This window comes from Protopterus annectens, chromosome 1.part0, assembly GCF_019279795.1.
Source record: "Protopterus annectens isolate FY-2018-M chromosome 1.part0, PAN1.0, whole genome shotgun sequence".
Classification (NCBI taxonomy): domain Eukaryota; kingdom Metazoa; phylum Chordata; order Ceratodontiformes; family Protopteridae; genus Protopterus; species Protopterus annectens.
In genome coordinates this window covers 787,980,083-788,052,171 of record NC_056725.1, presented here as the reverse complement: position 1 = coordinate 788,052,171, position 72,089 = coordinate 787,980,083, and positions in this window count along the sequence as shown.

The window sequence follows — 72,089 nt, the reverse complement described above, 5'->3', positions numbered from 1 at the left end:
AAAAAAAATATTTACCTAACTAGAGAAAACATTATGAAGCAATTAGTTAAAATATACAGTTCTGATGGCTCCTCAACTTTGTTGTCTTGCAACATGAACATATGCTCTGTTAACATCAGGAGGTTCACACAAATATCACCCTCTCTGCATTTGAGCCCTGTGACACCGGGGCATTCACAGCACACACTTGAGATTTTCTCTGCATTTTCCACAGACATATGTGTATACATATACATAGACATATACATATACATAGACTTTGAAGAAAAAAGTAGGTTACATAGACCTTTCTTTGTTTGCTGTGTAGGTAAGAGAATCTGTGTTAAGTTCTGCATACTCATACGGAGCCTTAGTTTCTCATTTATTTTGTGCATGGTGATAGATATATTCATAGATATTTGCTTTGTTAACAATCATTTCTGGATTACTTATATATGTTTTTTTTTTAATTTCATGCATTCTCTTATACAGGGATATGGTGCCCAAGACATCTGCACCCCGTAAACTGCCACACAGTGATGCTGAGAATGAAGTGACCATTCAGGCACTAAATCACAAGGGGCCATTCCTCTTAGAGAGAGGCAGAAGTGAAAAATCCTCCCATGACAGTATCTGTGAGCAGGTGGTGAGTGACATCAATGCAGTTGGCTGTCATGGACATACATATTCAAAAGTAAGACATAGGGTCAGTGATATGATCACATAGATGAGATGTAGGGCAGCTGCAATTGCCTGGGAATGTATGGTGGCTATGGGCGGTGTTGTGCTACTGAACCACCACTGACTGAAACAGAGGAGTTCTTTTCCAGTGTCAAAAATCCAGACAGCTCAACACAGGGTTCACATGGAATCACTGATACTGGGGCTGACATGGAAGACAACTCAAGTGTGTCTACTACAAAACGTACAGGTATGCAATATAATTAAGTAATTCTAATTATACATATATGTCATATGTTCTCTATATCTCCCTCTCTCTCTCTCTCTCTATATATATATATATATATATATATATATATATATATATGTGTGTGTGTGTGTGTGTGTATAGAGCTAGTGAGAATGGTAGAATAGAAGAGACACTGAGGGACATAGAGAGGGAGGAGGAGGGGAGTCAATGAAACTGTAAACCTTTGTATGAGATGTGTCTTATTCTGCTGCTGTAAAGGGAATTGTCTTTTGCTTTGTGATGCTTATTATCTATGTTTCATCTCCTTTACTTATCTGTAATGAAGTATAAAGGATAAGTCCAGATAAAAATCACTTTAGCTAGCAGATCCAGGAGATTCTATCTCTGATACCCTCCCTCTGGGAGGAATAAAGACACCTTGTTGAAGTTTCCAGCAGTTTATTCAGTTAAGTAAGTAGATGGACCAGTATTATTCTAAAAGAAGAACATTCATCATAGGTTCATAGATAAGTTAAGCCTAGCCATTTTCCCTTTTTGTGCTCAAAATAACCTGTTCCATTTGGGTATAGGTTGACCTTACCCATTCCATGATTGATGATTATATATTACCCAAATGAGAATAACTGGGATCATACCATAGATAATTTGAGGGGACCCATGCACAGCATAAAGCATTTAGGAGTTGCCTTTGTACATTAGTAGTACAGTTGGTAGTCCTGGAGTACATTTTCGATTTCCCATCCATACCTCTAAGTTGCACTTGAATAGGGACAGTGATGAACTTTGTCTTATGTGAATTGGGAGTCTGTTCCAGAGCAGCAGTATCCTCTGTAAGATATACCTGTCATTCCAAAACATTATCTTAATGCTGTAGAAGAGGTTTAGATCCCTAGACTGAGTATTTTTGATGCCATCTGACTTACTTATGTGCAGTAATTCCATCAGTAAAGGGATGGAAGATGTCTTGTGTGCCAGACACAGGTCACCTCTTAGCAGTCTGTAGGGTACCGAGTATAGTGACAGTGCTTTGATTCGGTCCATCTAGGATGTAATGTTTAGGTCTTGTATCCTTTTAGTAAGGTATCTCTGTGGGCATTCCAGCTGTTGCATGTATCTGGACAGATACATGCCAAAGGGGGAATTATATTCATTGATTGGCAAATGAGGGCTGAGTAAAGGGGGACAATGACATCTCTAGATCTAGACGCATTCCATTTGTTTATAAGCTGTGCAATACAGAAGGACTTTCCTACAACAAGAGACACTCACTGGTCAAAAGTTAGGTCATTGTCCACATAGGTTCCCAAATCCCAAACAACTAGGTCAACTCTTAGGTGTGTATTGTTAATGTAGTAGTTCCCTGAGGTAGATGACTTCAGAAAGGAAACAACAATGCATTTTTTTGGCATTTAGTCTTAGTCTATGATTTTGGCACCAGTTATTTATTTGAGACAAACCATCCTGGCAAAGTCATTTGAAGATTGAATGACGTCTCATAGCTTGAAGTAATTTGCAAACTTAATCATCCAGAGCCCTTTGGTATTATTTTTTTACTTCAGAAAAAGAGATGTTGAACAGGAGGGCTCCCAGCACAGAACACTGGAGGACTCCACTAGGGACTAGTCTTTTTGAGGAGGTAACTTCCCCTATTTTGATTATGTGTGTCCCATCTGTGAGCCAGTTGGCAATGCAGTAGGTTAGATAGGGGTTTATTCCCCATTTATTTAGCTTTTTTACTATGTCTGAGTGAGGAATTGTGTCAAACGCTTTGGTCAGTCCATTGTATGCAGGGTGTATTATTTTACCTTCATCCATTGCTTTGGTGATCTTTTCAAAAAAGTCCACCAGGCTGAGTAAGTGTGACCTGCCCTTGACAAATCCAGACTGTGACGGGTCCAGTGTTTGGAGGTTCCCTCTGTCCTGATTGATTAATTCCATAAGTCTTTCCATGGCTTTGCATATGAGGCTGGTCAGACTTATACGTCTGTAATTGCATGGGTTTGTGGAAGTTCCTCCCTTATGCATGGGAATGGCTGTAGCTGTTCTCCATTCACTTGGTACAGAACCTGTATGGAGCTAAGATTGTACACTTTTGCTGGAGTGTGGCTAAATTGTGCTATTTAAAATGCATCCAGGGATATTGTCATGACCAACCAATGCAGTATTTTTAATGTATTAAAATTGTATGTTATTAGTAGCAGTATTCCTTGGGAGTACCAACTGATATAAAATGCCTCCCTATAGGATTCTTGCAGGATTCCATTCTCTGTATATTGTTACAGCAAATGATAATCTAATTGGCTCATTTTGTTAAGTGGAATCCAAAAGCTGTGCCTACTGCAACAGCCTTTCTCTATGTGATCTGCTTCACACCCCCTTCCATAGGTAAAATAGCATATTTTAACAACTGTGTTTACTATTACTGGTTTACCCTCACTCTGAAGCGGCCTCTTCCAGAACTGTTTTGACACCTATGGTTCTGATTCTGGTTTGTTGCTATTCCCAGCTCTCTTTCTGGAGGAATTACATCAGCAACCTTTGTTAGAAGTGTGTGGGCTAGCTCAGTGTCCCCCTGCCGCTTTACCAATATGCTTGTCTCAATGTCTCACTGCATATATGCACAAGATAAAGTATTGTCAGTCATTTTCTTTCATGGAATCAGCTGGGATGTTATCAAAAACCGCCACTTACTTGCCACCTTGTCCAAATCCCCTTCCAAATAAACCCTGGCCAATGACACCTTAAATGGTATCCCTCACATTCCCATTTCCCTAACCAGAGCTGAGTGCCTGGGCAAACAATGTTCTTCCCTAACAATAGCAGGTAAATAACAATTATGCCTGATGTAGCATTCTGCTTGACAATATCTTTTTCCCTCTGCCAGGATAGGCTGCAAACCCTTATGATAATCTGAAGCAACTACAGTTATAAGATAACCCAGTACTACAGTGATGCTACCTCTGTCATTTCTTTTATTCCCACCATCTCCCTGTGGACATTTGGACTATACATTTAAGTTAGTTACATTAGAAGGTTCTATTCCTAGGTAAAACCCAGACTCTGGAATGTTACCGAACCAGTAAGTATTCCCTTTGCCACTGGAGCATTCTGTTATAGTTCAGATGGTGCTTTGGGTCACCTTATACCAACATGTAGTTCTAGATAAATCTCTGTTGTGCAGTTATGCCTTATTCACTAAATAAAAGTCACAATTTTTAGCCACATCTTCAGCTGAGATATATTTCCAGACTGTCAACCAGATCTTTTATAACATCCTTCAGTCTTTCAAAATGAATAAGCTGACATTCATGTACATACCTATGAAAATAAGTCCTTACTTCTTCAATGAAAACAGAGACACAGAAATAACCCATAGATGAAAAGCAACATTTGGTGTTGAAGGGGCACAACCTGATGATAATCAGAACCACACACTCTTGTTTTTGTTGGCTTATACTCCAGAGGCCCACAATATTACCTTCCTTTTCTGTGCCACATCCATATCTAGGCATTCATATGTATTCACAGTAGCAGCTGCCTGCATGCATCTGATGTTCCTGGAAATGAGTGTTTCCTTATATGCACCAGTATAACTGAAAAATTGTTTCCTGCCAAATTTAAATCACCATCATCTTGTTTCAGTAGTCAGTGCAGTTACTGTCCCTAAACCTGTCCCTCATAATGAGATGTAATAAATAGTCAATATAGATATAGAACAATTTCATTTGTACTGCGTTTTTTGTTAACTGTTGCTTTTCAAAATAATGGAATACATTTCTATGCCTGTTAATCACCGTTTTTGTATTTTGAGATATGAGATGTTATAGAAGTATTGTCTACTGTTAAATCTGCATGCAATTTTTGCTTTTGTTGTGCCAGCTGTGTTACAAGAAATAAGATGAGTGACAATGTGGTGGAATACATGGATGTGGTTGCCTAGACAACAGTCACCAGCAGTTCTGTTGAACCTTACTAATCATTGTTAAATTACACTAACCAGCACTTTGGTTTTCTGACCACTGTTAAAACAACAACATATGTATGTGTCTGTGACAGTTTGGTGCTGTACAGAAGGTAAGGAGATGCACAACACATGTTTATAAATAACACAAAATTACCCATTAATGATTTTTTTCCATAATCTTTAAGTTAATGATTTTTAATTGATTATGCAACACAAAAGAAGATATGCCATGTGTGAGTCCCCATCAAGTCTGTACAGCATCAAACTATCATAGACTTATATATACATGGTTCAGTATCTGTACAACTGCCATGGCATCTAATGTAACACTGATTATCTGTGTTTGGCAGATTTGCAGGATATCAGCAAATTGTGATTCTAATTTAAGTTCCAATCACCTACAGAATAAAGAATTTCAACAAAAATTTAGTAGTAGCATTACAATTCACTCATATTGCAAAACACTCATAGTTTCTGGTATTGTCGCTGGGTGCAGAGTTTAATAACATTTGAGTTTACCTTTTAAGACCTGAAAGTTAGATTTATCTCCAGGAAGTTCATCCAATACTGACATTTCAAAGTACTTCACTCTATTTTAGTGGTTTGTGGATAGTGGCTGAAAAGGGTCAATGGACCAGCCCACCTAATCAGTAAACAAATAGAAGTAAGTAAATTAATTAATACTAAAAATGTTAGCCTTTCAAAATGATTAGTCTCATCTGCGAGCTCTGGTCGCATCTTGTAATCTTTTTACAGTGACCCTAGATAAAGTTGAGTTTGATTTGATTACATCAAGCCACCGTATACTTCCTCAGTTCATTCTTGGTTCAAGTCTAAGTTAATGATCAGGTTTATTTCACTGCCTGTACATAAACATTGTATACATTTTACTAAATAAAACAAGTACCTTGGTCTGGCATTTAGCACAGAAGGTTAATGCTAGGATTTGTGAAATAGCTGCTTCCTATAATTCATGGTTTGATTTTCTCTACCTTCATTTGCCTACTGTGTTAGTCTGAGTACATCACTTAACCAGACATTGGGAAACTGGGCTAGGCACATAAAATGTTGCCTTGGAGTGCATGCCTAGTAACTACCTATGAATCTCAGAACCTATAACAAAGTATATGTAAAAATATAAAACTGGAAATATAAAGCAAGTAAATTATGTATAAAATACAAAAACAGCTAAAAGAATAAAGATACCACAGTATCAAAATAAAGATAATAACAGCAATTCAGTAGTTCTCTTAACAAAACAATTAAATATAAGACAGTTCAAATAAGTAGGTCAGGACATGCCTGAAGCTGCTCATAGTTGGGGATAATGTCACTCAGCTAGGTAGTATATCCCAAAGACATGGACTCTGATACATGAATGAATGAATGAATGAATGAATGAACTCCACAGGATCCAGTCTGAACAGTTGCAACCACTAGCAAGCCATAGGAGGCAGAAAGCTGAGATCAGAAGGGCCTGGTCTATATTAGTTCACCAAAATGTATTTTCAGAGAACACCTCTTCTTCGACCCAAATTCAGCAAAAATCACTTCCGCGATTCACTGAATTTTCCAGGAGCAATGAAACAATCACCCCACAGCACAACAGGCCCACAGCTAACTACATCAAACACACACCCCATACACCCCTAACTATATATACCAACTCTGAGATCACACTACAGTGGGGAAAAGGGCAAAATTGTGCAGTTTGCCAACTACCTCATTGCCCTTGGAAAACTCATCGAATTGTGGAATATGGATTGATGAAGAGGTGTTCACTAAAATAAATTTTAGCAAACTAATATAGACCCGAAGGGCCAATACCAGCTCAGGAGGTCCTGCAGATAAGGAGGATCCAAAAGCCATGCACAACAATAAGCCCCAAATACTGGACATTGCAGCAGTCTAGTTAAAAAGAAACAAATGGACACATTACTCAGGGTATATGGTACTATATCAGAGCAATGTTTTTCATAGAGAAACATGAAAACTTGACAGAATCTAAAATGTGGTCCTTCAAGGCTTGAAGGTCAGTTTGCTGCCAACAATCAACTATCTCTCCCTGCCACACGTTTGATGTAAGCTAAAGGCTATCACCACAATAGCTGATATTTAAAGATAAAAGAGATATAAAAACATCCCTGAGGGTAGCATAAATGACAACAGAAAAAGTGTTAGTGGTGTTGAGATGGAGCCAATATTTGACCATTAAAGAAGAGATGCATGCCAAGTCTTCTGATAGTTTCTTAACAGATGAAAAAGAATTATAAGGAAGCAAGAGGCAGAGCTTTGTTTCACCAATGTAGGAATGTTAATGCAAACTTTACGAATATATAACTTCTCTTAAAGGAAGCATATACACAGTGAACAGTAAAAGGCCCAAGTTGGACCCCTGTAGGACCTTAAAATGAAGAGCTATGATGCAGAGGAGTTAACACCTGTGTTTGCCTAGACAAGAAGGAATCAAGCCAATCAATGCCTGCGATTCCAATGCAGTGGTCCAGCAAGTTGAGCAAGATAGAATGGTCCAGTATATCAAATACTGGGAGGAGGTCCAGAAGGACCAAAATGGAATAATGACACTGATCTCTGGATAAAAGGAGATCATTAAAGACCTATCAGTTCTACCTCTGTACTGTGTCTGGTATGAAAGTGAAGCAGAACTCATCCTTGAGGTTATTAATTCTGGAATAAGATTGCAAGAGAAGATACACTAGTTTTTGAAAAACCTTCCTCTGAAGCGAAAGATTGAGAAAGGTTTATAACTGTCAAAGTCATTATGGTCAAGAGAAAGCTTTATGAGGAAAACAGTAATAAGCATCTACTTCAAAGGTACTAGAAATATCCCACCCTGCAGAGAGTTGAAGACAATGTGCTAAAAGACTGCACCTAAGACCTCCAAACAAGAATGACCCCTTCTTGCATAACATGCAGTCCTGAACTGTTTAACATTAGTAGTATTTACCTATATAACAACTAGTACCTGTATGTTAGTAGTCTATTAATCTCTTGGAGCTTATCTCCCCGGGACTCTACTGAAAATGGACATAAATCCAGTTAGACTATCCTGGTCAACAAATGTAAAATAAAATAAACAAATAAATAAATGCTTAGATAGGGCATTGTTGCTAGAACCTATCCTTATGTTGTATAAATGCTCCCTAATCCTGTCTTTGAACATCCTATCAGTTTTACCCACATAATAGGCGGCACATACTACACAATGAGCGAGGTAAACCACATGCTGGGTAAGGCAGTTAGCAGAAACCTTAAACACAGACTTACAACCCCGTATCCAGGTGAGTAAAGAAACCACTATTAAAAATGTGATTGCAATAATTACACATACCACATGGCCTAGTGCAAAAATCCTTATTAACCATTGGCATAAGAGTATCCTTCAGTCTACACAGGATTCTTTTCAAATTCATTTTATTTTTAAACAAAAATGTAGATGTGTCTCCTATAATCCCTTTAATAACTGAATCTGTAGTGAGGATGTCCCAGTGCTTCCTGACTTTGTCCATGATGGAATTAATGTCACTGGTATAGTACAAGGGTACCCTTACCTTATTAACCAGCTCATTGGCCTTACTATCATCTGCAGTCCCACCTCCATTAGAAAAATATGGATGGGCCCTACTTCTTTGCTGATCAGGTATCTCATTCAAAATGCTGTCAACTTCCCCACGGTGGTATCCCATGGCTAAAAGACTAGCTCTCAAGTGAACTAACTCGGAGTGAAAGCCATCGTCAGAGGCATTCAGTCTAGACACCCTCATACCTTGTTTTTTTACCACATTCTTAAAGACAAATTGAGGGTGCATGCTACATCTATGAAAGTATTTCTGTAGCATGGTTTCCTATGGGCACCAATATTAATCATCCAGTTATTCAGCCTTTGTACAAATACATCAAGATAGGCTGTCAAAATGGGAGAAAATGAAATTTCAAATAATTTGTGGCCCCATTAATCTGTTCATAGAAGGTTACTAACTGGTCCTTACTCCCTGTTAAAATAAAGAACAAATTGTCCACAAAGTGACAATAAAAAGTAGCAAACATAGAGAACAACTCATTAGTAATTAACTGGACCTCCTCCCACATGGCCATAAACACGGAGTAGCTATTGGCACATGAAGTGTCCATAGCTATGCCATCTTTTTGTAGAAATATGTCAATATCAAAAATAAAAATATTATTTTCAAAGACAGTCTACAAAAATAAACACAAGAGATCATCGAAAGCCTCATTGGATTCACTGTGTGTGCTAAGATATCTCAGTACAAAATCAATGCCAACTGTGTTAGGAATAACAGTGAATAATGATTGTACATCAAAGGTGACAAAGTAAAATTCCATATCCTTTGCTAATGTACTAGTAAAATTATATATATCCAAAAGGAACTGCTTAGAATCTTTCAAAACAAACCTTTTACTATCAAGAATAGAAAGTAAATGCTTCTCTAGAAACAAGGAGAACAGTTTAGTAGGGTAACCTCTGCCAGCCTCTGCCATACTCAACAAGTCCACAAGATCTACTGCACAAGAAGGGAAAAGACTGATGCAGTAAAAATCAAATGCAATGAAGCCAAGTATGCAAACATTTGGGGAAGCTCCAAATGGATAAATGTAAAGGCTAATTAGGTTAAATGTCACAAAGATCAGAACTGTGGCACTAACAAAGAAAAGTTAATGTGAGTAAAGTAAGGAGCAACAACTCTAATAAACCAGTGATAAAATTAACATAAAATAATGCTGATAGCTGCACAAGGTGACAAAAGGATATAATACTACACTGTTTTTTGGAAGAACAGAGTCAATATATACAGGAATCTCTGCATTAAGATCCATGCAAGAAGACAGCACTTCAGATTTTCACTGATATTAGGAAAGCATAAGTTTGAAACATAAGGTCCATAGTTCATTCCTAGTTATGACTGGAGACTGACTATATCTTTCTCAGCTACCTAGCCGGAAGTCAATATTTTGAGGTTACTGATGTCATAAGAACAATTTAACCAATAAAGTCTACCAAAACATAATATGTGTTGTAGACCGGGGGCATTTAACTTCCTAGTCATCTTTTTTGGTTCAGTTAGCTTTGCCTTCACTGAATTTGAATATATTTTACGGTGAACGGTATTTTTCCTAGTCCACTAGATGCTGATTGAGGAAGTTCATTTTATAAGTTGTGAATGAAAGCTCTTACAATTAATTAATACATTTGTCTGCCCTTTTAAATGTCTCAAATGGATCAAGACTGTCTTATTCCCTATCACCTCACCCTTAACTAAACTCTTTTTAAATGGCATGATCAGGAAAGACCAACGTATTAAACAAAATAACTGTTATGGCAGCATGTCAGAGGGAAATTAAGCTTTGACTATTACCCTGATGACAAAAGACCAAATAATAACTCAGATGCTGGAGGAGTTGATCAGGGAAAACTGGAAATTAGAAACTGATGCCAGCCTCCCATCCCAGGTGGATGGGTTGGTGCACATAACACCACAGGAGTGACACCTGTGGGGTATACAACAAGTCTACACTCTTGTACAAATTAGAACAAGAACGTTCATCCATCTAACTGCTTAACTGAGTGAACTACTGGAAACTTCCACAAGGTGTCTTTACACCTCCCACAGGGAGGAGTATCAGAGAGAGAGAGAGAGAGAGAGTTTCTTAGATCTGCTAGCAAAAGGGATTTTATCTGGACTAATCCTTTGTACTCTGTTTCTTGTTAGTCCTGTCACTCTCTGGGTCACAGGGGAGATACCAGACTTCACTCAAGCCCACTGGATCACTTCTGTTCTCTGTTGAATAAGGAGGAGCACAGGGGAGTGAATCTTTCAAGGAGAACATAATCTTTGTCTAGGAATAGTATGTTTATAACATAAAATAAAATCTCTGGACTCATCTCTAGATGATGGTCAATGATCCCAAAAATCCCAACCTCTACCCATATGTGTGGTTTCCCTGGATGTTAGGAAGATCAAGGGCAGATAATGGCTCAATGGTTATGGGAAGATAAAGGGAGCAGAAAAGAACAAAACATCAATTAATATATATAGTCAGGATTCAGGAAAATATGTCATATAGTCTGCTGTGTGCATTATTCTGAACTATGTCCTGCAAGCATGGGATTAAAACCCCTGCTTAGATTTTGTGTTTGTGATGATGAGAAAGCAGTGCATGGTGATAATCAACATTCATAATAGAGCTGATCTTTTAAGCAATAAAGTAACAAAGAAAAACACACCAAAAAGTTTCAAGGCAGTGGATTTATTTATTGCCTTTGCCCTATATATACTAACAGATGGCTGAAGAAAGATCACGGTTCCTGTTTTACTGCAATCTGTTTTAATTTAAAGTCACTGCTTTACTTTTAAAACAGTTCTTGGTTAAAGTCAGTTAATAAAGGCTTACAATGCATTCTTTAACTAGAAAGGGATTAAATCTATCTCAGTTATGGGAGAAGCTAAGTAGCAAGCTTATTTAACATAAGTAGAGCAGTACAAGGATTAATCTTTGAGAACTGCCAGTGCACAATGGCAACTACTCTGTGACTATTTTGGATTGTTTCTACTTTGTGCACTTACATTGTTTCTTGGATTTTACTCATATTTTATTGAAGTTTTATTTTACTTTAAACTTACTGTTTTACTTCAGTTTTGTTTGGGAGTTTAAAAAATGTTGTTCAGTAAACTCCGTGTAGGCTTTGCACAGAACCTACATGGAGTTTACATGTTATGGCGACGGTGCTTGACAAACGGCAGTGTGCAATGAATATTAATGAGGCGTGGCACGCCTAAGCTAGGTTTCTCAGCTTGAAGCAGCATTGCTGGCCATGAAACCTTGTAAGCTAACACAGATATCAGTTCTGCGTATATACCTCTCAACCTCTTACAGCAAGAAATCTGGACAAAGCCACAAGTAATGGGGGGACAAATGCTCCAAAATAGGGACACTTTTTAAATATTGCTCATACAAATTTAGAAAGTTGATAGACTAACAAGTTTTGCATTATCAAAATTTTTCTGAAAGATATGAATTCTGAAACTCAGATGTCTGCCTTTATTTTCAGACTTCAGTCCTCAATGATTTGCCAGTGATTTCCATGAAACCACATTTTATGAGAAACATGTCAAAAATATGAGGCAAAAATCTGGACATTCTGCAAAAATCTGGACAGTTGAGAGGTATGATCCATGTAAAGAAGAGCACATACAGTCTGCAGATTTGTGTGGAATGCTACAATGATCACCAGGGCTGTATACAAACTTCTGAAACACTTTGAGCAAGAAATATGGACAAAAGACATAAATAAAGTAGGGACAAATTATGAAAACTAGGGACACACATTAAATATTGCTCTTACAAACTTAGAAAGTTGATAGAATGCCAGGTTTTGCATATATATGAATTTTCTGGGATCCTATTACATGAACGAGCTTTTCAAAGTTCGAATGTCATATGGTTGACACCATATGATCGAACTTTGAAAAGTTCAAAGGTTAAATGTAACAGCGCCATACGGTGCAGAATGGGAGAATTTCCCTTTTCTGCACTGAAGTGTGATCTTGGAGTTGGTATATTTAAATAGGCTTGCCTCCCTGCTCAGAGTGTTAAGGTGAGTTTTTCTTTTTTTGATGTTTTATTATATATTCAAAGTTTCAAACTTTGATCATATGTTGTCGAGCATATGGGATTCGAAGTTTTGAAATTTTGAATATATAATATAGACCTGAATTTTCTGAAGGGTATGAAGTCTGAGATACCCAAATGTCTGTCACTATTTTCTTACTTCAGCCCTCAATAATTTACCAATGATTTGCCAGAAAAACCACAACTGTATGAGAAATAAACCAAAAATATGAGACAAATCCTGGACATTCTGAAAAAATCTGTACAGTTGAGAGGTATGGCTGTACAAATAGCTGCCATTCTGTTAGTGCAACATATCTGCACAGAGGCCAACTTAATGAGAGGACAAATAACCATAGGGACATATTTGACATAGATGTCACATGAGTATGTATTAAAATGTAACACTCTCAACCTCTTAGAACAAAAATGTGGACAAAGTCATAATAATGGGGGGAGGGGGCAAAGGGCCAGAAAAATGCACAGATTGTTACTATTCCACGTCCAAACTTATGAAGATTATAGAATATATAGGTTGTACATTAGCATGAACTTTCTGAAGAGCATGAAGTTTGAAACTCAAATGTCAATCATCAGTTACTGACTGCACTCTGTAATGACATGCCAATAATTTTCCAGGAAATCAATATGTTATGAGGAAAAGATCACAAATACAAGAAAAAAAATGGACATTCTGCACAGGCCAGGATAGTTGAGAGCTACGCATCCAATGTCTGTAATAGTGAGTCACATCAGTCCAGAGGTCATCCCAGTGATATGACAGAAAACCACATATTTGATAAGGAAAACATCTGGACATCCTGGGGAATATCTGGACAGTTGAGAGGCATGAGTGTGAAGTATATGGTCCAAACACAGTACAGGACAGTGCACCTACAGTGCAGAGTATTGTGATATCCCATTCCTGGCATGGAGTGCACCTACAGTGCAGAGTATTGTGATATCCCATTCCTGGCATGGACTGTACAGTGAAAATGTGTTGTCTATGACTGTCACACAAGGTGACATAACAATGGGGAGAAAGTGTGTGTGAGACAAGTATCCTTACATGAATAATGCAGAAGACATCTATCAGGGATCTGACATACAATTGAGGTAAGGTGCATATTGGGAAGCCGTGCAAACTGATATACCTGAATATGAGTGTACTCCCAGCAGAGGTCACCAGCATTGTGGCCACAGGTAAAGGATTATGGCAAACATTACAAGAACCAACCACAATCATTGACAATATCTGAATAATACCACCAATAATCCCATGCCTCTGACATAACATATGTGATGTGGAGTGATAACAGATGAGCCTGCACACACACTGGACAACTAGTATGATACATCCACACTCTATGAGGGTAACCAAACACACCGTCCTGGTACTGTAATATCTGCAGAAGGTGTTAAGAGGACACCGCTATACCTGCATGTAATGGTATGGGCACTACAGGCTAGTTGCCTTGTGTGCATGGCATATATCTATGGCACAATTCACACATCACAAATGATATACATGGCATTAATGTTGTCAAACACCTGTGTATGCAGTGTGTGCATAAGGTGAACTGGTAGCACACATGAATCTGGTGTAACAGCTTGATTGGTGTTCTGCAGACAGTCATGTAACTTGATTAGTGTTAAGACTATCATGTATATTCCCCAGAAAGAATGCCTAGGTATGGACAATAACAGTGTGACAAAGGTGGTACACCAGTTACACATCACTGGAACATGTCTAGGGAGGTACATGGAGAAGAGTGCATTGTACTCAGTTACTGTTGTGATGAAGGCTGGAAACCACAACATTAATATGCCCTAGGATATACATGTCCTTCACATACCCAGTACTTATGTTACAGTCAAGGGAGTAGTCAGCACTATGACCACATACTGGTGGATGTACCACTTACCCTTTACCCCAGGACACAGGCCACATACCTATTGGTCTGATTATAGGGTGAGATAGCCACATTATACTTGGGTTGGGTAGTATGTCTGTTTCCTGATGCAACACATACCCTCATGTCTTGTCAATGCAGACATTGTCATGGCTGTGGCAGCAGTCTCTGGTATGTATTGATACTGTGTGGATTATATTAATATCACAGTTGGAGGCAGTGATTGCCCACAAGCTGTAGTTCTTCAGGCGGCTGTTTGGACACAGCATGTATATGTCATCTGTGATATCCATCACTTAACTAAGGGGCAGGGAAGGGCCTAGTAGACACCCCTGATGTACCGACTTGATCACTGGACATGAGATATATGTCACATCACACATTTCAACATAGTGAGATGCCACGTGTGTCATATACTGGTCTAACCATTTGGTGATATGTCTGTTTATGGTCACTTATGACAGTGTTGATGGAATGCCACACTGTGACTTTTTGTCAAATGCCTTCACTTGTTCAAGTTGCATAAGATGATACTGTTGTCATCATGCATGCTCTCGATGACCTCTTTGAGGACATCTATCAGATGTAACAGACCTGATGTAGCACTAACAACTCACACAGGTCTGCTGCATACACCTGGATTATTGCTAGTATACATGTAGAAGAGGCCCATGATGTCATGTTGGTCTACTTCACAGTCGAGGAGAGTCAGGATGTCTATATACATGTATGCCTCAGGTGCTGTCCCCCCAACTCAGTTGGATGCATATTGATGTACACCCTTGTACGGGAATATAGGACATATGCAGGGTATGCTGAACTGTGCGTTCCACCATATCAGGAAGGTGTATGTGCTGAGTCATGCCATAGGTGATCTGTAATGTTGTCACAAAACATTGATTCTGTGATAGGCCTGGACAAAGGTAAGACAATGCATACTGCCTATTGTGACCTGGCATTGGGTTTTGACACAATTAAACATGCAGGTATCATTAAGAAAACACCCAAGCTGGGGATTACACCTTACAACAGGTAATGGGTAAACAACTGTCTCACTGACAGAACACATCATGTAACATATGGTGACTCAACAGGTACCAGTAGAGCTGTCACCGCACCCCAGGGATCTGTGCTTGACCCTTCACTGTATGAACTGTATTTCTTGAGAGCTCAGGCTAAAGTATATGGCCTTTAGCTTACCTGATTCTTGCATATTGTGTGCAATCACTTACTCCACCAATGGTGATAACATAGTACAGGAGGAGCTAACACACACAACTGAATGGTGACAAAGGCACACAATGCCATGATGTATTTGGATAGACTAAACGTCATGTCACTAGAAACTTTATTGTATAGGATGATGTGACTTCTGCCTGGACCCCAGGCCAGTCTCTGTCTATGACATCAGTAATGTCAAGCAACAGCTCACACACACACACACACACACACACACACACACACACACACACACACACACACACACACACACACCAGATTGACTGCAGTGAGAACAGAACCCCTAAGTACACAGATTATAGAACACATTACTTAATGCAAGTGCCATAGCTCAAGTGTGATTTATACAGGTGTGCAGGTAAACTTATACTTGATGACATCAGCGGGCCATGTAGGAGACAAGGGGTTGAGAGACCTGAATGAAATGGATGTGTATGCATCAGCATTTATCAAAATACTGTCATTGCATGGCAGTGGAGAAGTAACTGTAGGATACACACATCTACTCTGCTGTCTAGACACACACACACACACACACACACAAACACACACACACACACACACACACACACACACACACACACACACACACACACACACACACACACACACACACACACACACATGCCCAGTTGATTTATATAGAAGTGCAGGTGAACCTATAGTAAATGACATCAGCAGGCCATATGGGAGACAGAGGTTGGGAGGCCTATATGAAATGGATGTGTAGGCATGAGGAAGTTTCAAAGTACTGCCACTGCATGGCAGTGGAGAAGTAACCATAGGATACATACATCTGTTCTGCTGTCTAGACACATACACACTCAGTTGACTGCAGTGAGAAAAGAAGCCTACCTAAGTACACAGACTACAGAACACAATACTTAACACAAGCACCACAGCTCAAGACTGATTTATACAGGAGTGCAAATGAACTTATAGTAGATGACATCCGTAGGTCATGTAGGGACAACAGGTTGTGAAGCATGCATAGGCACATAGCTTCATAGGTTCATATGAGGCTACTAGCATAATAGAACTAGGTTGCATAGAAGCCTAGCTGTGTATAAACATAAGTACCCTTATTGAGCATAGTTGTATGGTTGTTTTTAGCAAAGCATGTTTGTGAGAAGCATCAGTTGGTCTTGTCCATGAGGAACATAGGTGCCTGTACAATCACACAACCAGTTGTCATGGTTGTTATTGAGCAGGGTCATTGAGGAACACTGCTTCCCACACAGTGGGAACCTATTACAGCCTCTGGGGCTTTGACCAGTTCAACAACACAAATGCAGATATACTAAGCACTAAGTTAGCTATGCACCCTGAGCATCAGACACATCTTTTGTATCCCTAAATCCAGAAGATAGAAAACAGGGATATGGCAGAGTTATTATCACTTGCACAGGTGTTGTGTGTGTGTGTGGGGGGGCATGAAGGCTAGAATGACACAAAAGGTCGGTGAGTGTGTGTGAGTAGGAAGGAGAAGGCAAACATTGGGATAAAGCAACAAATGGGCAGTGAGACAAACTGAGTAACTGCTATATGTGTGTGTCTGTAGGGGTCCTCTAGGTGAAATTGGTGTGTGAGTGTCTGCATTAACACAGCCAAACTCTGTGCTGGCTCTACATCATAGTATGTTGGACAGCTCTGAGCCCTGCATAGTAGAGGTGGCCGTTCACCATTGTCATCCCCAACCATGAGAACTAGCTCTGCCAGGAGTTGCACTGGCATGTCCATGCCCACAGTCAGATGCAGTGCTGCTACCTGAACATGACTGATGTCTGCTGGACATGGTCCCTTCACTGGGATGCACAGAACCATGACTCCACGGCCTGACATTGCTGGGCATGGACAGCAGATTCACTAATGAAGACGTGGAACTACTGCCACTATGGGAGCATGATCTGTAATGGCCACATTGGCTGACAGCAGATAATGTGGCTGATCTACACCCATGAGGATGCCATTCCTCTCCCAGCAGACATTCCATCACAGACACTGCTCATTCCATGAGAGACACACCTCAGACCATCGCAGACACCCCTCATTCCAACATGTCATTCATCTGATCCAATGAATTGGCAGCACAGTGGAGGCAGTCACACATGTCAGAATGTGCAAGATTTACAACCCTGAGCATTTGTCTGGAGCACATATGGAAACATGCCTGTGTCTCCATAATGGCCCTAAACATGTGTTGAGTGGCACGGGAAGGGATACCTGCACCAGGTGGAGGAGGGACAGCAGGGCCCTCTGAGCACCCCTATCAGTCCTCCTGTGTGGCACCTCACCCACACTTTGGCTACCAACAGACTCAACAGGTACTGCAGACATAGTAGTTATACTTCCCTGATCAATGTCCTAGTGCTCCACCTGTCCAATATCTGTGGGCTTAGTGGGCTGGGTAGGCTTAGGCTTACTGGCTGTGTCCAATGGAAATGCATGGGATAGCTGTATGTCAACCTCTGTGTCAGATGCAACACTGCATCCACTAACTGTGCCTCAGTTTGACCACCATCATCATTATCATTAACAGAGTCTGCAGATACACTGACATCAGGTGGCAAAAGGCCCACATTCCCACTATCATGATCACCGGAGAAAAAACAAGAATCACAGGAATACATTAATACCTGTACTACTATAGTGCAATATATGCTAAGAAACTAATAGTGCTGCCACTATTACAGACAGTACAGCAATAAACACAAGAGGCCTGTGTTAGAGTGTGCTCAACAATATACTAAGGTTGAAAGTAACTTTGCTACAAATATGCAACATAAATAAGGAATAAGATAAAGCTTGCTTAAATGTAGAAATAAAGTTTAGCAATATGTGATTAGCATTCATACTAAATAACTGTGGCTTAAAAAATAAGGAACTTGCTTATGAGTGTATTGCACACATCAAGAAAGCTGACTTTTTACAGACTTGGCAAGAATGTAAAAAAAAAAAAAAAACAGGATATATCAGAAATAAACCTAATCTGCTTTCTTTAAAGAATGGACAACAGGACATGTGTTTATCCACACGGTGTTTCCTTGAAAAACATGCTTTTCTAAGAAAGTTTAAAAATATGCTTTTCTAAGAAAGTTTATCCACAAGGTGTTTCCTTAAAAATATGCTTTTCTGCACTTATCAGCATTTGCACAAGAACAAATGTGTCAGCGTTTGCGCCATCAAGGCAGTATCTTTCCAAAGCCAAGAGGGTGTGTGTTTAACTAAAACTATATATAAAGTCTGTATTAAATCCATTTATGTTAGGGGTATTGGTAGGGACACATTTGTCCCAAGGTAAATGTTATCTTTCTCACATCATCTGTACTATATAAGAAGTAAATGGCAAGCTAGCCTGCATTTGAACACAGAGGGAAGGGTAAGCCCTGCAGAGGGTCACTTCAGTCAAATTGTAGTAACTAACATTTGCATGTATGTGTAAATCCTAAACAGAGGTACTCCAGTTTATGCAGCTTGCAGCAGTAAAGATTTTTTTCAGATGTCTGAATCCAGATTGAGCCTGCAGTGCAGGAAAGTTGCAGTGTCATAAATTCTCCAAGAAAAGGTGGATATCTACTTTGCCCAGTAGTCTGTTGCCTGTTGTGCTTCACCAGCTTCTCGAGTGACTTTGAAAAATTTCCAGCAATTTGCAATAACAGCCTGATCACCTGTTTTTTTGCTCACTGGTAAGACTTTTTTTCTGTGTCACATTTTAGTATGGATGCTATTAGACAGAATTCCAGCAAATGTAAGTCAAGTTTTACTCAATGTAACAGAACAACTAGATAAAATATGGAGCAAATTGCAATGTTGGTATACACAGCACATTAGTAAGTGTAAAACCTTATTAGGGCAGGTTGACATACAGGCATTATGTAAGTGGATTGTAACATTTGATTGGTATTTGCAACAAAAAAATGAAGTATATCATAGTAAATGTTTATTGTGTGATTCAAGAGAAACTGCATTTTGTGTATTATGCCATAAAAAAGTATTGCATGATATTGCTAAAAAATTAGATTGTGAAGACAGATCTGTTCATGATACAGAATTAACTAAGGCTAAAGAGTTTTCATTATATCCAGATGTAAAGCAGTTATGTCCTGTCAGTACATTAATCTCTGAATTACAACAGCAGTCAAATCTGTTATTGACAGAGTCCCCTGTAGATCTTGTAACTCCCTTTAAAAATGATGTACAAGCAGGACCGGCCCTAGGTCAACTGGTGCCCTAGGTAAAAGGGCTCCACGGCTCCCCTCAACACATTACCTGGTGCCCCCATCCTGGTCTACATACACCAAATAAATACTGGAAAAGCGCCCCTGCTAGACCGGCACCCTAGGCAGCCACCTAGTTGGCCTATGCCTAAGGCCGGCCATGTGTACAAGCATGGAATGATGCCACGGCTACACATACAGATAAGGACAGAAACAAAGCGTATGATACATTGACAGAAGAATTTACAGTTTTAAAAGAAAAACAAAGTGAGTTTAAAAAGTTCAGAAATGACATCCAAGATCTCTGTCAAAAGTGCATAAGAGCCCTGCAGTCAACAGAGGAATCTAATAACAGGTATCATACCTCCCTTAAACAATTACAGGTAGAAATGACAGACCTTAAACAGCACCTGAAAGAAAAGGAAAAAGAATTAGATGAATTAACAGACACTAACCTCCAAAATACTATTTTGATATCTCAGCTTAAGGAAGCATTAAAAAACACAAAACCAGTCCAAATTATAGAACAAGGACAGGGAACCACTACAGATTTATATACACAGTCTAGATTATTACAGAGTTTACCACATTGGAATGATAAAAAAGGAATATTTTATAACATGCTTGCATTTGAAGAATGGGTGGCATATACAGCAGGATTGGATATTTGGACAGATGCATTACTTAGATGTTTCTGGATTTTCATTCCCAAATGTTTTAAAACTTTCATTCAATTAAAACAAGATGATTATCAGTTAAACACTAAAGTAGGACGTATAACAGACATTTTAATGGCATTTACACAAGGGCAGCCTCTCACAGCCAAATTATTAATTTTAAAATTACTATCACAGATAAATTAATGGAACAAAATGAACATTTTAGGCTTGCCTTTCAACTCATATATAAAAAAACAGACAGATACATGGGAAAAAGAGAAATGCAAAAACAGCTAATACATTGCTTTTTAGAACAAGTCAAAGGGGTTCCTGGGGATATTAAATGTATCTATGAAGAAAATTCTGATACCCTCACTCATTTGGTACAAAAACTAATGAGGGGACGGACTATGGCCGATGATGGGACATTATACTCACACCATATCTTTGCATTTGAAGATAATAGTGAGCCATTTGAAATAATTGGTGAGGCAAAAAACAGGGGAAGGCAAAGGTGGTGTGACCAATCACCAGCAGAAAGAGCTGCATCAGCAGCACCAGCTCCTGCCTCTATGTATGTAGTACCAGGATCAAGCACAGGTAATGAGCAAAAGATACCAACATGCTTCTTTTGTAAAAAAATAGGACATGTTAAGCAAAATTGTGATCATTACAAAGCCTGGCCAAAAAGAAGGAAGAACAGGGGGTGTTTCCAAAAAGAGAGCAAAACAATTTACAAGAAAAGTCAGAAAAGCAATATTATGTACAAAAACCTTACAATATTGGTAAAGACAGTTATAAGAGCCATCAATATACAGGAAAAGGGGAAGTATGCCCTGTAGATTTTCAAACAGTTTCACCTGTAAATCCAAAACATTTGATAGAACCGGCAGAAGGAATAGCTAAGCAACAGTTAAAAAAAGAGATTGAAAAACCTAAATATGTAGATCATTCAGACACAGAGGAAGATGACAAGCAAAAACATGAGGTGTGTCATATTGCATTTGATAATAAAGGAGAGGATGAGTGGATTTCCTTACAATAGGGATGTGACCCCCCCCCCCACTCTGGTATCTTTCCTGACTACCTTTAAAAAGGGTCGAGATGGACGACCGCTGATTGATATGTGGGTAGAGGGGTCATTGTGGACAAATGTCTTAGACACTGGAGCAGCAGTATCTGTCACAAACAGACAGTTACCAGCAAATCCTATAAAAAAGGTTTGCATTTCAGCATTTAATGGCACAGGATGCTATGCAATGAGTAGCCAAAATGTGGACATAAAGTTTAGTCAAGAGGGATAAACATGGAAGGGTGCATTTTTAATGCATCCATCTTGCTCAAATACCATTATTGGTATGGACATTCTAGGGTCTTTGGGCATAGTAATTGATTTACCTAATGAAATTCTGTGGATGGGAGACAAACAACAAAGAGAGGAAGAGCAAAGTACAGGTTGCTATGCAATCTCTCTACCTGACAAACCTGAAAAACCTACAGGCTATGTAAATGCAGACAGTGAGGATGTCTGGAAGCATTTACAACAGCAATTCCCAAATCTGTGGTCCAAGGGTCCCAGTGATTGTGTGAAAATAGAAAGACCAGTAGGGGTAGGAAGTGATCAGGACTATATACCACCTTTTCAAAAAAATATAACATTCCTAGAGAAGCAGAAGAACAAATGGAAAAGTATTGCAGAATGGGAAAAAGAAGGGATTATACAAAAAGGCAACAGTCCTACAAATTCACCAATCTGGCCAGTTAAGAAAAAAGATGGTAGTTATCATCTTGTTATTGATTTACAGAAGGTTAATCAATATACTACTCCTAGAGCACATTTGATTCCAGGAGTCCCAGAGCTGGCTGCACATATTAAGCCACAAAGTAAGTGGTTTACAGTAATAGATTTAGCAAATGGCTTTTTTGCAGTACCACTCAGGAAAAAAGATTGGCCAAGATTTGCCTTTACATTTAAAAACCAGCAATATGTCATGGCAAGGTTACCACAAGGGTTTCAAAACAGTCCAGTTATTTTTCATCAGTCAGTAGGATCCATTCTACAACATTTGGAAAAGGATGATTCAGTAATACATTACACTGATGATATTTTAATTCAGTCAGAAACAGTAGAGAAGCATGTACAGATTCTTAAGAGAGTTTTTCATACTCTACAGCAAGCAGGGTTTAAGGTTAAAAGTGAAAAAATTCAGTTTATGTTACAAGAAGTCAAGTTTCTAGGTACTATTATAAAACCTAAAGGAAGGTCTCCTTGCCCTATACATGTACAAGGCATTTTACAAATGGAAAAGCCACTGACTATAGCAGACTTACATAAATTCATGGGAATCATGAATTACAATAGGGAATTTATAAAAGATTATGCAGCTGTGGCTGCTTCCCTATACAAAATGTTACAGGAACAAAAGAACTCCACCTTTTTAGAGTGGGGATCTCATGAAGAAGAGGCATTTTCACAAATAAAAGTAAAACTAGCACAAGCTACAGAATTAATAGCACCCACACCAATGTTACCGTTTGTGCTACAAGCAGCAGCAGGGGAAAAAAACACTGTCTGTGGTACTACTACAGGAATGGCCACATGGTAGCAACAACAGAATGGAAAAAAACATTACGCCCAGTCACTTTCTTTAGCAGGAAGATGACTCCAGTTGAACTGGGCTACCATCCATGTATACAGCAATTATTAGCCATTTACTGGGGTATTAAACAAACTGAATATTTGACCGTATTTTCCAGCATTATAGTACAAACACCACATCAAGCAGTAAAAGCTCTGATAGACAATTTTGAAATTAATAAAATTACAGATGGTATTAGTCAGGTAGTTTTTGCAAAATGGATGGCACTTTTTGGAATCAAAACTATTACTATACAGACAGGGGACAAATACTATTTGTCAAACCACATGGTATACGAATGAAAACAGCATATCTGTTTAGAAAAGATAATGTCGCCTGATGTGCAATCTTTAGAATCAGATTTTGATCACTTTAAGCCATCCATCTTTGTGGATGGAGCACAATATTGGGACCTAGGCAGATACTGGACAGGATTTGCCATAGTTCCAGATAATCCACAACTGGGTTCTCCAGCACTAATCAAGTTACCAGGGCATATTTTAAAAATATTTGCCAAAAGGACTCTTTACATTCTAATAAAAGTTTGAAATTACCACCAAATGTTACACTATTTACACTATCTAGAACAGCAAATGTAAACTTTTTAAATTCATTACAAATGATAGAATGCCTTGCTAATGCATTATTTGTGTCTTTTTTCTTTATAGCCAAAATGTGTTCACTAATTCTGACTTTCAAGGCTCTTGTGGTCATTCCCACATAATAACTTGGACATGTTTGGCACTGAGCAAAATAAACAACCATAGTACTGTGACATGTAAAATACTGTTTTGACCAATGTGTTCGTAAATGCTTAAAGTGTACAAAAGATGAATTAGTGATGTATCTACACTGTTTACAACAGTGGCAAGAAAAGGTGCCTTTAGTTTGTATGACACCCGTTTATTTGTAGTACATCTGTTTTCCTTTTCTCAAGTATACTTTTTAGATTAACTACTTTTTGAAAGTGAACATTGGTTTAATGCCTAAAATGTTAAGCTAAATCTTGGTTACCCAAGATAATCTTCCAGTTATTTACAATAATGTCTTTAATAAGCCACATCTCATTAGAAATGGGTAGCAAAAGGAACCACTAAATTCCTTATTGTTCTTAGTTGTTACTTCTGTGACCAGTGACCCTACTGTTAAAATAGGCCTTGCTGTGGTCTCACGAAGAAATGTTACTTCTCTTTCTATTGTTTTAACCATGCCAACTTATAACCTCTATTGACAAAAAATCCCCTTAGATTATTTGTTTCACTCAGAAAAATCTCATTATCAGATGTCAACCTGCTTAGACAAATGTATTGACCCTTTATAACCCCTTTCTTCATGTGGTAAGGGTGTATACTGTTTTTGTGCAAATACTGATTTGCAAATGTAGGTTTTCTATATATGGAACTTGAAAATTTTTAAGTACATTGTCATAACTTAAATGTAAATCCAAAAAATTGATGTTAGTTCCAAATTCACCAACAGTGAATGTTAGACAATTTGTAGTGTTGTTCAAATAATGAACAGTCATGAAATTCCTGTAAGGTACCATTCCATAGAAAAAACAGATCATCTATGTATCTGGTGTAAAAGATGATCTTGTCTTTGTAAATAGAATTTGCCACAAAAGTGTTTTCCCATTGTGCCATAGTCAGATTTGCATAGGCCGGAGCTACCCTTGCCCCCATTGCCACACCCGAAACTTGCCTATAAAATTTATCATTGAATTTGAAAAAGTTGTTTTGTAATACACATTCCATAAGACTACAAATGGTGTTAACCTTAATATTACTTAAATTTGTGTTAGCAACCAAATATTGTCTTAAATGTTCAATTCCAAATTCATGATCAATACAAGTGTATAAAGATTGTACATCCAAGGAAGCAAGAAAGAATTCAGATGTCAGAGGTTGTAATTCTCTAAGCTGTTCCAATAGATGCCAAGAGTCTTTTAAATAATATTTAGAACGTTGTACTATTGGATTCAAAGTGTAATCTAACCAAATGGAGATATTTTCTGTCTTACATTTGGGGGCTGAGATAATTGGCCTAAAAGGGGGATCAAACAGGTTTTTTTTGTAGTTTTGGGATACCAAACATGTTTCCCATTTTAGGAAATTCAACTAATAGGAAACTATATGTTGCATAGTCTATTTCATCTTGACTAAACATATCAAATAAAGTAGTATCTAATCTTAAAAAACTTTTTTGTATCATCTTAGTATTTACTTCTTGATAGGCATGTTTGTCCATTAACAAAGCTTCCATTGAGTTTATATATTGTGAATTTTCCATAATTACTATTTTGCCCCTTGTCAGCCTTCATAATTCTTATGTCCGTGTTGTCTTTTAAGTTTTTCAGAGCCATTAACTCTGGCTCACTTAAAATCTCAGGAAAGCTAGTGGCATTTATGTTTCTCATAGCTTCCTCACATATGTTTTGAAAAACTTGAAGTGTGCCCACTAATGATGGATTAAAGGTACTAGCTTTCTTGGGACCTTCTTGTGTAGAGATTGTTGTAATGTCTTTCATAATGTATTTAAGGTTTAATTTCCTAAGTGTTAATCTGAAATCTATTATGGTTTTGTCTTATTAAAATGATTGGAAGGAATAAAGACAAACCTTTCTGTAAGAGACTAGTAGTCTCTTCAGAAATTTCCATATTTGACAAGTTGTGTATCTGTATTTCATATGAATTTAAGGGAACTGCCCCTACCATCTCTTTCTGTTTCTCAGCCTTCCCTTGGGTTTGTTCTGAACCACTTTGTTCCAAGTTGGCCCACTTTGTTCCCCTGTTTGTCGACTAAAAAAGGACCTCCATTGGATCCATTGTCACCACAGTTATTGTCCGTATTTGTGGTATTATTAGAAACTGTGTGACTATCATTGTTAGATGCACTAGCAACCTGACCATTCCTGTCACAGTTATTACAATTATCTAAGATAGGGGCTTCGATATTATTTGCCCCACCATTATTGCTCAACCTACTATTAGAGCCAGACACATTTCTTTTGTCATTTGAATCCACAATATGCTTGTTATTACAATTAGTATCATGCATATATTCTGTGTCAACATGTGATACCAAAACATAAGCTTTTTTGTTAGCATATGCTGTAATGTCCCTTTTTAATTTCTTTTGCTTTCTTGAAATGATCATCGCTCTTTGCCGGTCTGCTCTAGCAGTAATGCTGGAGTACAAACTCGTAAAAGTAGAAAAACAAGCAAAGTTCTTAATTTTAGAGTCTAAATCAGTCATTTGTTGTTTTAAGACTTGTAGCTGCTTTGTATAATGATTAATCAAAGCCGTCATCAATTTTAGTCCAAAGTCGTTAAATAAACCAGTCAGTTCTTCATACAAACTGTCCCCAAATGCTACACAGTTTGGAAATTTACTGTAGCAAAGACCTTGTGGGACACACTTGCGCTTGACACACTCAGCAAGATAACAGATTTCCAAATCTAGGTTTACATGTTTAAAAGTTAGTCTTTCAAGCTCATAGATACTTTGTTTACAGCTTTTTTGATTCTGAAAATCAGAATCCACCGTGTTACTTACAACGTCAGCAATTTCAATGTCCTGGATATTTTCAAAAGGGTTTTCTGCATCTTTTGCGATATATTCCACCACACTACTCGGACCCACGAAAGGAACGTCTTGCGACTTGCTGGCACTTCCGTTATCCTGTGTGCTGGCCAAATAACCACGATTACGGTGTTAGCATTTTGACTTCCCTCACCGAATGGAAAAGTACCTGGTTTGGAAGCATTTTCGATACCCTTTTGAATTGCTGTAGTAATAACACTTGTTAGCTGTTCAGAAAAATGCATAAATCCTTCTGGAACTGGATGGGTGGATAAATCCATCAACGGGTCTTGTGACATAATTCTAGCCAAAGGTAAAAAGCTGAAAACGCACAAAAACTTCAAAGAACAGAAAGACACTGCAACCAAGTAACTCTGGAAAAACGAAGTCAGCTTAAACCCAGCAGCAAATTATGAGACTCCACAAGTTGTTTTAGCTTTCATTCACTTTAATCTTCTGTGAACTTCCTCAGAAACAACTTCACCATCCATACACCTGTTTAAGTACTATTCAATCACAATTAATTTACATACATAATTGATGGCAATGAATAAAATTTAAAGACATACCATAAAAAATTACTAAAAGCTATATATAGTACATATGAACTCTTAAAACATCCTAAATAAATACTTCTCAAGTATATGTTTAACACTAATATAACTATATCATTTGAATATGTGATATCACAATAAAAATTATGAATTCATTTCCAGGAAACATCTCATATTTATAGTTTCATTGAGACCTGGAAATTTGTCAGCTCCTAAAAATATTTGCCAAAAGGACTCTTTACATTCTAATAAAAGTTTGAAATTACCACCAATGTAACTTGGGTGTGCGCCTGGGTAACGGTTGGCGTGGTTTGGTCCCGAAGGCTTGGTTTCGAGGCGAAGCCAAAACAACAACCCAACCGTGGAGCTCACCACACCCAGGCGTGGTTCGTGCTAAATATCATGACATTATTTAAGAAAAGAAACTATTACTTTTCTTAAATAATGGCATAATATAATACCTGTTTACTGCCCTTCCGCAGATGTCTGGCAGTGCATCAGAGTGGGCAAAAGCAGCGGAGAAAGCAAGATCTCTGTTGCTTTTTAGTCTCTCTATGTTAAATGAGTTTAACATGGCGAGACAGTTTTAAAATAAGCAATGGAGATGTCCGTTGCTTATTTTAAACTTGTTAAACTCATTTAACATAAAGCAACGGAGATCTATGCTAAATGGTTTAACATGAGACAGCTTTTAAAATAAGCAACGGAGATCTCCGCTTTTTAAAGCTCGCTATGTTAAAACCATTAACATAGCGACGAAGTTATACTAATGGAAAAAGTCCGGCCGGACCTTTTCCATTAGTATAACTTCGATTATAACACGCTGGCCAATCAGCGTGCACGTTTTGGGGGGGGGTCATGGTATAATACACTATTTACACTATCTAGAACAGCAAATGTAAACTTTTTAAATTCATTACAAATGATAGAATGCCTTGCTAATGCATTATTTGTGTCTTTTTTTCTTTATAGCCAAAATGTGTTCACTAATTCTGACTTTCAAGGCTCTTGTGGTCATTCCCACATAATAACTTGGACATGTTTGGCACTGAGCAAAATAAACAACCATAGTACTGTGACATGTAAAATACTGTTTTGACCAATGTGTTGTTCGTAAATGCTTAAAGTGTACAAAAGATGAATTAGTGATGTATCTACACTGTTTACAACAGTGGCAAGAAAAGGTGCCTTTAGTTTGTATGACACCCGTTCTATTTGTAGTACATCTGTTTTCCTTTTTCTCAAGTATACTTTTTAGATTAACTACTTTTTTGAAAGTGAACATTGGTTTAATGCCTAAAATGTTCGCTAAATCTTGGTTACCCAAGATAATCTTCCAGTTATTTACAATAATGTCTTTAATAAGCCACATCTCATTAGAAATGGGTAGCAAAAAGGAACCACTAAATTCCTTATTGTTCTTAGTTGTTACTTCTGTGACCAGTGACCCTACTGTTAAAATAGGCCTTGCTGTGGTCTCACGAAGAAATGTTACTTCTCTTTCTATTGTTTTTAACCATGCCAACTTATAACCTCTATTGACAAAAATCCCTTAGATTATTTGTTTCACTCAGAAAAATCTCATTATCAGATGTCAACCTGCTTAGACGAATGTATTGACCCTTTATAACCCCTTTCTTCATGTGGTAAGGGTGTATACTGTTTTGTGCAAATACTGATTTGCAAATGTAAGTTTTCTATATATGGAACTTGAAAATTTTTAAGTACATTGTCATAACTTAAATGTAAATCCAAAAAATTGATGTTAGTTCCAAATTCACCAACAGTGAATGTTAGACAATTTGTAGTGTTGTTCAAATAATGAACAAAGTCATGAAATTCCTGTAAGGTACCATTCCATAGAAAAAACAGATCATCTATGTATCTGGTGTAAAAGATGATCTTGTCTTTGTAAATAGAATTTGCCACGAAAGTGTTTTCCCATTGTGCCATAGTCAGATTTGCATAGGCCGGAGCTACCCTTGCCCCCATTGCCACACCAAACTTGCCTATAAAATTTATCATTGAATTTGAAAAGTTGTTTTGTAATACACATTCCATAAGACTACAAATGGTGTTAACCTTAATATTACTTAAATTTGTGTTAGCAACCAAATATTGTCTTAAATGTTCAATTCCAAATTCATGATCAATACAAGTGTATAAAGATTGTACATCCAAGGAAGCAAGAAAGAATTCAGATGTCAGAGGTTGTAATTCTCTAAGCTGTTCCAATAGATGCCAAGAGTCTTTTAAATAATATTTAGAACGTTGTACTATTGGATTCAAAGTGTAATCTAACCAAATGGAGATATTTTCTGTCTTACATTTGGGGGCTGAGATAATTGGCCTAAAAGGGGGATCAAACAGGTTTTTTTGTAGTTTTGGGATACCAAACATGTTTCCCATTTTAGGAAATTCAACTAATAGGAAACTATATGTTGCATAGTCTATTTCATCTTGACTAAACATATCAAATAAAGTATTATCTAATCTTAAAAAACTTTTTTGTATCATCTTAGTATCTACTTCTTGATAGACATGGTTGTCCATTAACAAAGCTTCCATTGAGTTTATATATTGTGAATTTTCCATAATTACTATTTTGCCCCCCTTGTCAGCCTTCATAATTCTTATGTCCGTGTTGTCTTTTAAGTTTTTCAGAGCCGTTAACTCTGGCTCACTTAAATTCTCAGGAAAGCTAGTGGCATTTATGTTTCTCATAGCTTCCTCACATATGTTTTGAAAAACTTGAAGTGTGCCCACTAATGATGGATTAAAGGTACTAGCTTTCTTGGGACCTTCTTGTGTAGAGATTGTTGTAATGTCTTTCATAATGTATTTAAGATTTAATTTCCTAAGTGTTAATCTGAAATCTATTATGGTTTTTGTCTTATTAAAATGATTGGAAGGAATAAAAGACAAACCTTTCTCTAAGAGACTAGTAGTCTCTTCAGAAATTTCCATATTTGACAAGTTGTGTATCTGTATTTCATATGAATTTAAGGGAACTGCCCCTACCATCTCTTTCTGTTTCTCAGCCTTCCCTTGGGTTTGTTCTGAACCACTTTGTTTCAAGTTGGCTCATGTTTGTTCCCCTGTTTGTCGACTAAAAAAGGACCTCCATTGGATCCATTGTCACCACAGTTATTGTCCGCATTTGTGGTATTATTAGAAACTGTGTGACTATCATTGTTAGATGCACTAGCAACCTGACCATTCCTGTCACAGTTATTACAATTATCTAAGATAGGGGCTTCGATATTATTTGCCCCACCATTATTGCTCAACCTACTATTAGAGCCAGACACATTTCTTTTGTCATTTGAATCCACAATATGCTTGTTATTACAATTAGTATCATGCATATATTCTGTGTCAACATGTGATACCAAAACATAAGCTTTTTTGTTAGCATATGCTGTAATGTCCCTTTTTAATTTCTTTGCTTTCTTGAAATGATCATCGCTCTTTGCGGTCTGCTCTAGCAGTAATGCTGGAGTACAAACTCGTAAAAGTAGAAAAACAAGCAAAGTTCTTAATTTTAGAGTCTAAATCAGTCATTTGTTGTTTTAAGACTTGTAGCTGCTTTGTATAATGATTAATCAAAGCCGTCATCAATTTTAGTCCAAAGTCGTTAAATAAACCAGTCAGTTCTTCATACAAACTGTCCCCAAATGCTACACAGTTTGGAAATTTACTGTAGCAAAGACCTTGTGGGACACACTTGCGCTTGACACACTCAGCAAGATAACAGATTTCCAAATCTAGCTTTACATGTTTAAAAGTTAGTCTTTCAAGCTCATAGATACTTTGTTTACAGCTTTTTTGATTCTGAAAATCAGAATCCACCGTGTTACTTACTTCGTCAGCAATTTCAATGTCCTGGATATTTTCAAAAGGGTTTTCTGCATCTTTTGCGATATATTCCACCACACTACTCAGACCCACGAAAGGAACATCTTGCGACTTGCTGGCACTTCCGTTATCCTGTGTGCTGGCCAAATAACCACGATTACGGGTGTTCGCATTTTGACTTCCCTCACCGAATGAAAAAGTACCTGGTTTGGAAGCATTTTCGATACCCTTTTGAATTGCTGTAGTAATAACACTTGTTAGCTGTTCAGAAAAATGCATAAATCCTTCTGGAACTGGATGGGTGGATAAATCCATCAACGGGTCTTGTGACATAATTCTAGCCAAAGGTAAAAAGCTGAAAACGCATACAAAACTTCAAAGAACAGAAAGACACTGCAACCAAGTAACTCTGGAAAACGCGGTCAGCTTAAACCCAGCAGCAAATTATGAGACTCCACAAGTTGTTTTAGCGCTTTCATTCACTTTAATCTTCTGTGAACTTCCTCAGAAACAACTTCACCATCCATACACCTGTTTAAGTACTATTCAATCACAATTAATTTACATACATAATTGATGGCAATGAATAAAATTTAAAGATATACCATAAAAATTACTGAAAACTATATATAGTACATATGAACTCTTAAAACATCCTAAATAAATACTTCTCAAGTATATGTTTAACACTAATATAACTATATCATTTGAATATGTGATATCACAATAAAAATTATGAATTCATTTCCAGGAAACATCTCATATTTATAGTTTCATTGAGACCTGGAAATTTGTCAGCTCCTAAAAATATTTGCCAAAGGACTCTTTACATTCTAATAAAAGTTTGAAATTACCACCAAATGTTACACTATTTACACTATCTAGAACAGCAAATGTAAACTTTTTAAATTCATTACAAATGATAGAATGCCTTGCTAATGCATTATTTGTGTCTTTTTTCTTTATAGCCAAAATGTGTTCACTAATTCTGACTTTCAAGGCTCTTGTGGTCATTCCCACATAATAACTTGGACATGTTTGGCACTGAGCAAAATAAATAACCATAGTACTCTGACATGTAAAATACTGTTTTGACCAATGTGTTGTTCGTAAATGCTTAAAATGTACAAAAGATGAATTAGTGATGTATCTACACTGTTTACAACAGTGGCAAGAAAAGGTGCCTTTAGTTTGTATGACACCCGTTCTATTTGTAGTACATCTGTTTTCCTTTTTCTCAAGTATACTTTTTAGATTAACTACTTTTTTGAAAGTGAACATTGGTTTAATGCCTAAAATGTTCGCTAAATCTTGGTTACCCAAGATAATCTTCCAGTTATTTACAATAATGTCTTTAATAAGCCACATCTCATTAGAAATGGGTAGCAAAAAGGAACCACTAAATTCCTTATTGTTCTTAGTTGTTACTTCTGTGACCAGTGACCCTACTGTTAAAATAGGCCTTGCTGTGGTCTCACGAAGAAATGTTACTTCTCTTTCTATTGTTTTTAACCATGCCAACTTATAACCTCTATTGACAAAAAATCCCCTTAGATTATTTGTTTCACTCAGAAAAATCTCATTATCAGATGTCAACCTGCTTAGATGAATGTATTGACCCTTTATAACCCCTTTCTTCATGTGGTAAGGGTGTATACTGTTTTTGTGCAAATACTGATTTGCAAATGTAGGTTTTCTATATATGGAACTTGAAAATGTTTTAAGTACATTGTCATAACTTAAATGTAAATCCAAAAAATTGATGTTAGTTCCAAATTCAGCAACAGTGAATGTTAGACAATTTGTAGTGTTGTTCAAATAATGAACAAAGTCATGAAATTCCTGTAAGGTACCATTCCATAGAAAAAACAGATCATCTATGTATCTGGTGTAAAAGATGATCTTGTCTTTGTAAATAGAATTTGCCACGAAAGTGTTTTCCCATTGTGCCATAGTCAGATTTGCATAGGCCGGAGCTACCCTTGCCCCCATTGCCACACCCGAAACTTGCCTATAAAATTTATCATTGAATTTGAAAAAGTTGTTTTGTAATACACATTCCATAAGACTACAAATGGTGTTAACCTTAATATTACTTAAATTTGTGTTAGCAACCAAATATTGTCTTAAATGTTCAATTCCAAATTCATGATCAATACAAGTGTGTAAAGATTGTACATCCAAGGAAGCAAGAAAGAATTCAGATGTCAGAGGTTGTAATTCTCTAAGCTGTTCCAATAGATGCCAAGAGTCTTTTAAATAATATTTAGAACATTGTACTATTGGATTCAAAGTGTAATCTAACCAAATTGAGATATTTTCTGTCTTACATTTGGGGGCTGAGATAATTGGCCTAAAAGGGGGATCAAACAGGTTTGATCATGAATTTGGAATTGAACATTTAAGACAATATTTGGTTGCTAACACAAATTTAAGTAATATTAAGGTTAACACCATTTGTAGTCTTATGGAATGTGTATTACAAAACAACTTTTTCAAATTCAATGATAAATTTTATAGGCAAGTTTCGGGTGTGGCAATGGGGGCAAGGGTAGCTCCGGCCTATGCAAATCTGACTATGGCACAATGGGAAAACACTTTTGTGGCAAATTCTATTTACAAAGACAAGATCATCTTTTACACCAGATACATAGATGATCTGTTTTTTCTATGGAATGGTACCTTACAGGAATTTCATGACTTTGTTCATTATTTGAACAACACTACAAATTGTCTAACATTCACTGTTGGTGAATTTGGAACTAACATCAATTTTTTGGATTTACATTTAAGTTATGACAATGTACTTAAAACATTTTCAAGTTCCATATATAGAAAACCTACATTTGCAAATCAGTATTTGCACAAAAACAGTATACACCCTTACCACATGAAGAAAGGGGTTATAAAGGGTCAATACATTCGTCTAAGCAGGTTGACATCTGATAATGAGATTTTTCTGAGTGAAACAAATAATCTAAGGGGATTTTTTGTCAATAGAGGTTATAAGTTGGCATGGTTAAAAACAATAGAAAGAGAAGTAACATTTCTTCGTGAGACCACAGCAAGGCCTATTTTAACAGTAGGGTCACTGGTCACAGAAGTAACAACTAAGAACAATAAGGAATTTAGTGGTTCCTTTTTGCTACCCATTTCTAATGAGATGTGGCTTATTAAAGACATTATTGTAAATAACTGGAAGATTATCTTGGGTAACCAAGATTTAGCGAACATTTTAGGCATTAAACCAATGTTCACTTTCAAAAAAGTAGTTAATCTAAAAAGTATACTTGAGAAAAAGGAAAACAGATGTACTACAAATAGAACAGGTGTCATACAAACTAAAGGCACCTTTTCTTGCCACTGTTGTAAACAGTGTAGATACATCACTAATTCATCTTTTGTACACTTTAAGCATTTACGAACAACACATTGGTCAAAACAGTATTTTACATGTCACAGTACTATGGTTATTTATTTTGCTCAGTGCCAAACATGTCCAAGTTATTATGTGGGAATGACCACAAGAGCCTTGAAAGTCAGAATTAGTGAACACGTTTTGGCTATAAAGATAAAAGACACAAATAATGCATTAGCAAGGCATTCTATCATTTGTAATGAATTTAAAAAGTTTACATTTGCTGTTTTAGATAGTGTAAATAGTGTAACATTTGGTGGTAATTTCAAACTTTTATTAGAATGTAAAGAGTCCTTTTGGCAAATATTTTTAGGAGCTGGCAAATTTCCAGGTCTCAATGAAACTATAAATATGAGATGTTTCCTGGAAATTAATTCATAATTTTTATTGTGATATCACATATTCAAATGATATAGTTATATTAGTGTTAAACATATACTTGAGAAGTATTTATTTAGAATGTTTTAAGAGTTCATATGTACTATATATAGTTTTCAGTAATTTTTTATGGTATGTCTTTAAATTTTATTCATTGCCATCAATTATGTATGTAAATTAATTGTGATTGAATAGTACTTAAACAGGTGTATGGATGGCGAAGTTGTTTCTGAGGAAGTTCACAGAAGATTAAAGTGAATGAAAGCGCTAAAAACAACTTGTGGAGTCTCATAATTTGCTGCTGGGTTTAAGCTGACTTCGTTTTTCCAGAGTTACTTGGTTGCAGTGTCTTTCTGTTCTTTACCAGGGCATATGTCAGCTCAAAGAGCTGAACTGGAGGCAGTTTTGTTTGTGCTAAAGTATTACAATCCTGTTAACATTTTTTCAGCTAGTGCTTACATAATAAATTCTTTAAGACTGCATATGGAAACCTGGTCTAAGGCGAGGATTTGTGGATAGTGTAGGTAAACCATTACGGCATGCTGAAGTATTAAAAGACATATATAAAGTTATAACAATGTCAAAACAACAAGGACAGTATAGCATCTTAAAACTAAAAGCACATCAAAAGCCAACCAGTGAAACTTACTGGTTAAATGTGTTAGCTGATACTTTGGCAAAACAAGCAGCACAAAATGGAAACAAACTTCTAGAATATGAGTATGCCAGTATAGAAGTTATTGTCATAAAAAAGTTAGATGAAGAGTCAATAGAAAAAGACCTTGTAAATATACAAAAACAACAGGGCTTAAAAGAAGAAACTGATCAATGCAGATTAGCAGGTATACCACCAAAGGAGTACTATGCATACACAACTTTCAAAGGGTTTCAGTTGCCGTATGTACTGTTTCAGTTGGCACGCCATTTGGTCAACTTAAATCACTAAATACTGGGCCATATAGGAACTGATAAGTTATGGGCAGTTGTAAAAGAAAAGTATTGGAACCCAAATTTAAAAAAGATCTGCAAGCTGATTGTAGAAGAATGTTTAATCTGTCTGCGGGTGAATTCTAAAAGCAAAAAGCCTCAGTTACATTGAGTACAGCCAGCAGATGGGCCATGGTATGCAGTTCAAATAGATTATGCAGGTCCATTACCAACAACAAAGGGAGATTACAGGTATCTACTAGTAGTAGTGGACGTCTTTTCAAAATGGGTAGAAGCAATTCCTACCAAAACCATGACAGCAAAGGCAACAGCAGAAGCCTTATGGAAAAATATTTTCTGTCATTGGGGATGGCCACTGGCCATAGAGTCAGACAATGGCCCACAGTTTATTAGTGATCTCATTAAACAAATGTGTAATTTGTTAGGCATACAGCAAAGGTTTCATGTAACATACCATCCACAATCTAATGGCATTGTAGAACGTAATAACCAGATGTTTAAAGAACGTCTAAAAAAGGCATGCTTGGAAAAGGGCAATACATGGGTACATCATTTGCCTGGTATTTTAATGTGTATTCAAGCAACACCAAACAGCAAAACACGTATTTCCCCATATGAAATAATGACAGGCCGTAAAATGCCTATACAATTACCATTTGACCCAGATTTATCTAATGGTAGGCCCATGCTAAAAATCAGCAAACATCAAGAATGACTAAAACAACTTACTAGTATATGTGATTATAATGCAAGGGAGCAAGCATTTCATCTATGGAAAAAGATGCCAATATTACCAGCTGAAGAAAACCTTCCCTGTGGAACCAAAGTACTGGCAAAAACATTCCAAACTGAAGGACCATGGGCTAACAACTGGCAAGGCCCTTTTGAAGTAGTGGAACAAATTGGACCATTAGTGTACAAAATCAAAGGAAAAAAGAAAAACAGAACAATATTGGTACATAAAGATCAACTAAGAATGATCAAAAATAGTGAGCAATGTAAATCTGATTAAATGTATTTGTCTTGTAGGTTTCCATCAGAGAAAACCATAATGAAATTGACATGGTTTAAAGTGCATCCTTTTGGAAATCCAGTTTCGGATGACCAAAGGCAAAATAATTCAGCAATGGAGTTTCTATTTAAAGGATTTTTTTTTAAATTGATGATAGCTATCATACTAACTGTTATTGTATTGTTTCGTATTAAATTATACTTACAACCTGTTGATCAAACTGTAAAGTTACACAAGAAAAAGAGTAAAGAAATGTGGAAAAATGAACAAGATTGGTCACCATCTTTTAACACTTTTTTGGCAAGACAATGTTGGTATGCAAAAAGCATGAATTTTTCTAATTGTTGGGTATGTAGTTTAATACCAAAAATAACAGGGGTAATGCCTCTAATACCTATTCCACTAAATTCTCTTAGTAGTTGGAGGGTATTAGTAAATGAAACAGGAAGTCAAGTCATAAATGTACAATTATGTAAAGCAAGAGTATAGTTATCTGCTATAGTGCAGGGAATCACATGTTTTCAACAAAATGGAACTGTTCCAGTGGGTAATAGCAATTATATTCAAACAATTGAAATGATAAAATTTCACAACCACATACCAGTACATGGAGTATTTTCTCATGGTTTGCCTATTTTAATACCAATTAAGGGTCAGTTAATATTAAGTGACACAGCAGTATTTCATTTTTCTCAAAATGATAAAAATGAGTTTAAAACCAATATTACAAATTGGCAAAGTAAAACAGATAAAAACTTTACAGATGTACATGATAAAACTCCTACTATGGGGCAAGTAAATGGCAGTCTGGTGAATAGCAGTGTTGCTCTGCTAGATGGGTTATATTACATCTGTGGTAAATATGCTTATAAATAGTTACCAAATGGATGGGATGGCACCTGTTCGATAGGATCAGTGGCACCAGTAATGCATCATGTAAAAGAATTACCAAAAGGAAGCATTAGAAATGCAAAAAAGAAAAGGGATATATTACCTGTGATTGAAAGTCCAGAAAATCCAGTAGACACCTTAGATACATCACGTATATATCATCAAAATCTTGATTATATTAAATTAAAAGATATGGATTTAGGAGATGATGTTATCTCTGGAGCAGGTATTTTCCCTTGATATGGGGCTGCAAAAGTCATCTGGGAGCTAATAAAACTATCTAAACTAGTTGAGGTATTGGCAAATGCCACTTTCAATGCAGTCCTTGACATTACTGTCGAAATGACAACTAAACGAACTATGGTTTTGCAAAATCAAATGGCATTAGATTACATATTAGCATCCCAAGGGGGTACATGTGCTTTAATAGGAGAACGATGTTGTATATTTATTCCAGACAAAACAGAATCTGTAAAAGCACATTTAGAAGTGATTGCACAAGTGTCTCAACATACTAGAAAAAAATGGAATGATGATTGGAGTGAATGGTTTAATAATCTATTTACATGATGGACAGGAAAAATCACTGTATTTTTAATTTCTTTTATTGTTATTGTAGTGCTTGGTTGCATATTATTTACATGTATTAAAGTCTGCTTAGCAAAAGCTAGTCAAGTTACTGTTGTTAATTGTCATAATGAAAAGGTATTATCAAATAATGCTGAATTTATTTCCCTGATTTAAAATAAAAAAAGAGGGAATTGTTAGAGTATGCTCAACAATATACTAAGGTTGAAAGTAACTTTGTTACAAATATGCAACATAAATAAGGAATAAGATAAAGCTTGCTTAAATGTCGAAATAGAGTTTAGCAATATGTGATTAGCATCCATACTAAATAACTGTGGCTTAAAAAATAAGGAACTTGCTTATGAGTGTATTACACACACATCAAGAAAGCTGACTTCTTACAGACTTGGCAAGAATGTAAAAAAAAAAAACACACGATATATTAGAAAAAAACCTAATCTGCTTTCTTTAAAGAATGGACAACAGGACATGTGTTTATCCACAAGACGTTTCCTTGAAAAATATGCTTTTCTAAGAAAGTTTAAAAATATGCTTTTCTAAGAAAGTTTATCCACAAGGCGTTTCCTTAAAAATATGCTTTTCTGCACTTATCAGCATTTGCACAAGAACAGATGTGTCAGCATTTGCGTCATCAAGGCAGTATCTTTCCAAAACCAAGAGGGAGTGTGTTTAAAACTATATATAAAGTCTGTATTAAATCCAGTTATGTTAGGGGTATTGGTAGGGACACATTTGTCCCGAGGTAAATGTTATATCTCTCACATCATCTGTAATATATGAGAAATAAAGTGGAACAGCACTTGAAGCTGCAACATTAGTCCGTGTGGTTTATTATAAAAAGTTATTTGTTACTGCTCTAAGTTGATGCTGCAAAGTATATTTTCTCATCAGTGTATATTCTGCAAGTTTCTGTATGCAATAGACTGTGAATGCAACTATAACCCGACTTTGATTTCAGCAGAATCCAGCCAGCAAGACTGAGTGTCTTAAGATGACTTCAAATCTATCACAGTAAGCAGCACCATAGTAAATACAATAACAAAAATTAATTTTACAGCCTGAAATCATTATCACAAACTACAATACTTCTTTAAATTGCTCAGCAGTAGTGACATAAAAATATTTGGCTTACCATCTGCAGAAGATGTGCTGCACTGTACTCCAGACAGTCCTAGAAGAAGTTAAGCAACAGGTAAGAGCAACATCATCACAATTAACAGTAACAGAGGGGGAGGGGTAATAAATTTGCCCTTGTATATGTGCTTTAATAGCACTTTGAACAAGAACATGGCTGACAACTCCAAACTAAGCTTATTGCTATATCCCTCCCCAAAAATAGACATGTGATACAGAATTAACTTATTAATTTCAACTGTTTTACTTTACAACCGTATTCAATTGTTGAGACATTAAACTTACCTGGAAGCTCCTCCTGGGATGTGCTTCCTGTCTAGGAAGGTGTTACACCGACATCCAGGATGTGCTGTACTGGACTTTCCTGGCAACTGTCTGATTCTCTCAGATTGGCCAGGAACTGTTCTTTGGGGATTAGTGGTGGTTCCTTAGCAGGCTCTCCCCTGGTAACCACTTGGCCATGGCCCACTGCAGCTGCTTACCTCCTTGCAAATGTTATCATGTCAGTGGCCTTGTGGGGTACCTGTTCATATGTTCTGCTGTGGCTGCCCATGGCATTGATATCATGAACAATATACTGCCATATTCACATCATACAGGTCATATTTCCCCATCCCCTTTCCAGGAGAAAAGCATCATTTTGCCGAAACCCATCAACTGTGACTTGATTTTCCACATCAGTGAAGGGGGATCTCAGTGGACTGACATGGCTGAGTGACATACTTATAGGTTTCCTAAATGACAACTGAAGTATAATACACAAAAATATCACATAACTAGAGAAACATAAACGTCTAGAGATGTAAAATACCAACAGGCAGGATGCAAAACAAGGGGAGCAACAAGAGAAACATACCATTGTTTGTGCCATAACAGTAAGTCACCTTTGCTCCCCACATAAGAACAGTCAAGTCTTTTTTGTGACATAACAGTAGCTCATCTTTGTCCCCCCACACACACTAAAGAACAGGCAAATGCCCCCTTTTTCTAACAAAACCTCTTTAACATGCTAAAAGTGCTATCAAATGACCTGTCCATGATACATTTGCACATATTAATCACACAGCATTCCATTTTCATGTATTGTCAATCATGTGTACCTCTGAAATGGCTTGACAAACAGGCCCTTACTATCAGTCCACTTGTAACTAATGCATACAGATAAAAGTGTAAAAGGCTTTGCTTCACATTATTCTTAAATACATTCTGGCATATGCAGTATGTAGGTGACAATATGGGAGCATACCTGCTGAAGTTTAGTACTCCTCTGTACAGATATATCCTGAAGAAAAAAGCATTTTTGCAGTCTTCCAAACATATACAATTCTCCTCATCATCAGTTTGGATAGCTACACATTTCCTTTGTAAATTGGTGTAGATTATTAATGGATTGCATCTGTCTTTGTCTGTGTTTCATACATGTGAATTACAGTATAAGCGGCTGAACTGCATATTAATCAACTAATCCAACATGGTGGAGCTATTCAACAAGCTATAAAGCATCCATATAGACTCCTTGCTGTTTTTTCCTGCGGATGTCAAAATGTTTGGCGTACAGACATGGAAATTCTTCTCAGACAAAATGTTAGGGGCCGCTGCTGCTTTAATTCATTTGTATGTGTTAGAGGCTGAGGCCAGTGTTGCTACTGCTGCCAATAGACTTAGGCAATGAAGGAGAAGAGTTTTCAAGTCACATTTAACTTTTCACAACTTACATGATGTGGAAATTGTTGAGGGATACAGGGTGGACAGGGACACAATACAGGAACTCTGCAGCCTCTGCTACCCTCAACCCAGAGCCAGAGCCAACTGAGGGGACCCAATCCCAGTGGAAACTAAGGTATGTGTAGCCCTTAGAATATTAGCTACAGGTAAATTTCAGAGACCAACAGAGGACATGCTGGAGGCATCACAGGTATCAACATCTTGGATCCTCCACCAATTCTTGGATGCTATGCTCCAAAATGCCAGTGAGCAGATAGATATATTTCCCTATAGTTCTGAGGAGAGCGCCAGAAATATGTAAAAGTTCTACCAGGTAGTGAACTACCCTGCAGTACAGGGTGCCATAGATTGCAATCATGTGGAAATGTAGGCACCACCTGACGAACAGGGTAGGCTCTACATTAACAGAAAGGACTTCCACTCTGTAAACTGCCAAGTCGTGTATAATGTCAACAGAATCTTCTTGGAAATGTGTGCTGGCAACCCTGGCAATTATCACGACTCACATATCTGGCACACCTCCCAACTGTACCAGAGGCTTGCTAGGGGGGATATCCCACAGGGTCATCTACTGGGGGATACAGGCTATGCACTGGAATTGTTGCTGATGACACCCATCAGAAATGGACACACACCCATGGAAGAATGCCATAATGAAGCACAAGTTCAAACTGGAAATGTCATAGAGTGTGTGTTTGGGCTCCTGAAGTCATGGTTCCAGTGCCTAGAACCATTTGGGAAGCCTTGCAGTACAATCCATGGACATGTACAGAAATCTTCACAGTATGTGCCATGCTACACAACATATTCCTGAGGAAACAGCTGCAGCAGGATCAGCACGAGGAGGGTCACACATCACACCACCAATGCCAAGGTCACCACAGCCACAGGCAGATGAGGAGTCAAAGGGGGAACCACCAGCTGCTGTGGGTGTAGACAGACATAGGCATGCTCAGTATGCTCTTACATTGGCTAAGAGACAATGCATAACACACTCACTCAACACCTAGGGGCCTAAAGCTTTCCTCCTACTCACATACATTTAGTAACATTTATGCCAGGCAACTCACACAACATTTACCTCCCCATGTATTGGCTGTGTACTGCTTGCATCAAACAGAGTCAGCCCTGGACTAACACCATGGCAACTGTTGCATTTACTAGGTAAGTCCTGAATCTGGAGTTATTGTTTAATAATATTATGGCATATCCTTGTATTTCATCACTTGTTACAGTAAGCAGATAAAAGGTGGGAGAGTTGTACCAACATTACCATAACATGTGACAGCAGAAACTTATTTGACTTGTATCTGTCCATTAGCAAGTAGTAGGCCTCAAGCATCAAAGATTCACGCAGTCATATCTCCTAAAAGCACTGATGCTCACTGTATGCCCTCAGTTTAGCCCCATATGTTTGTAGTTGAAACTCACTGATGAGAGAAGTTAGAAAGTAATGATACACATTGCAGTTTCTGACTTCACAACTCTCACAAACTCAAACAACATGCAGGATGCAAAACAAGGAGAGTAGCAACAGCAACATATCCTTGTTTGTGCCTTAACAGTAACTCACCTTTGCTCAACCCCAAAATAACCGTCTATGCTTGTATGTGCCATAACAGTAACTCAGCTTTGTTCACCCCCTCAACAGAATAGTTATACCCTTGTATGTGCCATAAGAGTAGCTCACCTTTGCCCCCCCCCCAAAAAAAAAGTGCAGTCTATGCTTGTTTGCACCATCCAACCTGTCCTTCAGTTGTTGGCAAATGCATATCATGTCATTGTCAGTTAATATCGTCACACATTTTAAGACGAATGGTATAGCATGGTTTACAGACTGCATGTCTCAGAGTACTGGTAAAATCTCTGAGGAATGACCAGGAAAAAATGAAAGGTAAAACAGAGCTGTATATTTGCAATCAATAATCATAACAGGTTGTGTGATCACTAAGTGCACTATGTCCAAATATAATAATAAATGTGGAAATAAAAGTTTATGGTTTGATATCAGTGTACATTCTGTTGCAGTTGGTTGTGTGAAGAATGACTTAAGGTCTTTGCTGCAAAGCTGTGTGGCAAAGAGGGATATGGCACACATCTTGTTTACTGAAGGAGCATTAGAGTGAGAGCTAAAACCCAGACCAATGTAAACATATCTCATGTATAATAACATTTTCTACTTTGTATGTCATAAACTGCTTTTCCTCATTTCAACTATTTTTCCCTTTTTGATTTTTTTCTTTTCCTTTCTTTTATACTAAATAATACTAAAAACCTGACACAGAAAACACAATTTGCCAACAAATGAAGAGGAGGTTGGATGTTAATGAAATGGAACCTGTGAATTGTGTACTGCTTACTTGCATTTCCAACCTTGACAGAGCTACATGTAACACTTTGTAAGTCTAACTTGAAACACCCAGCTGATGTAAGCATTCACAGTTGCCATCCCATAAACACAAACACAGAGGGAGAGCCTGCACTATGCTTTCATCCCTACATGGATCCAATTTTTTGGGATTCTGAAATTCTAATACATTTAGACCTCATTTGCATCTTCACTGTACTGGCAGACCTGAATCTACACCACTGGCAACTGTAGCTAGGGAAACTGAAGGGAAGCTGAATGTTGAACACAGAAGGGGGGATATTACTTTGGGGTATATCTGCACAGAGGAGTACTGCTTTTTAGATGGCTATGCCTGCAGGTTGTCAGCTACATATTGCATATTCCGACATGTAACTATGAATAGTATGTTTAATATTTTTTTATATTTATTTTGATTAGCACACACTTACACCTTTAGCTGTTTGCATCATACTTCTCAGCTGTACAGACTTTCACAGAATGTCCAGATTTTTGTTTCATATTTTTGGTCCATTTTTCACAAAACTGTGATTTTTCTGGCAAAACATTGCCAAGTCATTCAAGATTGGAGTCAGAAAATGACAGACATTTGAGTTTCAGATTTCATACCCTTCAGAAATTTCATGCTAACACAAAACCTGTTATTCTCTCAACTTTCTAAGTTTGTAAGAGCAATATTTACAATTGGTCCCTATTTATAGGCCATTCCCCCATTATTTATGGCTCTGTCCAGATTTCTTGCCCTAAGAGGTTGAAAGGTATGGTCTGCATTACTTACAGTGTGTACTGTTCATCTGGGGCTGGGGTAGTAAAGCTGCATTTCTGTTCTGGCCCAAAGAAGATTTACATTGCTTTTGTAACACTCCTTTTGCTGCATCCAGCCTTCTCTCTTAAGCAGTTTTCAGCAGCACAGTACATGGCAGGAACCAGCTGATCTCCAAAATAGCCTGTGCTGCATTTTCTAATACTGCAGCCCAAGCTATTACTTTTGCAGTAGGAATAAGTTATATCATTCCCTTCTGTAGACTTTCTGTGTTGGAGAAACCTACAGATCATTATATTTTACCATAAGCCCTCACAGATGTTATAATATGGGCCACAGAAATCAGAAAAGAGGGAAAAGATGAGTTATTTGTAATGTATCTTTTTACTCTGCTGTCACATATTAGGGTCACTTCTGTACAAATCTCACACATTTTACGTTGTAGTCTATCCATGTAGACTCCTTTCTGTGGCTGTATTCCAAAAGGTTTAGAATACAGGTGGAACATCAGCACGGAGTCTACATGGTTTCTTTGCAGCTTGTTAACTTGCTCCACCATGTTTCCAGGGTTGATTAGCACATACTACGCTGTTTAACTAATTTCCACTGGGGGTGTGCGCCTCTACACAGTGCTTACTGAATTTAAATTTTCCTGTGGCCATGTGCGCGAGCATGAACATGGTGGACAAACACTGTGTAGGCTGTATTGAATGCTCCAGTTGTTAAGGCTTAATTAGCATTCTGACTTTTGTCATCTATGGGAGAACAGAGAGGGAAAGAGGCAGGGCTACTACAAACATGTCCTTTTTTTCAACTGGGGTCAAAATGAAATGGCTAAAGTGAGATACAAGGTCTGCTTCCTTGATTTATGTTGGCACTGCAGCTGCTGTTTGTTACAAGAGGATCCGCCATTTTGAACTTCTGATTCTGCTATGTTCTGTTCATGCATTGTTCTCCTGACTGATCATTTCCTATTTTGGTAGGAACATTTCTGATTTAAAAAAGACAGTGACATGGCTCAGCACTCAATTCGGCTCAGCTGCTGAGCACTTTGCTCAAATGTGCAACAAAGTCCTTTTTCCCACCTAGATACTGAATTCAGCACCTAAAGTGAGCTCTGGGAACTGCTTGCCTGATTCATGCCGGGGCTGTTGTTGCTAACTGTTTCTCACGAGAGGAGGATCCATTCCCATCTTACCCCTTCCGATTCAGATGTGGACTGTTCCTTCATTATTCTGATAACTGATCAGGTTTTGTTTTGTCTGGACTTTGTTCTACTGAGCTGCTGATCACTGTGTTGACACTTTCAATGCCTAAAAGAGAAGAAAGAGAAGGTGAACCACTACAATCCAAGCATTTTCCACCTGGATTTTGATAAGTTGCACTAATGGCATTATAATAGTAGTCTACTAGGCCATCCATCCTAACAGCATTCCATATATAAACTCACGCTGTGCACTCTTGTGAGCCAGCAAAATATTTTAGAGTTTCTCATACTAGGTTTGCTGCACCTAAATAAAGCTGCGATTTTTCTGTGTTTTCCTATGGCAAGGTATCTTATGGTAATGTTTTTCATGTATATATACATATATATATATATATATATATATATATATATATATATATATATATATATATATATATATATATATATATATATATATATATATATATATATATATATATATATATATAGGTTCACTAGACAATACCGAAATACGGAAATGTCGAATTTCAGTATTTCGAGACTGAATAGTGGAAAGTACAGTTACGCAAAACTGCACTATGTCAAATGTGGAAATGTTGAATCCGCTGTTGTGGTGTTGTGTTCATGACGTGCGGTGCGGTTTGTGGATTTATATGGGGTTTCAGGTAAGTGGTGTTTATGTAAGGGTATTGGGTAGGGATTTTAGTGTGTGTGAATGTGTGTAGCGGTTTTTGTGTGTTTGTGTGTTTAGTGCAACCTCTGAGTTAGTATATATAAGTAGGGTGGGGGGGTGCAGGGGGCGTGCCCCCCTGCTTATAGGTAGGGTAGGTGTGTTTGTGTGTTATGTTGTGTTTGTGTGTGTTGTTTTGTTTGTTGTACAGTTAGGTAGGTGTGTGTGTGTGCATATGCGCGCGCGCGTGTGTGTGTGTGTGTGTGTGTGTGTGTGTGTGGTCACTATTGTGCTTTTCGCGGTTTTGGATTTTCAACTATTCAGTCTTACAAAACTGAAATTCAACATTTCAGTATTTTGAGATTGTCTAGTAAGTATATATATATATATATATATATATATATATATATATATATATATATATACATTCCCAAAAACCATTTCCAGCACTCAAACACAGGAGACATAGGCAGCACAAGAGTCCAAAGCTCAAAGCTTTATTGTATTACACGATTTCCCCCAGACTGGTTTCGCTACAAAGAGCATCATCAGTGAGTGCAGAAATATGTGAATATACGCTATTTATGAGAGACACCAACACGCTCTCTCTTAAGGTGATACATACATACATAACCATATTAACATACATATAGCAAAATTGACAAGTTAAAAATAAACCAAAATGACTATAATGGTGATAAATAATTAACTATTAAATAACCTTGTACCCTAAAACTTGTGCTTTAAAAATAACAGCATATGTGCCCCTATATTTAACTAATAAATATAACCTCTATTGTTAATGTCAGTAAATACTCTTGGTATATTGGAAAAATATATGAAATATATACATATCCCTATAATCCACAATTTTACCAACATAACGTATTCACCATTGATCATTTAACCCGGGTTTAAAAACTGCACCCAGGTTAACAATCCATCTACGTTCCTTTTCTGTAAGTAGTTGATGTCGTAAGGGTTCACTAGCTGTATGTAATTTGAGCATATCTATCCCTAAAAAAATGAAGTGGGACCCTTGATGGACAATTGTATGTTTGTATAAGGCACTACGTGTACGTTTACATTTAATATCACTGATATGCAGGGCTATCATTTGCTTTAAACTGCATGAAGTTTGCCCAATGCAGAAAGCCCCACATTGGCAAACAGCCATGTAGATCACCCACGTACTGTACATTTGATATGGTGTCTAATATCATAGACTTTACTGGTATTTACAGATGTGAAAGAATTTGTTCTTGAAACCACTTTACAAAATTTACAATTGCCACAAAAAGTACTTCCTGGCCGACCTACAGATGTCTGTATATCCTGAGCTACCTGCTTCTTGAACCCTGAAAAATATTGTCCCAGTGTTTTACCCCGTCGGTACCCAAATTGACAGTTTTCGTTAACTATCGTAGAAAAGAAAGGATCACTATTAAAAACATGCCAATATTTGGAAATTACTTCCCTAACTTTAAATGTATTACTGGCATAAGTAGTAATAAATCTAATACCATGGGATACTCTCTTACTTTCACTGGTCTTATTACGTAATAACCTTAACTATCCTGTTGTTTACCTTTGTAATAGGCTTTCTCAACTGTAGAGGCCTGATAACCCCTATCAAGAAACCTCTTTTTGAGAACTGTAGCCTGTGTTTCAAATTCTTCCTGACTGGAGCAAATACGTCTAATTCTCTGAAATTGTGAAGCTGGGATATTTTTAATAATATGGGCAGGGTGACAACTATTGGCATGTAAAAGTGAGTTCTTGGAAAACGGTTTCCTGTGTAATGTGGTCACAATAGTACCATCCAAAACTTTGGTAACATGTACATCTAGAAAATCCACTGTAAACAAGTCTACCTTCCCTGTAAACTGTATACCAAACCCATTTTGGTTAAGATATAGAACAAACTCATCCCACTCTAAAGTTGAACCTTTCCATATAACCCAGCAATCGTCTAGGTATCTGCGCCACATTATCAATTGTTTGCTAAATGCAAAAGTTGTTTTATAAATATACTCAACTTCAAAGTAGCCCATAAAAAGGTCAGCATATATGGGGGCAAAAGTTGCCCCCATAGCTGTACCTTTGCTTTGCAGATACCATTGTTCTTGAAATTGGAAGACATTATGCTCCAACACCAATCTGAGAATGTTTAGGATAAAATCCATTTCCTCTCTCTTATATGTACCAGCTTGTTGCATCCAATATTGTATTGCCCTGATACCACCCTGATGGGGAATGCTAGTATATAACGATTGTACATCAAGTGTACCTAATTGAGCCTCATGTGGAACTTGCAAATCCTCCATCAGGATCAAAAACTCTGTGCTGTCTTTAATTCGTGCCCTAACCAAATGTAGTAGTGGTTTTAATTTATATTCCAAGTATTCGGAAAGGGGCTCAGTTAATGATCCTCTGCCAGCCACTATTGGCCTGCCAGGTGGTTGTACCAATGTTTTGTGGATTTTAGGGACTAGATAAAAATACTGATACTGGAGTATGTCCACTATCAATTGTTTATATAGCTTGTCATTAATAATGCCCCTTGTTAAAGCCCTATTTAGATATCTGTCAATAGTATTTTTGAAGTAACATTATCAATGTCCACATTAGAGTCCAAGTGGGCTACCCAATCTGTGCTTGTAGTTCGGTCAAAAACATCTGTTCTATGTCGTCTGTTATGATGTTTATGACCCCCACGCCTAAAGGGGCATTTGACCTCTTGGGGACAGGTGAATTATGCTGCTCTATGTCCCCCGCATCAGTATCTGTATCTGTATTAGAATAACTGGAAGAATAATCTGACTTGTTCGTAGCCATTGACCCTTTGAGAATGGATTTACCCCTTTTCCGTTTAAAAGTCCCAGTATTTCTGCCAAGATTGATAATGTTACTGACGATGTTAACAACTTAGTCATTAATCTGTCTAAATACAAATTTGAAGCAAGTGAAATACAATTGTTGAACAAAGGTTTGGGTTATGTGCCTTCTTTTTTTGTGTCCCACTTTGATATAATTAAAGATGTGAAGCAATTTTCAAGGAGTCTGAATTTGAAATATTTTTTTGCACATCAGGCTCAGGTTGAAGATTATGATAAGGGTAAACAGTTCCATTTTAAGAAATCAGATTTTCAACCCCCCTATAATAGTGTTGTTAAAACTTTTGAAAATTTAGTTATGCATGATTTACAACTTAATCGGTCACAGATTTTTATTAATTTTTCACACAATCTTTCTAAGACCGAGTACACAGCTTTACATTCATTGACAAACAATAAAGATATTATCATAGTGGGGGCAGACAAAGGGGGTGCTACAGTCATTTGGGATCGGGAACATTACATTCAGGAAGCGCTAAGGCAGTTGAATGATACTATTTCTTACATTAAACTACCTTTAGATCCCACACTTGACTTCAAAAATACTATTGACAGATATCTAAATAGGGCTTTAACAAGGGGCATTATTAATGACAAGCTATATAAACAATTGATAGTGGACATACCCCGGTATCAGTATTTTTATCTAGTCCCTAAAATCCACAAAACATTGGTACAACCACCTGGCAGGCCAATAGTGGCTGGCAGAGGATCACTAACTGAGCCCCTTTCAGAATACTTGGAATTTAAATTAAAACCACTACTACATTTGGTTAGGGCACGAATTAAAGACAGCACAGAGTTTTTGATCCTGATGGAGGATTTGCAAGTTCCACATGAGGCTCAATTAGGTACACTTGATGTACAATCGTTATATACTAGCATTCCCCATCAGGGTGGTATCAGGGCTGTACAATATTGGATGCAACTAGCTGGTACATATAAGAGAGAGGAAATGGATTTTATTCTAAACATTCTCAGATTGGTGTTGGAGCATAATGTCTTCCAATTTCAAGAACAATGGTATCTGCAAAGTAAAGGTACAGCTATGGGGGCAACTTTTGCCCCCATATATGCTGACCTTTTTATGGGCTACTTTGAAATTGAGTATATTTATAAAACAACTTTTGCATTTAGCAAACAATTGATAATGTGGCGCAGATACCTAGACGATTGCTGGGTTATATGGAAAGGTTCAACTTTAGAGTGGGATGAGTTTGTTATATATCTTAACTAAAATGGGTTTGGTATACAGTTTACAGGGAAGGTAGACTGGTTTACAGAGGATTTTCTAGATGTACATGTTACCAAAGTTTCGGATGGTACTATTGTGACCACATTACACAGGAAACCGTTTTCCAAGAACTCACTTTTACATGCCAATAGTTGTCACCCTGCCCATATTATTAAAAATATCCCAGTTTCACAATTTCAGAGAATTAGACGTATTTGTTCCAGTCAGGAAGAATTTGAAACACAGGCTACAGTTCTTAAAAAGAGGTTTCTTGATAGGGGTTATCAGGCCTCTACAGTTGAGAAAGCCTATTACAAAGGTAAACAACAGGATAGGTTAAGGTTATTATGTAATAAGACCAAGTAAGAGAGTATCCCATGGTATTAGATTTATTACTACTTATGCCAGTAATACATTTAAAGTTAGGGAAGTAATTTCCAAATATTGGCATGTTTTTAATAGTGATCCTTTCTTTTCTACCATAGTTAACGAAAACTGTCAATTTGGGTACCGACGGGGTAAAACACTGGGACAATATTTTTCAGGGTTCAAGAAGCAGGTAACTCAGGATATACAGACATCTGTAGGTCGGCCAGGAAGTACTTTTTGTGGCAATTGTAAATTTTGTAAAGTGGTTTCAAGAACAAATTCTTTCACATCTGTAAATACCAGTAAAGTCTATGATATTAGACACCATATCAAATGTACCAGTACGTGGGTGATCTACATGGCTGTTTGCCAATGTGGGGCTTTCTACATTGGGCAAACTTCATGTAGTTTAAAGCAAAGGATAGCCCTGCATATCAGCGATATTAAATGTAAACGTACACGTAGTGCCTTATACAAACATACAATTCTCCATCAAGGGTCCCACTTCATTTTTGTAGGGATAGATATGCTCAAATTACATACAGCTAGTGAACCCTTACGACATCAACTACTTACAGAAAAGGAACGTAGATGGATTGTTAACCTGGGTGCACTTTTTAAACCCGGGCTAAATGATCAATGGTGAATATGTTATGCTGGTAAAATTGTGGATTATAGGGATATGTATATATTTCATATATTTTTCCAATATACCAAGAGTATTTACTGACATTAACAATAGAGGTTATATTTATTAGTTAAATATAGGGGCACATATGTTGTTATTTTTAATGCACAGGTTTTAGGGTATAAGGTTATTTAATAGTTAATTATTTATCACCATTACAGTCATTTTGGTTTATTTTTAACTTGTCAATTTTGCTATATGTATGTTAATATGGTTATGTATGTATGTATCACCTTAAGGGAGAGCGTGTTGGTGTTTCTCATAAATAGCGTATATTCACGTATTTCTGCACTCACTGATGACGCTCTTTGTAGCGAAACCGGTCTGGGGGAAATCGTGTGATACAATAAAGCTTTGAGCTTTGGACTCTTGTGCTGCCTATGTCTCCTGTGTTTGAGTGCTGGAAATGGTTTTTGGGAATGTGTTTTTCTTTTCCGTGTACCTACGTTGGACCGCGCAGTCATCTTTTTGGGTGTGTTTTTTATATATATATATATATATATATATATATATATATATATATATATATATATATATAGGTTCACTTCTTAATTTTGAAATACCAAAATCTCAAGGTTCAGAATATTGAATTCAGAACCTCGAGATATTGGAATTTTGAAATTAAGAAACTCTCCCAAAAAAGCAGTCAACACATCACAATACATGATTTTGCAGAGGGGCAAGCCCCCCTGCAACCCACACCCCCCGGCTACTTAAATATACCAACTCCGAGATTGCACTAGGGGGAGAAAAAGGGAAATCTCCCATTCCGCACTGTATGCCACTTAAATATACCAACTCCGAGATTGCACTAGGGGGAGGAAAAGGGAAATCTCCCATTCCGCACTGTATGCCAATCTCTCTTCAGGATTTTGAAGTTTTAAGACTTTGATCATATGAATTTCGAAGTTTTAAGCTTCGAAATTCTGAAGGGGGACCCTTATATATATATATATATATATATATATATATATATATATGTGTGTGTGTGTGTGTGTGTGTGTGTGTGTGCTGGTATTGGTGTCTAGTAACCTCCCTTGTATTATTGCTGTAACTGTGTATTACTATGCTAAAATTGTTACTGTGCTGGAACATTCACTGTCAGTTGTATATTCTTAGCATTACTATAGTTAGCTGAGCTACTGTTTTTGGATTAGGGTTCTACTATGATCTTTCCCTTGTTGTACATTTGTTAACACATTACCTCTTACTGTGTTTTGTACCTGACTTTCTTCACCCTAATTAACCCTTACTCTTTCCATACTTGCTTTATCCCTTTTGTCATTACCTTCATTGTCTTTCCCCCGATTATTGTTATTTAAAGATTTGTGCTCTCCATCACTTTCCCCAGAACTATTACTTGAGCCTTTTGAGCTGCCTCATTACATACTTATCTTGAACGTTTCCTCCCTGCTCATTGTTCATCAAGTGTCATCGCTAGCTAGCACTCTCCCCACTGTTATTACTGGTTTCTTCTGCATTGACTCCAGATGGGCTGTCAGCTCATGTAACTTCACTCAGTTCATCTAGTGTTACTTAGTTCCTCTCTTGTCTTTGTGTCATGTGTTCACAGTCAGCATTCTCTCCCCCTTCTTTTGACTCCCTACTAGCACATGTCACCTTGTGGCTCTATAACAGCAGTTCCATGTTTACTGACAACTCCAACACAGATGTTTTGTGTGCGAGATGCAAATATTTATTCAAATTGGAGGTGGGTTTCAATATAGCCAACAGTGTCTATATGTGCACTACATGGCAGTCCAACACTAAACTCACATGTGCTGAGGTAATGAAGAGATATTTACAGAATCCACCTAGTCATCCCCACCACCTAGGTACATACAGCCTCATCTACATCCTCAGTGTCTATTCATGAAGAGTTGTCAGCACTAAAAGCCTACCCCTTCATGGCCTCGAAGCTTGTAGCATCCCATGGTAAAGTTCTAGTTATTCATGACTCTGTAATTCTGCACACACATTCTACCATCCTTTCAGGTACCAGAGTGTGACTAAGGGCCTTAGATCTTTATACTCTAAGTAGAATTATGACCTTGTGGTTGTCCATGTGGGGTTGGATCATCTTAGGTGCTCTACCACGGAGAAGTTGCATAGAGAAATTATGGAGCTCTCCATGTATATGTCAGAGACAGTTAAAAACTCCAGTTTTATGCAGTTTCTGCTGTCATAAAAATTATGTCAAAGTACAAGGACAAAATGATTAGTTTTAACAATAGGTTAATTAACTGTTGGCATTCTAAGGAGACTCAATGCATGGGCCAGTATGAGAGGTAATAGTTCACATGCCAACCTTCTTCACCAAGGATGTCCTGCAGGTATCTACTACCAGTTCCTCTGTACTAGATAAAAAATACCCATAATGCCTTTTTAGACAAATTTTGTCAACTGGACATGCCAATGTAGCACATTCCAGTCTGGGCTACCATAAGGGTGACACTACTTAATGCTATGTTTAAAATTAAAAAAATGCCTAAGTGAATGCCTACCTGACCCTCAAACATATTCAAGTCTGCATAGGTATAAACATGTTTTTAAGCGTATACATTTTTGCATAAAAAGAAAAACATGTTTTCAGTGTATCGATAACAGCCCCACTATACCTGGGTTCAGTGACTACCATTCCTTCAGACCCACTGGAAACTTCAAGGATATTTTCATATTTTCTCACAGACAAAGGAGGCAGCAGAACACAGCAGTAAAATTCAAGAATTTAATCTCAGAACAAACAGTAGAACAAACAGTAAGTGTTTTTGCAGCAGCAGCTGCTTCATCAGACAAATAAAGATCCAAGCTGTAGTACTTTTAAACAGCAAAGCAGCCAATTAGCATGCACAAACAATTAAGAATTAACAAGAGCCCTTAAAGCCACACCAACAAATGCAGCTCAAAGCTCATTGTATAAATACAAAAACATTTCATTCATAAAAACATATAAAGCATTTCATTCAACAGCCAAAAAATGCAGCTCAGAACTCATTATATAAACATGAAAACATTTCAGACATAAAAGCATATAGAACATTTAATTCATAAAAACATTATAAAAATACTGAACATAATGAATATCTATCTGGCTAAGGGTCTATTCATTAAAACTGGTTTAATAGAAAATTTATCATTGAGGCCTTTCCCCATATTAGCTTTCATTCTAATAATCCAGTTCAATTCTTTGCTTTCTACCATAGTTCTATGTGGGCCCCCCTTATACCCACATTGACTGTTTCAACAGCCATAAACTTAAAATTGTGCTGAGGACCTAGTAACATGATGTGCTTAGATAAAGCATTAGTCTCAGCTCTCCTGGAGATATCATATTGATGCTCCCTCATCCTGTCTCGTAGCCTGCGTGTTGTCATCCCAATGTAGAAACAGTATCAAACCATGCAGTAGGCTAAATAAACTAGATTCACTGTGTTACAGTTAGCTCTGGCTCTGAAAAACATCTTTTTATGCATATCTGGATGTCCAAATGCAGCACTACTGTCAATCAAATGACAGTAGTTATATGCCCGACAAGGAAATGTACCAATATTAAGCTGTGTATCAGTATTGGAGTTAAACTTTGGATAACATAGCAATTTCTTAAGTGATCTCTTATTCTTATACATACAGCTCAGGGCTTCTTCTACTATTGATTCCACTCTCTCATTAGATCTAAGTATATCCTAGCATTTAGCATAGATGTCCTTCAGCAATCTAATGTTGCTGGCATAAGTAACTGGTACTTTCAGTTTACAGTTGGTCACTTTCTGTTTGCAAAATTGAGTGGGTGAAGAGAAATATGGCTTACCCTTCTGAGTTCTAGATGTATATGCTCGAGCTGTAACCGAGCTAATTTCTTTCTTATTATAACCCCTCTTAAGGAATCGCTGTTCCATATGTTCCAATTCACAAGAGAAGTTGGAATCACCTGCTGTCAATCTAGATGTTCTTAACATCTGTGCTGTCACAACATTATTAAAAATGTGCCCAGGATGCATACTCTGTCTATGGACAAACGTATTCCTATGGTAACTTTTCCTATAGATTTCAGAAGTAAAAGCGCCAGGGGCGGCTCGTGGTATCGGACTGCCGGACTTCAGCCCTCCCACCTAGAAAAGAAAGAAAAAAAAATCTGTTAAACTAAAAACAAAAAAAAAAAAAAAACACGAGTACAGACAAAGAAACACAGGTACCCAGCAATCTTTGCTGCAAATGCACCCAGGAATCATTGCGGGAACGACTGCACAGAAGAGGAGGTCTGGACTGCATCGGCTGCAGGCAAATCCAATCAGGACTAAGAGGTGAGCGCAAATCCAATCAGGACTAAGAGGTGAGCTGCTCTCACAGGATGCGTGGGCTCATTCAGGAGGTAGGTGTAGCAGGGTTTGGTCGCTGGCTGGATTGCTCAATGTCACGGGTGGATTTTGGTGCTTGGTCAGACATGATACATCATCAGGTAAGTGAGTATTGCTGGAGGGATGTGCTATTTATGGTCGCTGGAGGGATTTGCTGTTTATGGTCGCTGGAGGGATTTGCTGTTTATGGTCATTGGAGGGATTTGCTGTTTATGGTCACTGGAGGGATTTGCTGTTTATGGTCACTGGAGGGATTTGGTGTGTGTGTGTTTGTGTGTGTGTGTGTGTGTGTGTGTGTGTGTGTGTGTGTGTGTAAACGCCCCAGTTGCAATATACTGGTGGTTAGACTCATGGCGGTGTGGTAGGGAATACCTCAGGCTTGAACCCTGTACCTTGTATGCAGGTGTTAAAGACCTGAATTCCCTACCCACCACCATTTGTAAAAAATTGCAGATTTTTGCCTCATATTTGATCTGATCTATTCCTCATAATATCTGTGTTTTTTTAAATATTGCAATGCTTGAAATTTGATGGTGCAGTGGTAGCATTGTTGCCTCCCAGTTGCAGGTTTTTGGGTTTGATTCTTGGCTGGGGTGCCTTCTTTGTGGGGGGGGGGTCTGTATCTTCTCCCTGTGTTTGCGTGGGGTTGCTTTTGTGTCCTCCCATGTTACAAAGACATGTCTGCATTATTTCTTCCTGGGCCTCTGCTGAGAATTGTTTTTTTTTTGTTCCAAGTCAGACTGTCCTGATTAACAAATTGACAAGCATTTGAATTTCAGACTTCAGGTTTCTGAATGTTTACTTCCTTATATATTTGATAGTGCATTGGCAGTATTGTTGCCTCACAGCTATAGGTTTTTCTGGTTTGATTCTTGGCTGGGGTGCCTTCTGTGTGGAGTCTGCATCTTATCCCTGTGTTTGTGTGGATTTGCTCTGGTGTCCTTACATATTTGATGTTGCAGTGGCAGTATTGTTGCCTCACAGCTATAGGTTTTCTGGTTTGATTCTTGGCTGGGGTGCCTTCTGTGTGGAGTCTGCATCTTATCCTTGTGTTTGTGTGGATTTGCTCTGGTGTCCTGCCATTTTACAAAGACATGTGTCTACAGTATTTCTCCCTGGGCCTCTGCTGAAAATTGTTTTTGTTCCGTCAGAAGTAAAATTGACAGGCATTTGAATTTCAGACTTCATATTCTTCAGAAAATACATAGTATAACAACGTTTTATTCTAGCAATAAATATATAGTAACACAACCTTTTATTATAGCAATTTTTTTAAGTTTATAAGATGACTATTTGAAATTTGTCCTTATTTTTGGGACTGTTATACCCTGTTATTGGCTTTGTCCAGGTTTTTTGTGCTAAGGTTGACAGCTATGGCAAGAACTGAATTCACTGAATATGTTTGAGGGCTGTATTCCCTCATTACTGGGTTTGTCCAGGTGTTTTGTGCTAAGAGGTTGACAGCTATGGTGAGAACTGAATTCATTAAATGATAGCCATTTAAGTTATAGTCTTCCTCTTGTTCACAAAACAGCTGATTTGGCGTAGTGGTATGCTGCTCTTGACTGTTGTGCACAGGGACCTTGGCAGTAAAATGTACGGTAGTAACACAGCATTTTTCTTTCACAAAGCAGGTGATTTGGCATAGTGGTATGTTGTTCTGACTCTTTTACACAGGGACCTTGGCAGTAAAATGTATGGTGGTAACACAACATTTTATTCTAGCAGCTTTCCAAGATTATACAAGCAATGTTTAATGTGTCCCTGGTTTTTGCCCTTTTGACCCACCCCAATAAATTTGGCTTTTTCCAGACTTCTTGTGTTGGCAAGTTGAGATGCAGGTGAGTATTGCGTAGATTTTACAAGGAGCTGTGAGCTGCAGGGGAAGAGAAGTTTAGTGCTGATTATGGTAAGCTGGCTCATATTGCTAATAGCACAACAGGTTCTGTACTTGCTTTTGATGCAGAAGGTTGTTGGTTCTACTCCCATAAGGGGTGAATGCTGCCGTACTGAAAGTTAAGATACTAACTATGAGCCTGTTATCAGTTTGCCATCCATTTCCTATTGCAATATTACTAGCTTATTTTTAATGTAATTTAGGCAATTTATTCCTCAGGGGCATCAGACACTTTATTTTTCAATGAAGCCATGAAATATAAAGGTGATTGCTAACAGCAACCTCTTCATTACAGATTTATTTAACGTGGAATTATTTAGATGACTTTTTTACTACTTCAGAGATTGTGCATATTTACTGATAATGGTGGACTGTAGAATTGTGCATATTTACTGATAATAGTGGACTGTAGAAGTTTGAGTAGACTTTTATGATGGAAATGTTCTGAATTGGGCAGTTTTGTTTCATTGTTTACTGGAAAAATGTTCAAAGCAATAGGAAGGTGCATCAAAGAGCACATGTATGTTTCATATGCAAGGGGCCCATGATTTGAAAACAGCCCAGAATTAATTTTTATCTGCCATGGGTAAAATGTATTTTCTTTGAATGTGGGTTTTAATGTTGTTTCAATGAATGTGAGTTTCAAGGGCAGAGAAGTTTTAATGCCAAGTTTGTTTAGCAGATGTCTTAGTGTTTGTGCTGTAAAATACAAAATAAAACTTTCAAATGAAGTCCAACTCATCATAGAAGTAAAGCAGTATGCACATTAGTGTTTATGGTAAATGGAGTGAAATAGCCAAGTAATGGTTCATTGGAATGGCTGCAGAGGCTCCATTCAACCATGATTTTGTCAGGGGGGAAGGGCAGCAAACTCAGACAGGCCCAGCTGAACTATACCTCCCAACTGTCCAGATTTTCAAAGAATTAATAGATTCTTGCTTCTTATTTTTGGTTTGTTCTTCATAAAATTTGTAGTTTTCTGGCAAATCATTTAGGAATTAAGTCATTGAATAATGATACACTGAGTTTCAGACTTCATAACCTTCAGAAAAATGCACGTTAAAGTAAGAGCTGTTCTATCAATTGTCTCAATTTATACAAGAGCAATTTTTAGTACTGTTTATATGTTCCCCCAATATATTTGGCCTTGTTCAGATTTACTGCATTAACAGGTTGAGAGGTACATGCAAATAAATTGCTTTATAGAATTAGGCATAGCCAACCTCTCAACTGTCCCCGATTTTGGCTCAAAATGTTGCTCTTCCCCCTAATAATCCCTCCGCAAAATAGCAATTTTGGAAGAAAACATGGAGGGTTTACAATTAAGAAATAACTGTAATAATCAAAGTTATAGATTACTTGAAATGCATGTAGATTCTTTTATTTTGTCAGCTGCTCAAGTTAGCAGTACTAATATTAAAGTGTCCCTTCTTTGACAGGTTCCCAGCTGTATTGTGTGGCTATTTTATATTTTTGCATCACATTTTTGGTCCATTTTTCATAAAATTGTGGCAAATTTTTGGCAAATTAGTGACAAATCACTAAAGACTGAAGTTAGAAAATGAAAGACATTTGAGTTTCAGATTTTATACCCTTCAGAAAATTCATACTAATGCAAGACCTATTCTATTATCTTTCTAAGTTTATTAGAAAAATATTTAAAAATTGTCCTTATTTTTGGGCCTTTGTCCCACTTCTGTGTATGGCTTTGTCCAGATTTCTTGCTCTGAGGTTGAGCGGTATGACAAATGTGTCAGGGCCAACACAGTCACCAGAGACATTTCAAATTGTGACATACTTGTTGCACCCCACTCCCCCATGTAGTGACTCTGGATGTGTCCAAGCAAGGCAAGGAGTAGTTATGCAGTGTAAATGTGCGGTGTGCCCCCCCCATCCAAGGTAGACACAAGTACTACAGTGGCTTTTCATCTTATAGGTTCATAGGTTCATAGGTAGGTACTAGGCTATCTGCCCAAAGGCATTTAGAAGCCTAGCCAGAATGTATTGGCTTTCGCCGTCCCCTTAGATTAGTTCCCTGTGCCTCTGTCCAGTAGAGCCATTGAAGTGATCCCCGGGGTAAACTTTCTGTTTCCCATCCACTCATCAAGGTTTCTCTTGCAGAGGGTTAGCGAGGAGCTCTGCTTAATGTAAATTGGAATCTTGTTCCAGAGCATGGGAAGTCTCTGGGACAGGAATCTATCCCTCCAGCACATCCTATTTATTGTTGTGGTGATGTTTAGATCCCTAGAGCATGTGGCTCGAGGGGATATGGTTTTCTTTAGGTGCAGCATGTCCATCAATTCTGGGTTGGACATGGCCTTGTATGTCCGGCAGAGATCACCTCTGAGTAGGCGGTATGCAACCGAGTACAGCTGGAGTTTCTTCAGTCAAGCTGCATAGGGCATCTTTTTGAGGCCAGTGATCCTCTTGGTGAGGTACTTTTGTGGTCTTTCCAACTGTTGCAGGTGTCTTGTAAGGTACATCCCAAATGGGGCATTGTACTCTATGATGGGTCTGATGAGTGATGCACAGAGGGGCACAATGACCTCTTTTGATCTGGATGCAAACCTTTTTGTGATTAGGTGGGCCACATAGAAGGATATTCTAACCACTTTGGCAATGTGATTGTTAAAGGAAAGGTTACTATCTACTTGGGTCCCCAGATCCCTTATTAGGTTTTCTGTACTTAGGGGGCTACCACCTATGTGGTGGTTTGTGGGTACTATGTTTTTTCCAAAGGGGATGACTATGCACTTTTTGGCATTTAGCTTGAGGCCATGGTTTTGACACCAGGTATCTGTCTCAGTGAGACCCTCTTGGAGGATGTCTGTGTCTGCCAGCGAGTCAATTATAGCCCCTAGTTTGCAGTCGTCTGCGAACTTGGTCAGCCATAGTCCTTCTGTGCTTGCCTGTACCTCTGAGAAGTATATGCCGAACAGGAGGGGTCCTAGGACTGAGCCCTGGGGAACACCACTTGTAACCGGTTTAGAGTCAGACCTGGCTTCCGCAACTCTTACCATGTGGGTTCTGTCCGTGAGCCAGTTGGCAACCCATCTCGTGACGTAGGGGTTTATGTTCAGGCTGGTGAGCTCTTCTATAATACCTGAATGGGGAATGGTGTAGAAGGCCTTTGCGAGGTCTAAGTAAGCTGTGTATACCACCTTTCCCTGGTCTATAGCCTTGGTAACTGTCTCAAAGACAAGTAGCAAATATGAAACTATGGTAAAGATCTGCCTAGCTCACAAAAGAAGAATTAACACCAGAGCCCAGCAATGTTAGTTCAGGAATACACGTGAAATACTCCAGGGGAGAAGAAACTGCAAAAAGCATTAAACTTAATGCTGATGATGAGTTAAAATACCTAATGCATCCACTGATACAGAGAAAAGCAAAAAATGAAATGTTACTCTGTGTTACTTGATAGGCATTTTTTAACAGCAAGTGTCAAAAACAAATGTGTTACACAACAAAACTTGGTCATAATACAAACGGTAATGATGTGTTACAGGGTGTCAACCCACAGGATTCCCGAAAGTTTTTTGTTGTCATTGTTTTATTTATTTATTTATTTATTTTCTGTACTCATAACTGGTGGTAGTGCTCAAACTCTCATCACAATAAACGGACAACGACACCGTCTTCAATGACAATGGGCACAAATCAGGGAGGGACGCTTTTTAACTAACTATCACCACTACTGATTTACAAAGCTGATAAAAACAGCAGTAACTGACTGAACATGCGTTAAAACTGATGTTAGTGTTTAGGCTAAAAGAAGTCGGTAATGAAGATTCTTAACTGCTGATGATAGTCCACCATTTTCACAAAGTGTCACTTATGCTAAGAGGTTACAGAAAATTTATTATCAAAGAGCGGTACAGTTAGTTCAGGGGCGTGTGTGTGTCGGGGGTAACAACAATAATTTCTAGAATGTGTGTTCTGAGTTGTCACCACAGAAATGGAACTAAGAAACTTCGAGAAGCTTTTTAGTACGCATCACTTAAATTGTGAAAGGTAAACGAAAACTGCAGGCTGTCATAGAAAGGAAAATGTTGCCCCATACCCCACGGGCAATCCAGCCACGGGCAGTAAACATGTGGATTTAAGTCACGCTCACAGCTTGTTCTACCTGTGAGCAATCAGGTGTACCATGCTAACATCTTCAAATATTACAGAATGTCTAGAGCATAAAGTACACACGACCAGGAGTACAACGGCTAACAAAAGGTTGTTTAGTTCGGATTTCATATCTAGTCTCTCTATACCTGCAAGGGCACAGTTAGTAAAGACGGGGATCATAGCTGACAAATGGTCTATTCGTCACTAACCGACCTCTCTGTTAAAATGACAAGTAAATAACGCCTTGCCTCCCCCCTCCAAAAAAAAGACAGTTAGCAAGCAACATTTGAGATAATAAAATGTTAATAAAAGATGCTCATCTAAAAACGATTGCACTTTGTAAGCATTTCTGTAGTGCCAAGAATATGCAAGATAAAGCATCCCAGAAGCAAAAGAGGAAGTGAAAATTACTTTCCTCCAACCAGTAGCCTACTATCCACTCACCAGTCCGAACTGTATGCCGACCCCGTCCCCCTGTATAGCCTCTTCTTGCTCCGCTGATCTTTATTCCGCGCACGATAGGGGTAGTAACTTTGCTAGTTACAATAACAGATGCTGCAGCAGGAGCAGCCCTTGCCGGAGCACCTATTCATCACCATGGCATGGAACGCAGTGGGACCTGTCTCCACCCTGAGATGCTATGGCCACTGTACCAATCAGAGAACGTCGCCAGCACATTCCCCCTAGCTGTCTTGTCCTTGATTTTGCAGAACGGTCTGGTTTCTGTCATATTTTTGTACTGTTGATTTATGCTTATTACTCAGATTTATGCTTATTACTCAAAGTGCCTGTTGCTCTGTGTTTAAGTAGCAATGCTTTAATGACCATAAGGTAAGCTTGTCTGAGATCGTAAGATGCAAGTAAGCTTTAATAAGCATACTGTTAAAGAATTGCCAACATTGAAAGCCTTTCTGTTGTTGCCATGCAGAGAATACTTGACTAGATAATGTATAAGCCTTTGGTATTAAAGGACAGGATTCCATTATTTTAAAAAGCTCATTACACTTGTTGGAGACTTCCAGTCATCTCTACAGACTTTACCCGTAAACTAAACAGAATGCCAATCATGTGTGGTCCATAACCTGTACAGTAATCCTTTAAGCAATGTATCTTGAGCTTGTTTCTTGTTTGCTTTTCATTTTTTACTTTGATCATGTTTTCCCCATGAAACAAGTAGATAGTTGTCAGGCAGCAGGTCTTTTTGGATAAGAAACATTTTTACAAGTGGGAGCATCACAGAGATTTCTACTTTCAGCATGTTACTTGGTACTTTAATAAAGCTGAATATAAATTATAATTAGAACTGCAGTGCAAGGAGAAGTGGTTTGAGTTGAGTGCTTCTGTTTTTTTTTATACTTGATTTTGACTGGCATTCCAGTAATGTATTTAAAAAGTAATTTATTTTTTCATGCCTCACAACCTTTTGTTTCCATCTAGATAAAAAGTAAGCTGTCATGCAGCCAATGCATTTAAATATTTTTATTCTTCTACACTTATTTTTGTCTTGATTGGACTCTCATAATGATGGTTTGCCACCCAGGGCAGCGTATTTAATTAAAGTTTTTGTGGTTTTGAGCATAGCTCCTCCCCTTTATTGTTGGCCACACCCCTTTCCATTGACCCCACCCAATCAGCTGTCTTCTGCAGCCCCCCTTTGATTTGAAGTCACCAGCCACCACTGAAAAGTGCCATCAAGTCCCCTGATAATCCTATCATCAAGAAAATCCATACTTACAGTAGAGCTACTGGCAGTCAATCTAAGAAAGTCAGTACTACTGCTGAGTTGACCAATGTACTGAGACAGCTCATCACCAGTACCCTCCCATAGGAGGAAAAGATCATCAACAAATCTCCTGTAAAAAACAACCTGTCCAGGCTTGAGCTGAGGTATGATATGCATTTCCTCCCATTTTGCCATAACGAGGTTGGCGTAACTATTGGCACAAGAAGTGCCCATAGCTACACCATCCCTTTGTTTAAAAATACCTTCTTCAAACATAAAAATATTATTGTCAAGAATAAGTTCCATAAGCATACACAGTAAATCTATGTTATGGATCTCATAAGTGCCATCTTGCTTTAGATAGTCTCCCAACATCTCTATCCCTGTGTTATTGGGTGTGCATGTAAAAAGGAAGATCCAGACTGACAGAAGGTGACTCCACCTTCTCTTGTGAATTGGAACATATGGAACAGCAATTCCTTGAGAGGGGTTATAATAAGAAAGAAATTAGCTTGGTTACAGCTCGAGCATATACATCTAGAACTCAGGAGGGTAAGCCATATTTCTCTTCACCCACTCAATTTTGCAAACAGAAAGTGACCAACTATAAACTGAAAGTACCAGTTACTTATGCCAGCAACATTAGATTGCTGAAGGACATCTATGCTAAATGCTAGGATATACTTAGATCTAATGAGAGAGTGGAATCAATAGTAGAAGAAGCCCTGAGCTGTATGTATAAGAATAAGAGATCACTTAAGAAATTGCTATGTTATCCAAAGTTTAACTCCAATACTGATACACAGCTTAATATTGGTACATTTCCTTGTCGGGCATATAACTACTGTCATTTGATTGACAGTAGTGCTGCATTTGAACATCCAGATATGCATAAAAAGATGTTTTTCAGAGCTAGAGCTAACTGTAACACAGTGAATCTAGTTTATTTAGCCTACTGCATGGTTTGATACTGTTTCTACATTGGGATGACAACACGCAGGCTATGAGACAGGATGCAGGCGCATCAGTATGATATCTCCAGGAGAGCTGAGACTAATGCTTTATCTAAGCACATCATGTTACTAGGTGCTCAGCACAATTTTAAGTTTATGGCTGTTGAAACAGTCAATGTGGGTATAAGGGGGGCCCACATACAACTAAGGTAGAAAGCAAAGAATTGAACTGGATTATTAGAATGAAAGCCAATATGGGGAAAGGCCTCAATGATAAATTTTCTATTAAACCAGTTTTAATGAATAGACCCTTAGCCAGATAGATATTCATTATGTTCAGTATTTTTATAATGTTTTTATGAATTAAATGTTCTATATGCTTTTATGTCTGAAATGTTTTCATGTTTATATAATGCGTTCCGAGCTGCATTTTTTGGCTGTTGAATGAAATGCTTTATATGTTTTTATGAATGAAATGTTTTTGTATTTATACAATGAGCTTTGAGCTGCATTTGTTGGTGTGGCTTTAAGGGCTCTTGTTAATTCTTAATTGTTTTTGCATGCTAATTGGCTGCTTTGTTGTTTAAAAGTACTACAGCTTGGATCTTTATTTGTCTGATGAAGCAGCTGCTGCTGCGAAAGCACTTACTGTTTGTTCTGAGATTAAATTCTTGAATTTTGCTGCTGTGTTCCGCTGCCTCCTTTGACTGTGATATTGTATGATTTATTTTTTGGAGGACCGGTTTACTTACACCATAGTCTTTGTTCTTTGTTGCCTTATATCTTCATATTTATCTACAACACCATCATCTCACACAAAACCCAGCATGATACCAATCCAGAGCTTCGTCTTGTCATGCTCACCCTAAACAAAATCAACTGTCATTGCCCTGTGAGCTACAGTTCCCCTTCCATGCCATCTGATGTCATGAAATACACCTAAACAAATTGGAAAAAATATATGTTAAAAATAATATGTTGATTTTAAGTGACTTCAACTACCAGTTCATCAAATGCAAACTTATATAATCAATAACACATATGCATAGTTTCTTAAATTGTGTGAATGCTACTTCCCTAGACTAAATTCTCCATCTCCCCACTAGAAGCACCAGTCTTTTAACCTTGTCCTTGTTACTATCACCCAAGCCTTCACCCATTTGAATATTTCATTCTCCCTGGTGTAGTCCAACCACTGTGATATTACCTTTTCCCTTACAACTAATATCACTCCATTTATGACCTCTACTACATTTAGGGACTACTCCTAAGCAATATGTTGCTGTTTTCCGATTACCTAAATAAGGCATAATGTGACATCCCCTCAAACACCTTACCAAGGCTGTTGTGTATATTTTGTCTAAACAATTGCATAGAAACATCTTTTCCTGTACCTCACAAATATAATGGCACATTCAGGCACAGACCATTATGGCAGAATTCTCACTTAAACAACTCATATAACAATAAGAATAGGTTATCTGATATAAAAGAAATCTTCCCGTCACAAAAAATGGAATCTAAAACAGGTTAAAAAAAATCTCAGACACTGTTTTGAATTTAAAATTACAACCTCCACCAAAGATAAATACAAAGCCTTCTTTAACAATATCAGGAAACTCTGATGTAGCATTAAATACTGTTTGGAGGTACTGCCTATTCTAATTCTGAGGTCATTGCCAACATTTTAGCTGAAAATATCATCATCAGTCTCATTCTGCCTAGTCACCCCCAAGTCCCTACCTCCTCACATACCAGACTACACCTTTCCTCAAAATATTACCTTGATCAAGTCCTATCAATAACAAGAATACTATTTACATGGTTCCAAACACTATATTTGTCTGCCTGATACTAAATGCCACGTGTAGGTTTGCTCTCTCCTTCTGATCCTGTTCAACCTTAGCCCTCCACTGGTTTGGAGAACTAACATACTGTCTACCACTATGCAAGGGGAGCAGCACCACAGATCCAGGTAACTGCAGATCCAAAATTCTAATACCATCTACTCAATTTATTTGATTTCTTTGATAGAGTACAACTGAGGCATACAACAAGGAATTCCAAACCATAAATCTTAATGACATCCAAAGAAGCAAACAGCAAAGTCTTTGAGTCCAGCTCTTTCTCAATGAATGTAAATGAATGGTGATACACAGGACTTTAAATAATGTGATATATTCAACTTATAAAAATGCAGTACTAGTTCAAAATGAGAAGTATAAAAACATACAAATATAAAAAGGTTATAAATATATATGAGAGAGTATTCATAAAAAAATACAATTTATTCTGTTTACATTAAAACTGGTTTGATGCCTGCAGTGCTATTTAAACCTGATAGAACACCTGTTCTGAAAATGTTATCCACTTACAATTAAGCAAGCGCAGCCTGTAAAGTAATATTAATACATCTCAGCTTTGTATGAATGTTTTAGGTAACTCTAAACACAAAATTATGTTATTATCCATTTCAGATATATGTTTAAACACTGCAGTGGTACTTACTTTCCTAGATGTATCTAACACATTTTCAGAAAATCTCTCCTTTCATTTTCTGTTATTCTTATATAAGCAAATATACATTTTGTGTGTGAATCAAAGTGTGCAATATTATTTGATATGCATGTTGCAAAACACTTAAAAACAATCATTTGGACGGAGATTATTAAAGTTTTGTAAAAAGCATATTGGATGCTTACTTTCAATTTATTGAATGACCAGGAGTATAAAATGGCTGTTTCAGGCCTAAATCTACAAAGCATCCTTCACTTTACTTTTTCCTTTCTTATCCTTTTTTCTTAATTCTGAATATGCACAGTGATGTCTAAACCTGGAAATAAATGATACAGACCCCATAATCCTTTGAATAATATTATTTAGTAGCCACTTAGAGGATTCAACTCAGTCAAACTGAAGGTGCCAGATCTAAAGCTTTTCCTCTGTTTATTTGGATTGAAATAGCATAGTCAGCAGACTCAAGAGAAATTTAGGCAAAGTATATATGTATGTGTATGTTTGTGAGCATGTGAGCATTTCTTTAATTTTTATTTATCCTTTGTTGACCAGATTAGTTCCACTAGATGAGTGGTCCCTTTTCAGGGGAGATCAAGGTGGTATTTATACTACTTGGGAAATTTTGGATAGGACATAAGAACACTTCCCTTACTCTTTTTGATAAGTGCTGTGGGTTCTTTTAAACCACCTGAGCTGCCACCAGTGCAGCCAGATGGTTAACTTGGTTTAATGATTCTGCAAGTCTGCACGTGTGTGTGTGTGTGTGTGTGTGTGTGTGTGTGTGTGTGTGTGTGTGTGTGTGTGTGTGTGTGTGTGTGTGCATGTGTGTGCATGTGTGCGTGTGTGCGTGTGTGCGTGTGTGCGTGTGTGTGTGTGTGTGTGTGTGTGTGTGTGTGTGTGTGTGTTTCTATCTGCCAGTGTCTCTGTGTATCTGTGTGAAATTTAACAGAATTCTTATTTAAAAAAAAGAAAGAAACTTCAGTGTTCCCTGATTTCCCAGAAGCAAAGCAGATTGGAGTAGACAAAAACATAAATTGGATCAGGCTAACACAGAATAAGTTTCATAGTCCTAGTTCATTTATATTCATATAATCAACAAGCATGAAGTAAAAGCCAGAAGAAATGGAATAAATTCTATTAAGTTTTGAGGTAATTCACTCATTTGCATAACCTCACAATGGTCTTTAGAAGGTTAACGCAGCTCAGGATTAGCCAGATAAACTTATTTATAGTCTGAGATTAACAGCCGCTGTTAAAAACACAGCTTCTCTCAATTCAGAAAGGAAGCCTCAAAACTGCAAACTGGACTCTGTTTAACTGAGGAGCAAGTGAATAAAAACATCTCTTACTGATTGCTGTCTCCAGGACCTATTATTTAATGATTCCTTGTTTTTTTCAAAGAATTCCTTTGTGGGAAGCTTTCAGATGAACCAAAGGCACTAAAGCACTGATCATTTTAGTGGGTACTCATTTACAACTTTCACAGTTTCTAGTGTTTTATTATAAAACAGAAATCTGGATTTTCTTGGAAATAAATGCAATACAGTCTTCTTCGATATGAGGATAAAAATGTATTTTTATTACCCTCCAAAGAGTTTCCTCTTTAGAAGAGGGATTGCCTTACATTAAAATATAGTGGAAAATAGTTATTCCTCTTAGCTAAGCCAATTAATTTTGATCTTCAGAACAAAAGAGTGATGTGTGTATTTTAATCGGTAAACAAACGTATTGAGAGATATACAAATCATGCAAACTATGTCTATATGTTCAACTCTTAGAATATTCCTGTGCAAATAGAAATCTAATGCTTCCACTTTGTAAAGTCTCATACCCTGCTTCTTCTGCACGTACATAGGAATTCTGTACCAATGAACATCTGCAGAATAGTCACCCACAGTTCCTACATGTAGTGTAAAACAGCTTTAGTTTTCATACCACCCTTCGTGCATGGATACCCCCAATTCTAGAAAATAACACAACTCTTCCTTTTCGGTATTAACTTAGAATTTTCTTGAGATACGTTTTGTTGTGTAATCAGCAACTTCATGCACCACACAAAATTATACTTCAACCAGTGGCAAGCCAGCCCATGACAGCTTATGATACATTAAATGTATATGTATGTATATATATATATATATATATATATATATATATATGTGTGTGTGTGTGTGTGTGTGTGTGTGTGTGTGTGTGTGTATTTATTTATTTACTGGCATTTGTTTACTGGGAAAGTCCACTGGGCCAAGCAGACCCTATTTTCAGTGGATGCCCAGGGAGAAAAGTTCCAGAAAACAACATTTTGGGTGGCCGCGATGGTGCAGCAGTTAGTGCTGCCTCACAGTAATACATTCTCCAGTTTGATTCTCAGCTGGGTTCCCTGTCGTACAGCATCTGCATGTCCTCCCTGCAGTCACGTGGGTTTCCTCTGGGTGCTCTGGTTTCCTCCCACATCCCAAAGACATGCTGCAGGTGGTTTGGATACTCTAAGTTGGCCCTTGGTGTGAGTCTGTGTGCCTTCTGTGTAAGGTTGGGCACTGGGCTGCCAACTTGACACAGTAAAACTCCACTGCCAGTCATTTTGAGTACTGTTCTGCTCTAGCAATCCCTAATGGGAAAAGCTGAAAGGAGAAGAAAAATACAAAGCACCACAGAAAGCAACATTTAGGGTGTACAAAGCACAATTAGATAACTTTGATTACAATATGGTACAACTACATTTGACATTGTGGTATGGGTAAATATCAAATTCATAACAATCATATTATAGGAGGGGATAGAAGCTTAAGACTACATTAAAAGGCTGCTAGCAGCCATGTTACAGAAGTTATAGTATGTAAGAGGAAAACTGGGGAAGGTATAAGAAAGCACTGGCAAGAATTTGATAGTGATTACAGTACAGTAAAGCTGAAGGGTGAATGTAAATAATGAATTAAAAACAATTAATCTCCGTGGTATCCCCAAAGTCTCAAAACATCCCATTAAAGTGTAGTGGGTCCAAAAACAAAACAGTGTAGAAACTTCTCTGTGTAGAAGATAATAAACTCAAGCTGTAGGATTTCATGTCATCTGTCAGAAATCCGCTCTGGGTGTAAAAATAATGCACTAGCCAAACACCTTTCTCTTCATAAAAGACACACAGGTTTTAAGTTCCAGATCCTGGATCGCATAGACATGGGTGATCTTGAAGGAGACATCCCAAATATTCTGGAGAAACATGAACTCGTGGCAATTAAAGCTGAACTCTTTTAGGAAGCCTGGACTAAACTACTACTGTTCAATTAAAAGTGCACTGGAACTTAAAAAAGTGCCACATTGTTTACATGACTAATTGTATTTTATTTTATTCTACAAATTGGTTTTAAATACCATTTTAAATCAGTTGAAATGTAAGTGTATATTTTGTTTCCATCACCATACATACATTTTTTTCTTATTTTTATTTTTTTCTGTTTTTTTTCCACTTTATTCAAAATGATGTGTAATAACAATACTAACTAATTATACAATTATATAGGTTTTTAGGGTTCTTGTACACAGACCTGAAGAAGTCTAGAAGGACAACAGCGATCTTTGTTAACAACAGGTTATGAAAATAGAAATTGATTTTTACATGCAAAATGTATATGTATATATTTATATATATTTTTTGATTGCCAAATGAACTAAGGTAGATATATTTCCAGCCATGTAGTATATTGTCTTGGATAAAATCACAGACTTAATAATCTACTTAATAATTTGGTTAAATAAGAGGTACCACATCATTATATAATTTTATTTAAAGTACATAAGGGTTATATATTATTATGACAGCTACTAAGTAGGGCAGGACCAGCTCGAATGTCACACTGATAGGGGAAGGGACGTGAATTTAACGTGTACCAATAACACTTTGTTTTACAGCACAATAAACCACTCCCATGCCTGATAAAAAGTATATTTATATTTAGAAATCTTGTGAGGAAATTATTACTCTATTTTTGTTTACTTGGATCGCTTGTCTGTGTACTTAATAAAGGATTTTCGACTGGAAACAGACTGCCTTCCTTGCTTGGATTACTTTTGAATACTTAGTAATGCTGTACAATTATATATTTTCTATTATTACTTTTTGTTTTGTTTTGTTTTGACTTAAGACGAGTTTACGTTCGCTACTTCTACTACTATTGTCTGATCTGATTAATATACAATGATTAACTAGAAATATATGGACTGAAAATCTTCCACACAGAGAAGTTTCTTACACTGTTTTAAATAATGAATTAGAGACAGAGGACAGGAGAAAGTTGCTGATAGTAAAGGGTGAATGAGAGAGAGGGAGTGTAGTGAGGTAGTGTATTTGAAATGGACAAGAGAAGCATATGAGTTGAAATAGCAGATTACAGGAATAATAGGGTGGCACTAAGAACTAGGTTATGGAAGAGGAGGCTTGGTGCAGTTACAAACTCAATTAGAGTAGAGGTGAGTGCACAGAGATCCTTTGAAGGAAACAGTGTATTGAGTGGCGTGAATGGCTAGAGGAAGGATGTTCAAGGTTTTAGCTATTACCCAGGAGTATAGTAGTTGACTAGCAGGTAGTTTGGGTTTATAAATTTGGAAGATGTGCTGGTTTTCTGATCTTAGGGACCTATTGGGATTATAGTGGGAGAATAAGGAATTTATGGCAAGGCAATCCTGTGGTTTAGTAAGTATTTTGTGTGTGGTAGTTAGTTGGAGATATATAAGATAGTTGGGGAATTTGAGCCAGTATAGAATTTTTAGAGGTGTGCAATGGTGGCTGGAATGGGGGTGTTTGTTGAAAATGTGGCTGTTTTGTTATAGCACATTTCTAGTTTAATTTTGAGGGAGTATGGGATGTTGGTTAGGAATGGGGCACCATAGACAAGAAAAGGAAGTAAATAGGTGGTGGCAAGTACTTGTTTTGTAGGGAGGGAGAGGAAATGTTTATGTCTATAAAGAAGTCAGAGTTTTTTGTGAGTCTTGCTGATGTTATTGTGCAAGTGTAGGTCAAATTTTAAGTTTTCATCAATTATGACACCTAGCA